Genomic DNA, 71,772 nt, shown 5'->3' on the forward strand with positions numbered 1-71,772 from the left:
CGCTGAACCAAAGTATGACATGCTGGTAAGCAGTATGACTTGTATCGCCCACAACTCACTTGTGTTCTACTCGTGCATATAACATCAACGCATACAACCTAGGCTCGGATGCCACTATTGGGGAACGTAGTAATTTCAAAAAAATTCCTACGCACACGCAAGATCATGGTGATGCATAGCAACAAGAGGGGAGAGTGTTGTCCATGTACCCTCGTAGACTGTAAGCGGAAGCGTTATGACAACGCGGTTGATGTAGTCGTACGTCTTCACGATCCGACCGATCCAAGCACCGAACGTACGGCACCTCCGAGTTCAGCACATGTTCAGCTTGATGACGATCCCCGGACTCCGATCCAGCAGGGTGTCGGGGATGAGTTCCGTCAGCACGACGGCGTGGTGACGATGATGATGTTCTACCGACGCAGGGCTTCGCCTAAGCACCGCAACGATATGACCGAGGTGGAATATGGTGGAGGGGGGCACCGCACACGGCTAAGGAACGATCACGAAGATCAACTTGTGTGTCTAGAGGTGCCCCCTGCCCCCATATATAAAGGAGGGAGGGGGGAGGTGCGCCTGCCCCTAGGGGTGCGCCTGGAGGAGTCCTACTCTCACTGGGAGTAGGACTCCCCCCTCTTGCCTTGGTGGAGAAGGAAAGGGGGAGGGGAAAGAGGAAAGGGGGGCGCCGACCCCCCCCCCTTCCTTGTCCTATTCGGACCAGGGGGAGGGGGCGCGTGGCCTGCCCTGGCCGGCCCTCCTCTTCTCCCTCATGGCCCATGTAGGCCCATTAAACCCCCGGGAGGGTTCCGGTAACCCCCCGGTACTCCGGTAAAATCCCGATTTCACCCGGAACGATTCCGATATCCAAATATAGGCTTCCAATATATCAATCTTTATGTCTCGACCATTTCGAGACTCCTCGTCATGTCCGTGATCACATCCGGGACTCCGAACAACCTTCCGTACATCAAAACTTATAAACTCATAATAAAACTGTCATCGTAACGTTAAGCGTGCGGACCCTACGGGTTCGAGAACTATGTAGACATGACCTAGAACTATTCCCGGTCAATAACCAATAGCGGAACCTGGATGCTCATATTGGCTCCTACATATTCTATGAAGATCTTTATCGAACCGCATAACAACATACGTTGTTCCCTTTGTCATCGGTATGTTACTTGCCCGAGATTCGATCGTCGGTATCCAATACCTAGTTCAATCTCGTTACCGGCAAGTCTCTTTACTCGTTACGTAATGCATCATTTCGTAACTAACTCATTAGCTACATTGCTTGCAAGGCTTATAGTGATGTGCATTACCGAGAGGGCCCAGAGATACCTCTCCGACAATCAGAGTGACAAAACCTAATCTCGAAATACGCCAACTCAACATGTACCTTCGGAGACACCTGTAGAGCTCCTTTATAATCACCCAGTTATGTTGTGACGTTTGGTAGCACACAAAGTGTTCCTCCGGTAAACGGGAGTTGCATAATCTCATAGTTATAGGAACTTTGTATAAGTCATGAAGAAAGCAATAGCAACATACTAAACGATCAAGTGCTAAGCTAACGGAATGGGTCAAGTCAATCACATCATTCTCCTAATGATGTGATCCCATTAATCAAATGACAACACATGTCTATGGCTAGGAAACATAACCAACTTTGATTAATGAGCTAGTCAAGTAGAGGCATACTAGTGACATTATGTTTGTCTATGTATTCACACATGTATCATGTTTCCGGTTAATACAATTCTAGCATGAATAATAAACATTTATCATGATATGAGGAAATAAATAATAACTTTATTATTGCCTCTAGGGCATATTTCCTTCAATTGGGCCATTTCCCCCGTGCTGTTGGAGGCTTTGAGTACTTGTACGTTGCGATCGACAAGTTCACAAAGTGGCCGGAAGTAGAGCCAGTGAGAAAGGTAACAGCGCAGTCGGCCGTCAAGTTCTTCAAGGGACTCATTTGCCGTTTTGGTGTGCTAGTCATCGCCGACAACGGCACACAGTTCACGAGCCGCACCTTCTTGCAGTATATCCAGGACCTGGCAGCAAATTTTGCTTTGCTTCTGTTGCTCACCCAAGGAGCAATGGCCAAGCGGAAAGGGCAAATTCTGAAGTGTTGTGGGGCCTCAAAAGAAGAACTTTCGACAGGCTGCTAATAACCCACAAGTATAGGGGATTGCAACTGTTTTCGAGGGTAGAGTATTCAACCCAAATTTACTGATTCGACACAAGGGGAGCCAAAGAATATTCTCAAGTATTAGCAGCTGGGTTGTCAATTCAACCACACCTGGTGGACTTAATATCTGCAGCAAAGTATTTAGTAGCAAAGTAGTATAGAAGTAGCGGTAACGGTGGCAAAAGTAACAGTAGCAGTTTTGTAGTAATCATAACAGTGGTAACGGAGAAGTAACTAAACAAAGCTCAATATGTGAAAAGCTTGTAGGAAATGGATCGGTGATCGATAATTATGTCGGATGTGATTCCTCATGCAACAGTAATAACATAGGGTGACACAACACTAGCTCGAGTTCATCAATGTAATGTAGGCATGCATTCCGAATATAGTCATATGTGCTTATGGAAAAGAACCTGCATGGCATCTTTTGTCCTACCCTCCCATGGCAGCGGGGTCCTATCGGAAACTAAGGGATATTAAGGCCTCCTTTTAATAGAGTACCGGACCAAAGCATTAACACTTAGTGAATACATGAACTCCTCAAACTACGGTCATCACCGGGAGTGGTCCCGATTATTGTCACTTCGGGATTGCCGGATCATAACACATAGTAGGTGACTATTGACTTGCACAATAGGATCAAGAACTCACATATATACATGAAAACATAATAGGTTCAGATCTGAAATCATGGCACTCGGGCCCTAGTGACAAGCATTAAGCATGGCAAAGTCATAGCAACATCAATCTTAGAACATAATGGATACTAGGGATCAAACCCTAACAAAACTAACTCGATTACATGGTAAACCTCATCCAACCCATCACCGTCCAGCAAGCCTACGATGGGATTACTCAAGCACGGCGATGAGCATCATGAAATTGGTGATGGAGGATGGTTGATGATGACGATGGCGATGGATTCCCCTCTCTGGAGCCCCAAATGGACTCCAGATCAGCCTTCCTGAGGAAGAACAGGGCTTGGCGGCGGCTCCATATTGTAAAATGCAATGAATCCTTCTCTCTGATTTTTTTCTCCCCGAAAATATATGGAGTTGGGGTTGAGGTTCGGTGGAGTCCCAGGGGGGCACAAGGCAGGGGGCACGCCCTAGGGGGGCGCCCTGCACCCTCATGGACAGGGTGTGGGCCCCCTGATGCTGATTCTTTCGCCAATATTTTTTATTAATTCCAGAAAGTTGCTCCATGGATTTTCAGGTCATTCCGAGAACTTTTATTTCTGCACAAAAGTAACACCATGGCAGTTCTGCTGAAAACGGCGTTAGTCCGGATTAGTTCCATTCAAATCATGCAAGTTAGAGTCCAAAACAAGGGCAAAAGTGTTTGGAAAAGTAGATACGTTCGAGATGTATCAACTCCCCAAAGCTTAAACCTTTGCTTGTCCTCAAGCAATTCAGTTGACAAACTGAAAGTGATAAAGAAAAACTTTTACAAACTCTGTCTGATCTTGTTGTTGCAAATATGTAAAGCCAGCATTCAAGTTTTCAGCAAAGATTATGAACTAACCATATTCACAATAACATTTAGGTCTCATGTTTAATCATATCAATGGCATAATCAACTAGCGAGCAATAATAATAAATCTCGGATGACAACACTTTCTCAAAACAATCATAATATGATATAACAAGATGGTATCTCGCTAGCCCTTTCTGAGACCGCAAAACATAAATGCAGAGCACCCCTAAAGATCGAAGACTGACTAGACATTGTAATTCATGGTAAAAGAGATCCAGTCACAGTCATACTCAATGTAAATTAATAGCAATGCATGCAAATGACAGCGGTGCTCTCCAATTGGTGCTTTTTAATAAGAGGACAATGACTCAACATAAAAGTAAATAGATAGGCCCTTCGTAGAGGGAAGCAAGGATTTGCGGAGGTGCCAGAGCTCGAGTTTTGAAACAGAGGTAAATAATATTTTGAGCGGTATACTTTCATTGTCAACATAACAACCAAGAGATCTTGTGTAACGCCCCGGATTCGATGCGCCAGGTGTCTGCCAGTTATTCACCGTCGTTGCCATGTCATTTGCTTGTGTGCTGCATTTTGTCATGTCTTCATGTGCATTGCATTGCATACGAGTTCGTCTCATGCATCCGAGCATTTTCCCTGTTGTCCGTTTTGCAATCCGGCACTCCTATGTCATTCGGCGTCCCCTTTTTGCCTCTTCTCTTGAGCGGGTGTTAAACGTTCTTGGAATGGACCGAGGTTTGCCAAGCGGCCTTGGTATAGCACCGGTAGACCGCCTGTTAAGTTTCGTGCCATTTGGAGGTCGTTTGATACCCCAACGGTTAACCGGGTAACCGCAAAAGCCCCTTTCTCTTTCTAGCCTAACACCCCTTCAAAGTGGCCCAAAACCCATCCAAGCCCCCTCCATGCTCTCCGCCGTTCGATCACGATCGCGTGGCCGAAAACCGTGCTCCATTTGGACTCTCCTAGCTCCCTCTACCTATATACATATATATACTCCCCCGGATTTTTCGCACTCCAAACCCTAGCTCCCCTCCTCCTCGCGCCGCCGGACGAAACCCCTCTCCGCGCCCAGACATGTCCGCGCCTGCCGGACGTCCCGCGCCGCCGTCCCGTGCCAGTGGCCGCCTGCCACGTGGCGCTCGACCGCCCGCGCCGCCGCCGGCCCGCGCGGCCCGTCCCCGGACCCCGCGCGCCGCCCCGCCTCTCCGCCGCCGCCGGCCGCGGCCCCGCCGCCGCCCGCGCCGCCCCGCCGCCTCGAACCCTCGTCGCCGGGACCGCGCCCGCCTCCGCCACCGTCGGGCGCCTCCGCTCGCCGCCGAGCATAGCCGCCCCCGCGTCGGGTCACCGCCGCCCCGCGCCTTCCTCCTCGACCCCGCCGAGCCCCGCAGACCGCGCCTCCGTCGCCATGGCCGCCCCGAGCCAGACCGAGCTCCGCCGGCCGTAGTTCCGGCGCCCCGCCGCCACGCGACCTCGCCGGTCTGAGCCGGGAGCTCCTCGCCGCGCCACCTCCCCGTGCCTCCCCGTCGCCGTCACGCCTCGCCCGGGCCGGATCCGGCGAGATCCGCCCGGAGCGCCCCGTCCCCGCCTCGCCGGACCTCTCCTCGGCCAACTCCGGCGAGCTCTCCGGCGAACCTCGAAGCCCGTGCCAACTGGGACCAGATCCACCAGCTCCTCCATCCAAACACGCCTCCGCCTCGTCCCGGATCCCTCCGTCCCGCTCGTCCTCGTCCCGTTGACTTTTCGGAGTGGTAAAAATCGGCTAAGTCCCGAATATTTTGACATTATCATGCCATGTTCATCGCATTGTATCTCTGCATCCGTAGCTCCGTTTTGTGCGTGTAATATGTCAAATTGTTCGTCTCAACGAGTACTTCACTTAATTCCATTGCAACATATTCATTTGAGCTCATCTTGATGCCTGAATCATCGTTGCAAGAGTGCTTCATGATGTTGTCTGCTGCCTGTTATCAGAACTTGCTCTTTTGTCATTTTTGCCATGATTGATGTGTGCATACTATGAGGTCGATGTCCACATGTGTTTTGATCTATGCTATGTCTTTTTTATAGAGGTGCTTACCATGTATTTTTGTGATCAATGTGGTGACTAGCACAAGCATGCAAACTAGGCATCGTGATGGTACTGATTTTAGTCCCTGTTATGCTGTTATTTTGATGCCATGTGAACATGATGCTACAGAGAGATCCATGCATATTTTGAGATACTTCAGTAAGGGTGTTTTGAACATATGGTTATTGTCTATCCATTCATGCCCCTGTTTGCAATTATGGAGTAGTCTAGCATGTCATTTTCGTGCTCTACTTTTGCTACAAAATGTTTCCTGACAGATTGTTTACATGTTATTCAATTTTGCCAAGGTTGTTGTAGTTGATCCTTGCATGCTATGAACTTGTTCTTGCCTTGGTTTGTTTCACAAACATGCCTTCTTACTGTTGGTTGCCTTGCCATGCCATGTATTGCTCTGTGGTGAGTGGTACAAGCTCATCTACATGCCTACTTATCGTTGTTCCTGCCATGTATGAATCTGTAATATAACTTGCCATGTTTACGTGGGTGACATCATATTTTCTGCCCCTTTTTGGCTCATGGTCAGTAAGGGACTTTTGTTCTATGCATTTAGTAGTATCATTCCATGCCTTTGTTTGCCATGATAAGTTCATGTAACATGTTGTTTGAAAGCTCTAAACATTGTAACCTGATGTTATTTTCTGCAAAATCAGAACTGTTATTATTTGCAATCTTGCCATATGTGTTTGAGCATGTTCTAGTAGTTTCTGGAGATAGCTTAGTGTTCATGTTTTGTTATGCTTTACCTGTACATCATGCCCATGCATTTTTTTCTTGTTGAGGTCCTGTAGCATGTTGTTTTGGTGCTTGCAATATGCCTAGTTGCTGTTTTGGACAGCTAGTCCTTTAAACTTGTATAGTGTGTGTGTGTTGAACCGTTGCTCCGTTTTGAGTGTGCTCTATATAAAACTTGCTTATTTTTGCATGCAGTTTCATATTATCATGTTGCATCCATGTTTTGAGGTGTTTGCTTGATGTTTGGGTGCATTTTACATCAATGCCATGTTTTACTTGTTTTGCTCATATCTCCTAGGTCGTAGCTCCGAATTAAATGAACTTTATATGTAACTTGACTAGAATCTCGTGTAGATCATCTTGGTGCATCTTAACTTGCTGTTTAACAACTTGAACATACGGTTTATTCAGATCTGGACCAATTTCGAAATATGCATATGAGGACTTACCGGAATTGTTATATGTTGTTCCCGGCCTCATTTAAACTTGCCTTGATGTGTTGCTCTTGCTTGCATCATCTCTTGCCATGAGTAGCTTCATGTAGTCTTGTCTTGCATCATACTTGTTTGTGCATCATGCCTTGTTCATGTGTGGTGTGTTTACTATGTTGTGTGCTTCTTCTCGATAGTTCCCGTTTCGTTGCGATCGTGAGGATTTGTTCGTCTACGCTTGGTTCGTCTTTGTGCCTTCATCTTCTTCATGGACCCGTTCTTCTTCCTTGCGGGATTTCAGGCAAGATGACCGCTATCCTGGATCTCACTACTATCATTGCTATGCTAGTTGCTTCGTTCTATCGCTTTGCTGCGCTACCTATCTTTTGCTCATCAAGCCTCCCATATTGCCATGAACCTCTAACCTTGACACCTTTCCTATGCAAACCGGTGTTTGGCTATGTTACCGCTTTGCTCAGCCCCTCTTATAGCGTTGTTAGTTGTAGGTGAAGTTTGAAGATTGCTCCATGGTGGACATAATTTTGTTGGGATATCACAATATCTCTTATATTATTAATGCGTCTATATACTTGGTAAAGGGTGGAAGACTCGGCCTTATGCCTGGTGTTTTGTTCCACTCTTGCCGCCCTAGTTTCCGTCATACCGGTGTTATGTTCCCGGATTTTGCATTCCTTACGCGGTCGGGTGATTTATGGGACCCCCTTGACAGTTCGCTTTGAATAAAACTCCTCCAGCAAGGCCCAACCTTGGTTTTACCATTTGCCTCACCACCACCTATATTTCCCTTGGGAGTAATTAACCCAAGGGTCATCTTTATTTTAGCCCCCCCGGGCGAGTGCTTGTCTAAGTGTTGGTCCGAACCGAGTAGACTGCGGGGCCCCCTCGGGGAAACTCGAGGTTTGGTTTTACTCGTAGGATGTCTCATCCGGTGTTGCCCTGAGAACGAGGTATGTGCAGCTCCTATCGGGATTGTCGGCGCATCGGGCGGCTTTGCTGGTCTTGTTTTACCATTGTTGAAATGTCTTGTAAACCGGGATTCGAGTCTGATCGGGTCTTCCTGGGAGAAGGAATATCCTTCGTTGATCGCGAGAGCTTATCATGGGCTAAGTTGGGACACCCCTGCAGGGTTTAAACTTTCGAAAGCCGTGCCCGCGGTTATGGGCAGATGGGAATTTGTTAATATCCGGTTGTAGATAACTTGACACCAGATCCGAATTAAACGCATGAACCGAGTGTGTAGCCGTGATGGTCTCTTTTCGGCGGAGTCCGGGAAGTGAACACGGTTTCTGGGTTATGATTGACGTAAGTAGGAGTTCAGGATCACCTCTTGATCATTGCTAGCTTCAGGACCGTTCCATTGTTTCTCTTCTCGCTCTCATTTGCGTATGTTAGCCACCATATATGCTTAGTCGCTGCTGCAACCTCACCACTTTACCCCTTCCTTTCCCATTAAGCTTTGCTAGTCTTGATACCCATGGTAATGGGATTGCTGAGTCCTCGTGGCTCACATATTACTACAACAACAGTTGCAGGTACAGGTTATGCGATGATCATGACGCGAGAGTGATGTTTGCTTGTTTGGATTGCTTCTTCTACTTCTTCTTCGATCAGGGGATAGGTTCCAGGTCGGCAGCCTGGGCTAGCAGGGTGGATGTCGTTTGAGTTTCTGTTTGTGATTCATCCATAGTCGGATGATGCTCTTATGTATTGTGATGATGTATTCGTGTGGCATTGTATGCCTTATGTATGTATCCCCATCTATTATGTAATGTTGATGTAATGATATCCACCTTGCAAAAGCGTTTCAATATGCGGGTCTATCCTTGGTGGGACCTTCCAGTTCCTTTTGGATAGGGTCGCATATTGGGTGTGACATCTTGATATCTTCCATGCTACACACATTATAGGCGGTTCCCACACAGAATGGTAAAGTTTATACTCCCCCACCACCAACAAACATCCATCCATGGCTTGTCCGAAACATCGGGTGTCGTCCAACTAACAACAATCCTGGGGGAGTTTTGTTTGTAATTATTTTGATTTGATTTAAGCATGGGACTGGGCATCCCGGTTACCGACCATTTTCTCATGAGTGATGAGAGGAGTCCACTCATCTTGAGAATAACCCACCTAGCATGGAAGATATAGACATCCCTAGTTGATACATGAGTTATTCGAGCATACAAAACAGAATTTCATTTGAAGGTTTAGAGTTTGGCACATACAAATTTACTTGGAACGACAGGTAGATACCGCATATAGGAAGGTATGGTGGACTCATATGGCATAACTTTGCGGTTAATGGAAGTGGATGCACAAGCAGTATTCCCGCTTAGTACAAGTGAAGGCTAGAAAGAGACTGGGAAGCGACCAACTAGAGGGCGACAACAGTCATGAACATGCATTAAGATTAATCAACAATGAGTGCAAGCATGAGTAGGATATAAATCACCATGAACATAAGTATCGCAGACCCTGTGCGCAACCTGATAGTTTTTAGCGTGCACATAAATATATATGCATGCCATGCTTGCCCAGGATTCTATGCTACCTTAGATTCTACCAGGTACCAGGGAATGGTCAAGGCTCCGTGCCCCTATCCTCTCCTCCTTCCAGTTGCAGTAACAATGCTCCGGCAAGGAAATGAGAAGACTGCCTGGCACAACGCCTCCACCGACAACCCAACCAGATAAAGTTCTTCTCCTGCCCATTCATGTTTGTAGCTTGTGACTTGTGCATAAGAAGACTTCGCCACTCTGAATGGACTTAGGCGCTCCCATCCCTGACTCGAACCTGCTTCGGTCGGGGTGGTCACAGTAACCTTTGGCAGAAAGAGATTGGCGCGGGGGAGGGGGGGCTAGACCCTGTGACCCGACATATGTGATTCTCCGGCAGACACAGAGGGTGCCGACAAGGTGGCTTGCCGGGGAGACTCATTTTTTTTTATTAAAGGGGCATTTTGCCTCTGCACGAACGTTTACGTGCATGAGTTCTCGGCAAAGCTTATCTTCTTCATTGATATGCTGAGTCAAGTACAAATATTACAGAACATAAGCATGGGCTCGGAACATTACATTTTTCTAGAAAGTTAAGATTTGGCAAATGCCTACAAATTGAGAAAAAGATAAGTGCCCCGTCATCCCCGTTCTTGCCCCTTTCCTCTCCAGGCACGGCAGGCGAAGAAAGGTGACGGGCATGGGGAACGCGGCGATGGAGAGCTTGACGAGGAAGCCCGTCCACCACCGACGCTAGAGCCAGCAGGACGCAACCCCCGGCAAGGCGTGTTGCCGAAGGAAGGGGGAGGTGGAGCAGATGATGGTGCTGCCACTGATGGTCAGCTGGAGTCAGAGTCGTCGTCCTCCCGCCCGCTGCTGTCATCGTCGCTGGCGCTGTCCTCCTCACCGCTATCGCTAGAGGAGGAGCTTTCATCGTCAGTGGAACTCTCCACGCAACACCCTAAGCGAATTCCTGAGCTCCCGAAGACCTTGATAGAGAGCAGGCCGCTCTCCATTAACTTGAAATGGAGAACGTGCCCCTCCGACAAGCTGTGGGCACGTGCAAAAGTCTTCCACCCCTGGCGAAGGTACATGATGTGAGGGCGGGGAAAGTCAACGTCAGCCCACATGATGCCATTCCCACAACTCCTCATGTGAAGCCTCAAGGCCTGCGGTGGATCTTGCTCCATCACCCGGGCGAACGGGGTTGGAAGTCGGAGACGACTGCACACAGGCTTATATAGCCTGATGAAGAACTCGTAGGGCTGGTCTCCGACATGGCCGCCCATCTGAGAAGGGGCCGCCGACGGAAGCGTAGCTGGAGCACCGCCCCATCCACCTCCTCCCCGAGCACCGCGACGACCTCGGCCTCGTCCCCTTCCTCTTCCCCTTGCGGCGGGCTCCGCCGCCGGAGGCTCCAAAGTAGGAGGAACGCACTGTCAAGCAGAAGACCTTGTCGCCGCCATCGAAGCGCCAGTACGCCCTTTCACCATGGCGAATGAGAGGAAGATGATAAGCAAAAAGAGGGGAAGGGGTGAGTGTGGAGAAGCACTCCCCCTCCCCCTTCTATAGAAGAGGCAAGGCCAGGGCCTGGCCACCCAGCCCAAGGGGCAGCCGCCCCGCACGGCCAATGCGGCCTCCGGAAGCACGGGGAATCGGAACCGACCCGCTCCCCCAATCAACAAACGCCTAGTTTTCCGCCTCGGCGTTAATGCCCACGTCCTCCGCATTCACTGCCTGCCCTTCCCAAGGCATGAAGGATACATGGCGAAGCGGAAGGGGGCATGATGACAGGTGGGACGACTGTTTTCTACCCCGTGATTGTGGGGTGCGGCGGCATGCAAGCTACGACCCGAGTCCACTTAGTAAATGAGTAACGCCCATGCGCATTCCTTCTTTTTTAATAAGGGAAGCATGGGTCACCTCTTTACTATCGGCTGCAAGATGACGAAAGCATGCTGAGGCCATCCCACGCACGACCCCCACATCACGCGCTCGACGTGGGCCATGGGGAAGCACAACTGACAGAAAGATCGTGGCGATCCATCTCTACCATGACCGCCTGCACACTGCTTTGGGCCTGGCCCAACTACGCCTTGCGCTTATGTGTGGCCCAGGCCCGGGGGCTCCTGTCGGTGTACAAAAGTATGGGTACTTCTGTACCCCTTACTAGTGCACGGGCAGTCCATAGCCACACCTGCAGCAGAGCCTGGCGAGGCAGAGGAAGGCAAAACCCGAAGACTACCAAGTCAGATACCCGAAGCGCAAGGGGTAGAGGGCAAGCTGGACCACCCTCGGCAAGGGCCCTACCGGGCATTCTACACAGCATCAGCAAGCCCATCACCCTTGGGGCTGAGAGCTCTGACACCATCAACAATGTTAAGACCAAGATCTGGAGAGCACATGCTTGATAGCATGCAGATCCACATAAAGATTGACAGCCCGCAAATCCACGTGGGACTAGAAGATGAAGACCCTTGTCGGGGACGACTCCAAGGCCCCCGGCAAACCTTGCCGGGGACGATCGTTGGGCCGCGGCCAGGCCCGCGCTCGGCAAGGTTTCGCCACCTCACCACCACTCCAGTGCAATGATCGACGTGCCAACTAAGCAGATGCCTGCGTGGCGGCATGCAGATCTTCGTGGAAGCCTACCATTGTGCCAACACAGCAGCTGGTTGGCCAGCGTGGCACTACATGCCTCATCGACCCAGACGCGTGTCAAAGCGAGGAGGAGCGGCGAAGGATGGGATGGCTTCTGTTGCCATCCCCATTAAAGCAAGAGGACACGTAGGCGACACATTAAATGTGTTTGTCCTATGTTGCCGAGCGATAAGTTTGTGCACTGTAGTTTGCCACCTCCTGTGTGCCACTGTGGCGACCCCTTTTCGTATAAAAGGAGGCCCAAGGCACACGAAGAGAGGATTCGGACTTTTGGACAAAGCACGCACCATAGCTAGTTCAAGAGCTCAAGAACACACTTATAACCAGACAAGCAGGACTAGGGTATTACGCATCTTTGCGACCCGAACCTGGATAAAAATCCCCCGTGTGCTAACGGATCGACCTGCTCTTCGTGCAGCTAATCCCCCCACTGAACGTAGAAGGGATCCTTGTGACCCATAGGTGTACGTTTCCCCGATAGGTATTCGGCTCTAAGTGCTACATTCTTGATAAGCATCATCGTTCAAGTTTACTCCTAAATCTCATGAAGGTTTCCTACTCGGTCATGGCTCAAACTCTCACACATACCGTGTCTAAAACAGTTTCACCCGAAAGGTTGAAGAGATGGTAGATGTGAAGTTTGATGAATCTAACGGCTTGCAAGTAGAGCAATTGCCAATTGATGTAGGTGACAAAGATCCTTTGGAAGCAATACAAGACTTGTCTATTGGCAAGATTTGCCCAACGGAGGTGAAGGAGAGTACCTCGTCTGTACAAGTGGAAGCCTCAACTTCACGCCAAGGTGATCCACAAGTTGACTTGGAGGCATCCACAAGTGGAACGCATCAAGATGATAGAAACGAGGATGTACAACAAGATAAACCTTGTCGACCTCCCTCCCCACCTCCATGAGAGAACAATAACGCCAACAACAACGAAGAAAGACAAGAAGAAGAACAAGACAATGAAGAGGATGTTCCACCCCGACCCAAACAAAGGCTCTCACGAGTTCGAGCAAGAGTCTCAAGAGATCATCCCGTCGAACAAATCTATGATGATATTCAAACCGGGAGAATTACTCGTTCTAAAACTTGTTTGGCTAACTTTTGTGAACATTACTCATTCATTTCTAGTATTGAGCCTATGAAGGTTGAAGATGCTCTTGATGATCTAGATTGGGTGAACGCCATGCATGAAGAGCTACACAATTTCAAGAGGAACCAAGTGTGGACATTGGTTGAAAAGCCCGATGAGAAGCACAATGTCATTGGAACCAAATGGGTGTTTCAGAACAAGTAAGATGAAGATGGACAAGTTGTACGCAACAAGGCTCGTCTCGTCGCTCAAGGCTACACTCAAGTCGAAGGTATGGACTATGGTGAGACATATGCCCCCGTTGCTAGACTTGAATCCATTCGCATCTTACTTGCTTATGCTAATCATCATGATACCACTTTATATCAAATGGACACTAAAAGTGCTTTTCTTAATGGTGAAATTGAGGAGGAGGTTTATGTTAAACAACCTCCTGGCTTTGTTAATCCCACGAAACCCGATCATGTATACAAACTTCACAAAGCTCTTTATGGTCTTAAACTGTTGGCAATATGCCCTAGAGGCAATAATAAAAGTGTTATTATTATATTTCTTTGTTCATGATAATAGTCTTTTATTCATGCTATAAATGTATTATCCGGAAATCGTAATACACGTGTGAATACATAGACCACAATATGTCCCTAGTGAGCCTCTAGTTGACTAGCTCGTTGTGATCAACAGATAGTCATGGTTTCCTGGCTATGGACATTGGATGTCGTTGATAACGGGATCACATCATTAGGAGAATGATGTGATGGACAAGACCCAATCCTAAGCCTAGCACAAAGATCGTGTAGTTCGTATGCTAAAGCTTTTCTAATGTCAAGTATCTTTTCCTTAGACCATGAGATTGTGCAACTCCCGGATACCGTAGGAATGCTTTGGGTGTACCAAACGTCACAACGTAACTGGGTGGCTATAAAGGTGCATTACAGGTATCTCCGAAAGTGTCTGTTGGGTTGGCACGAATCGAGACTGGGATTTGTCACTCCGTGTAAACGGAGAGGTATCTCTGGGCCCACTCGGTAGGACATCATCATAATGTGCACAATGTGACCAAGGGGTTGATCACGGGATGATGTGTTACGGAACGAGTAAAGAGACTTGCCGGTAACGAGATTGAACAAGGTATCGGTATACCGACGATCGAATCTCGGGCAAGTACAATACCGCTAGACAAAGGGAATTGTATACGGGATTGATTAAGTCCTTGACATCGTGGTTCATCCGATGAGATCATCGTGGAACATGTGGGAGCCAACATGGGTATCCAGATCCCGCTGTTGGTTATTGACCGGAGAACGTCTCGGTCATGTCTGCATGTCTCCCGAACCCGTAGGGTCTACACACTTAAGGTTCGATGACGCTAGGGTTATAAAGGAAGTTTGTATGTGGTTACCGAATGTTGTTCGGAGTCCCGTATGAGATCCCGGACGTCACGAGGAGTTCCGGAATGGTCCGGAGGTAAAGATTTATATATGGGAAGTCCTGTTTTGGTCACCGGAAGAGTTTCGGGGTTTATCGGAAACGTACCGGGACCACCGGGAGGGTCCCGGGGGTCCACCAAGTGGGGCCACCAACCCCGGAGGCTTGCATGGGCCAAGAGTGGTGAGGGACCAGCCCCTTAGTGGGCTGGTGCGCCTCCCACAAGGGCCCATGGCGCCTAAGAGGTGGAAAGGGGGCAAACCCTAAAGGGATATGGGCCTTAGGGCCCATATTGGTGCGCCTCCCTCTCCTCTCCCCTCTTGGCCGCCACCCCCTTTGCCATCTAGGGCTGCCGCCCCCCTAGGTGTGGGAACCCTAGAAGGGGGCGCACCCTCCTCCCTCTGCCCTATAAATAGTGAGGCATAGGGCTGCCCATAACACGCGATTCGATCTCTCGTTGGTGCAGCCCTGCGTCTCTTTCTCCTCATATCCCGTGGTGCTTGGCGAAGCCCTGCAGGATAGCCACGCTCCTCCATCACCACCACGCCGTTGTGCTGCTGCTGGTTGGAGTCTTCCTCAACCTCTCCCTCTCTCCTTGCTGGATCAAGGCGTGGGAGACGTCACCGGGCTGTAGGTGTGTTGAACGCGGAGGTGCCGTCCGTTCGGCACTAGGATCTCCGGTGATTTGGATCACGACGAGTACGACTCCTTCAACCCCGTTCTCTTGAATGCTTCCGCTTAGCGATCTACAAGGGTATGTAGATGCACTCTCCTTCCCCTCGTTGCTGGTTTCTCCATAGATAGATCTTGGTGACACGTAGGAAAATTTTGAATTTCTGCTACGTTCCCCAACAGTGGCATCATGAGCTAGGTCTATTGCGTAGATTCTTTGCACGAGTAGAACACAAAGTAGTTGTGGGCGTTGATTTTGTTCAATATGCTTACCGTTACTAGTCCAATCTTGTTTCGACGGTATTGTGGGATGAAGCGGCCCGGACCGACCTTACACGTACTCTTACATGAGATAGGTTCCACCGATTGACATGCACTTGGTGCATAAGGTGGCTAGCGGGTGCCAGTCTCTCCCACTTTAGTCGGAACGGATTCGATGAAAAGGGTCCTTATGAAGGGTAAATAGCAATTGGCATATCACGTTGTGGTTTTGCGTAGGTAAGAAACGTTCTTGCTAGAAACCCATAGCAGCCACGTAAAACATGCAAACAACAATTAGAGGACGTCTAACTTGTTTTTGCAGGGTATGCTATGTGATGTGATATGGCCAAGAAGAATGTGATGAATGATATGTGATGTATGAGATTGATCATGTTCTTGTAATAAGATTCACGACTTGCATGTCGATGAGTATGACAACCGGCAGGAGCCATAGGAGTTGTCTTAATTTATTGTATGACCTGCGTGTCATTGAAAAACGCCATGTAATTACTTTACTTTATTGCTAACCGGTAGCCATAGTAGTAGAAGTAATAAGTTGGCGAGACAACTTCATGGAGACACGATGATGGAGATCATGATGATGGAGATCATGGTGTCATGCCGGTGACGATGATGATCATGGAGCCCCGAAGATGGAGATAATGGAGCTATATGATATTGGCCATATCATGTCACTACTATATAATTGCATGTGATGTTTATCATGTTCATGCATCTTGTTTACTTAGAACGACGGTAGTAAATAAGATGATCCCTTACAACAATTTCAAGAAGTGTTCTCCCCTGACTGTGCACCGTTGCTACAGTTCGTCGTTTCGAAGCACCACGTGATGATCGGGTGTGATAGATCCTTACGTTCACATACAACGGGTGTAAGACAGATTTACACATGCAATACACTTAGGGTTAACTTGACGAGCCTAGCATGTACAGACATGGCCTCGGAACACGGAGACCGAAAGGTCGAGCATGAGTCGTATAGTAGATACGATCAACATGAAGATGTTCACTGATGATGACTAGTCCGTCTCACGTGATGATCGGACACGGCCTAGTTGACTCGGATCATGTAATCACTTAGATGACTAGAGGGATGTCTATCTGAGTGGGAGTTCATAAGATGAACTTAATTATCTAAACATAGTCAAAAGGATTTTGCAAATTATGTCGTAGCTCGCGCTTTAGTTCTACTATTTTATATATGTTCCTAGAGAAAATATAGTTGAAAGTTGAAAGTAGCAATTGTGCGATCAGTAGAAAGCTTATGTCCTTACTGCACCGCTCAGTGTGCTGAACCCCAAACGTCGTTTGTCGATGTTGCGAACATCGGACATACACGTTTTGATAACTACGTGATAGTTCAGTTAAATGGTTTAAGTAGAGGCACCAAAGACGTTTTTGAAACATCGCGGAACATATGAGATGTTTCGAGGGCTGAAATTGGGATTTCAGGCTCGTGCCCATGTCAAGAGGTATGAGACCTCCGACGATTTTCTTAGCCTGCAAACTAAAGGAGAAAACCTCAATCGTTGAGCTTGTGCTCAGATGGTCTGAGTACAACAATCACTTTAATCGAGTGGGAGTTGATCTTCCAGATGAGATAGTGATGTTTCTCCAAAGTCATTGCCACCAAGCTGCAAGAGCTTCATGATGAACTATAACATATCAGGGATAGATATGATGATCCTTGAGGTATTCGCGATGTTATGACACCGCGAAAGTAGGAATCAAGAAGGAGCATCAATTGTTGATGGTTGGTGAAACCACTAGTTTCAAGAAGGGCAAGGGCAAGAAGGGATACGTCATGAAACGGCAAATCAGCTGCTGCTCTAGTGAAGAAACCCAAGGTTGAACCCAAACCCGAGACTAAGTGCTTCTGTAATAAGGGGAATAACCACTGGAGCAGAATTACCCTAGATACTTGGTAGATGAGAAGGCTGGCAAGGTCGATAGAAGTATATCGGATATACATTATGTTAATGTGTACTTTACTAGTACTCCTAGTAGCACCAGGGTATTAGATACCGGTTCGGTTGCTAAGTGTTAGTAACTCGAAATAAAAGAGCTACGGAATAAACGGAGACTAGCTAAAGGTGAGCTGACGATATATGTTTGATGTGATCAAACATCGCACGCTCCCTCTACCATCAAGATTAGTATTAAACCTGAATGGTTTATTGAATCTCGATCGTAGTGATAGACATTTTCATGCCAAAAGATATAAGATAGTAATAATAGTACCATTCACTTGTGGCACTGCCATGTAAGTCATATTGGTATAAAACGCATGAAGAAGCTCCATGTTGATGGATCTTTGGACTCACTCATTTTTGAAAAGTTTGAGACATGCGAACCATGTCTATTGGTGTATACGCATGAAGAAACTCCATGCAGATGGATCGTTTGGACTCACTTGATTTTGAATCACTTGAGATATGCAAATCATACCACATAGGCAAGATGACTGAAAAGCCTCGGTTTCAGTAAAATGGAACAAGATAGCAACTTGTTGGAAGTAACACATTTTGATGTGTGCAGTCCAATGAGTGCTGAGGCATGCAGTGAATATCGTTATGTTCTTACTTCACAGATGATTCGAGTAGATATTGAGTATATTTACTTGATGAAACACAAGTCTGAATTATTGAATGGTTCAAGTAATTTCAGAGTGAAGTTGAAGATCATCGTGACAAGAGGATGAAATGTCTATGATATGATCATAGAGATGAGTATCTGAGTTACGAGCTTTGGCACGCAATTAAGACATTGTGGAAATTGTTTCACAATTAATAGCGCCTGGAACACCATAGTGTGATTGTGTGTCCGAACATCATAGTTGCATCCTATTTGATATGGTGCGTACCATGATGTCTCTTATCGAATTACCACTATCGTTCATGGGTTAGGCATTAGAGAGAACCGCACTCACTTTAAAAGGGTACCACGTAATTCTGTTGAGACGACACCGTTTGGAGAAACCTAAGTTGTCGTTTCTTAAAAGTTTGGGGTTGCGATGCTTATGTGAAAAAGTTTCAGGTTGATAAGCTCAAACCCAACGCGGATAAAATGCATCTTCATAGGACACCCAAAACAGTTGGGTATACCTCCTAATTCAGATCCGAAAGCAATATGAATTGTTTCTTGAATCGGGTCCATTCTCGAGGAAAGGTTTCTCTCGAAAGAGTTGAGTGGGAGGATGGTGGAGACTTGATATGGTTATTGAACCATCACTTCAACCAGTGTGTATCAGGGCACAGGAAGTTGTTCATGTGGCACCTACACCAATTGAAGTAGAAGCTTATGATAGTGATCATGAAGTTTCGGATCAAGTCACTGTCGTACCTCGTAGGGTGACAAGGATACGTACTACTTCAGAGTGGTACAGTAATCCTGTCTTGAAGGTCATGTTGCTAGACAACAATGAACCTACGAGCTATGGAGAAGCGATGGTGGGCCCAAATTCCGACAAATGTTTAGAAGACATGAAATCCGAGATAGGATCCATGTATCAGAACAAAGCATGGACTTTGGTGGACTTGCCCGATGATCGGCAAGCCATTGAGATAAATGGATCTTTAAGAAGAAGACGAACGTGGATGGTAATGTCACCATCTATGAAGCTCAACTTGTGGCGAAGAGTTTTTTCACAAGTTCAAGGAGTTGACTACGATGAGATTTTCTCATCCGTAGCGATGCTTAAGTCCGTCGGAAACATGTTAGCATTAGCTGCATTTATGAAATCTAGCAGATGGATGACAAAACGAGTTTCCTTACCAGTCTTCATATGGAAAGGTTGTATGTGATACAATCAGAAAGTTTTTGTCGATCCTAAGGATGCTAAAAGGTATGCTAGCTCCAGCAATCCTTCTAAGGACTGGAGTAAGCATCTCGGAGTTGGAATGTGCGCTTTGATGAGATGATCAAAGATTTTGGTGTATACAAAGTTTATGAGAAACATGTATTTCCAAAGAAGTAAGTGGGAGCACTATAGAATTTCTGATGAGTATATGTTGTTGACATGTTGATGATCAGAAATGATTTTCTAGAAAGCATATAGGGTTATTTGGAAAGTGTTTTTCAATAGAAAACCTGGATTAAGCTACTTGAACATTGAGCATCAAGATCTATAAGGATAGATGAAAACCGCTTAATGGTACTTTCAAATGAGCACATACCTTGACATGATCTTGAAGGTGTTCAAGATGGATCAGTCAAAGAAGAAGTTCTTGCCTGAGTTGTAAGGTACGAAGTTAAGACTTAAAGCTCGACCTCGGCAGAAAAGAGAGAAAGGACGAAGGTCGTCCCCTATGCTTTAGATGTAGGCTCTACAGTATGCTATGCTGTGTACCGCACCTGAAGTGTGCCTTGCCATGAGTCAGTCAAGGGGTACAAGAGTGATCCAAGAATAGATCACAGTACAGCGGTCAAAGTTATCCTTAGTAACTAGTGGACTAAGGAATTTTCTCGGTTATGGAGGTGATAAAGAGTTCGACGTAAAGAGTTACGATGATGCAAGCTTAACACCTATCCGGATAGCTCTAAGTAGAGATACCGGATACGTATAATGGGGCAACAATTTAGAATAGCTCCAAGTGGAACAATTATTTGGAATGGCTCCAAATAGAACGTGGTAGCTACATCTAGGAGATGACATAGAGATTTGTAAAGCACACACGAATATGAAAGGTTCAGACCCGTTGACTAAAAACCTCTCTCACAAGCAACATGATCAAACCCAAGACTCTTTGGATGTTGGTCACATGGTGATGTGACCTGTCAGTGTTAATCACATGGTGATGTGAACTAGATTATTGACTCTAGTGCAAGTGGGAGACTGTTGGAAATATGCCCTAGAGGCAATAATAAAAGTGTTATTATTATATTTCTTTGTTCATGATAATAGTCTTTTATTCATGCTATAACTGTATTATCCGGAAATCGTAATACACGTATGAATACATAGACCACAATATGTCCCTAGTGAGCCTCTAGTTGACTAGCTCGTTGTGATCAACAGATAGTCATGGTTTCCTGGCTATGGACATTGGATGTCGTTGATAACGGGATCACATCATTAGGAGAATGATGTGATGGACAAGACCCAATCCTAAGCCTAGCACAAAGATCGTGTAGTTCGTATGCTAAAGCTTTTCTAATGTCAAGTATCTTTTCCTTAGACCATGAGATTGTGCAACTCCCGGATACCGTAGGAATGCTTTGGGTGTACCAAACGTCACAACGTAATTGGGTGGCTATAAAGGTGCATTACAGGTATCTCCGAAAGTGTCTGTTGGGTTGGCACGAATCGAGACTGGGATTTGCCACTCCGTGTAAACAGAGAGGTATCTTTGGGCCCACTCGGTAGGACATCATCATAATGTGCACAATGTGACCAAGGGGTTGATCACGGGATGATGTGTTACGGAACGAGTAAAGAGACTTGCCGGTAACGAGATTGAACAAGGTATCGGTATACCGACGATCGAATCTCGGGCAAGTACAATACCGCTAGACAAAGGGAATTGTATACGGGATTGATTAAGTCCTTGACATCGTGGTTCATCCGATGAGATCATCGTGGAACATGTGGGAGCCAACATGGGTATCCAGATCCCGCTGTTGGTTATTTACCGGAGAACGTCTAGGTCATGTCTGCATGTCTCCCGAACCCGTAGGGTCTACACACTTAAGGTTCGATGACGCTAGGGTTATAAAGGAAGTTTGTATGTGGTTACCGAATGTTGTTCGGAGTCCCGGATGAGATCCCGGACGTCACGAGGAGTTCCGGAATGGTCCGGAGGTAAAGATTTATATATGGGAAGTCCTGTTTTGGTCATCGGAAGAGTTTCGGGGTTTATCGGTAACGTACCGGGACCACCGGGAGGGTCCCGGGGGTCCACCAAGTGGGGCCACCAACCCCGGAGGCTTGCATGGGCCAAGAGTGGTGAGGGACCAGCCCCTTAGTGGGCTGGTGCGCCTCCCACAAGGGCCCATGGCGCCTAAGAGGTGGAAAGGGGGCAAACCCTAAAGGGATATGGGCCTTAGGGCCCATATTGGTGCGCCTCCCTCTCCTCTCCCCTCTTGGCCGCCACCCCCTTTGCCATCTAGGGCTGCCGCCCCCCTAGGGGTGGGAACCCTAGAAGGGGGCGCACCCTCCTCCCTCTCCCCTATAAATAGTGAGGCATAGGGCTGCCCATAACACGCGATTCGATCTCTCCTTGGTGCAGCCCTGCGTCTCTTTCTCCTCATATCCCGTGGTGCTTGGCGAAGCCCTGCAGGATAGCCACGCTCCTCCATCACCACCACGCCGTTGTGCTGCTGCTGGTTGGAGTCTTCCTCAACCTCTCCCTCTCTCCTTGCTGGATCAAGGCGTGGGAGACGTCACCGGGCTGTACGTGTGTTGAACGCGGAGGTGCCGTCCGTTCGGCACTAGGATCTCCGGTGATTTGGATCACGACGAGTACGACTCCTTCAACCCCGTTCTCTTGAACGCTTCCGCTTAGCGATCTACAAGGGTATGTAGATGCACTCTCCTTCCCCTCGTTTCTGGTTTCTCCATAGATAGATCTTGGTGACACGTAGGAAAATTTTGAATTTCTGCTACGTTCCCCAACATAAACAAGCTCCTAGAGCGTGGTATAAATGCTTGACTAAGTTCCTTATTGAAAAAGGCTTTGAAATTGGAAAAATTGATTCTACACTTTTTACTAATAGGGTTAATGGTGAATTATTTGTGTGCCAAATTTATGTGGATGATATCATATTTGGTTCAACTAACCCTCATTTTAGTGAAAAGTTTGGAAGGCTAATGTCGGAGAAGTTTGAGATGTCTATGATGAGTGAACTCAAGTTCTTTCTTGGTTTGCAAATCAAGCAAACAAAGGAGGGTACCTTTGTTTCTCAAACAAAGTATACCAAGGACTTATTCAATAAGTTCAACATGCAAGAATGCAAATGTATGAGTACACCCATGCCTACTAGTGGACATTTTGACTTGACAAAAGATGGCGAACTGGTTGACCAAAAGGTTTACCGCTCTATGATTGGTTCATTGTTATATCTATGTGCCTCTCGTCCCGATATGATGCTAAGTGTGTGCATGTGTGCACGATATCAAGCGGCCCCCAAAGAAGGTCATCTTAAGGCTGTGAAAAGGATAGTGAGATACTTAATTCACACACCAAACTTTGGCATTTGGTATCCTAAGAGGTCTTCTTTTAATCTTGTTGGCTACTCTGATTCGTACTATGCCGGTGACAAGGTTTATAGGAAGTCCACTTCGGGTACTTGTCAATTTCTTGGTAGATCTCTTGTGTCTTGGTCCTCCAAGAAACAAAACTCGGTATCCTTATCCACCGCCGAAGCGGAATATATTGCCGACGGTTCATGTTGTGCTCAATTACTTTGGATGACCCAAACTCTTAAAGATTATGGGATATATGTGAAACATGTTCCATTGCTTTGTGACAATGAAAGTGCTATTAAGACTGCTCATAATCCCGTGCAACATTCTCGAACTAAGCATATTGAAGTCCGTCATCATTTTATTGGAGACCATGTTGCTAAGGGAGATATCAATCTTAAACATGTTCGTACCGATAAGCAATTGGCGGATATATTCACCAAACCGCTTGATGAGAAAGTATTTTGCCATTTGAGAGGTGAATTGAACATCATTGATGCCTCAAACTTGAAGTAGAAACTCCATTTGGATGCACGATGGGTGTTTATTCATCTGTCATTGCACGAGAGAGGCTGGTAATTGGGATGCCCAGTCCTATAATCAAAATGAAACAAATATTTGTTTTTGAACATCAAAATGAAAAAAATATATAGTGAAACAAACTCCCCCCAAAAGTTATTGGTATGGAGGGCACCCGTGAATTCAGTTAGCCATGGCTTGTGTTTGTTGGCTGAGGGGGAGTAAACTTTACCTTTCCGCTTGGGAACCACTGATAATTATTTAGCATGGAAGATATTGAAAACTCTCGGTCGTGACGTTGACAGGAAAGGAATGCCTCTCAAAATTGAATTTATCTTTGATTTAAGCTTCGAGCTCTGGCACCTCTACAAATCCCTGCTTCCCTCTACGAATGGCCTATCTATTTACTTTTATGTTATTTGCTTTTATTGTTGAGTCACCACCTTCTCAAATAAAGCACCAGTCCTGAGAGCACTATTCTCATTCTTATGCATTGTGTATAGTTATCATGACTGGATCTCTTCTACCATGAATTACAATGTTTAGTCGCTGCTTGAACTTTGGAGGTGCTATGCATTTATGTTTTGCGAGCTTAGAAAGGGCTAGCGAGATACCATGTTACCATATTATTTTATGATTCTTTGACAAGGTGGTGGCATTTGAGACATGTTATTATTGCTTGCTAGTTGATTATGCCATTGATATGAGTGAATATAATTTCTATGAGTTATCATTTGTATGGTTAGTTATGATCTTTACTGAAAACTTGGGTACTATTTAAGCTTATATACAGATACAAGAACAAAAGAGTTTGTAAAAGTTTTTTTATCACTTTCAGTTTGTCAACTGGATTGCTTGAGGACAAGCAATGAGTTAAGCTTGGAGGAGTTGATACGTCTCCGTCGTATCTACTTTTCCAATCACTTTTTGTCTTGTTTTGTACTCTAATTTGCATGATTTGAATGAAACTAACGCGGACTGACATTGTTTTCAAGAGTTGTTTTTTGTGCAGAAATAAAAGTTCTCAAAATTGGATGAAACTTTTTGGATATTTTTATGGAATATATAAAAAAATACTGGAGCCAAGACCGACCAGAGGGCCCCCCTATTGCCCACAAGGCAACAGGGCACGAGCACCCCGAGGCGCGCCAGGTTGCCTTGTGGGGCCCACGGAGCTCCGCTGACCCTAATCTCAAGCCTACAAATTCCTCTTCCCCGAGAAAAAAAATAAGAGAAGTAGTTTCATCGCATTTTATAAAACGGAGTAGCCGCCACTTCGTGTTCTTCATCGGGAGGCCAGATCTGGAGTATGTTCAGGGCTCCGGAGAGGGGGATTCATCGCCATCATCATCACCAACCCTTTTTCATCACCAATTTCATGATGCTCACCACCGGAAGTGAGTAATTCATTCGTAGGATTGCTGGATTGTGATGGGGTTGGATGAGATTTGTCAGGTAATCGAGTCAAATTGTTATGGCTTGATCCCTAGTATCCACTATGTTCTGAGATTGATGTTGCTATGACTTTGCTATGCTTAATGCTTGTCACTAGGGCCCGAGTGCTATGATTTCATATCTGTTACGTGTTATAATCCGCATACCCCAAGGTGGCAATAAGTGGGATTCTTTCCGGTGATTACCGTAGTTTGAGGAGTTCATGTATTCACTATGTGTTAATACTTTGTTTCGATTCTCTATTAAAATGAGGCGTTAATATCCCTTAGTTTTCTTATGGCCCCCGCTGCCACGGGAGGGTAGGCCAAAAGATGTTACACAAGTTCTTATTATAAGCACGTATGACTATATACAAAAACATGCCTACATTACATCGATGAACTTGAGCTATTGTGCACCGCTCTAGGTTTGTGACTGTTATATGATGAATGTCACCCAACACAAATATCCTTCACTGATCCAATGCTTACGCTTTTCATATATTGATCTTTGCTAAGTTAATTTCGTTGTTGCTGCCATTACAATCACTACAAAACTGCTACTGTTAGTGTTACCGTTACTATTGCTACTGCCACTACTAACATCAAATTACCATACTACTGTGCTACTGATCACCTTGCTGCAGATATTTAATTCTTCATGTGTGGTTGAATTGACAACTCAACTGCTAATACATGCGAATATTCTTTGGCTCCCCTTGTGTCGAATCAATAAATTTGGATTGAATACTCTCCTCGAAAACATTGAGATCCCCTATACTTATGGGTTATCAGCCACCACCGCCACCTCCCACCATGACGCCCGAGTAGTAGGAGCGACTGGTGCAGGCCGTGATGGAGGACACCGAGAGGGAGTTCAAGCGAAGCCAATAGGAGCAATGGGAGGGGCTGAAGGAGATGATGGCACTCTCGGTCGCCGAAGATGTCTACGTCCCGGAGCTGGACGTGAAGCAGGAGGTGATGGAGGACCGATCGCCCAACCCGGTGTGCAACCCGTCACTAACAGTCGTGGTCGGGACGACCACGATGCCATGCAGCCCGCCGCCACCACCGCCACCAGTGCCGTAGGCCGCGTGTGGGTGTTGTGGTCACCACCACCACCGCAACTTGCACAAGACGCGCCTGCCCCATTTTGGGGGCCGCCGCCTCCCTACATCGACCTGATCGGGGACGACGAGGACGAGGACGGTGATGCCTGAAGATGGCCACGACATTGGCGGCCACGACATCAGCGGCGGCAGGCGGCAGATGTACCTTTTTTCATGTTTTTTAATTCAACTTACGTACTATTTAATTAAGTTATTGTAGTATATTTATGTTTTAAACTATTTTGCAATGCCTTTTTTTTGTTTTAAGTCTAAAGTGCACATAAAGTTTGGGACGCGGCCACACGTTGGGTGCACCGATCGTCGGACGGCCAAAAATGGACATGGGAGTCTGTTTTGCCGACCCAAATAGACAAAATTCGAATAAAACATACGTCCGTTTGAGGTCTACAATTGGAGTCGGCCTAAACAAACGGGTGGATATCAGGTGATATCACCTATTAGGTGCTTCCATGCTACAAATTTTGAAGTCACATTTTGATGTTTCAAAAATTCTACTATAAAAGAATTATGAATGTTCACAAGACATATGTCTGTAACCACTAAAAATTCAGATCAAAATTCGAAATATTTATTGAGAAACAAAAAAGAAAAAACTATATTTGAATATTGTCATTTCTGACACTGTTCATGTCTTCTTTTGACACTGTTCATTCTAGATTTATCATTTTTTTTCTCAATAGGTAATTTGGATCTTATTTTTTCGGGCTAGTAGACATATGTTTTGTGAGCATCCATAAATTCATTCTAGATTTGTTATTTTTTCTCAATAGGTATTCCGAATTTGAATCTGATTTTTTTAGGCCTTGTAGACATATGTGTTGTGAACATCCACAAATTTTTTCAGAATTTTTTGAAACACCTGATATTTTCCCCTAACCAAACACACGCTAGCGGACATCCCCACCATCCAGTCCCCTTCCCGCCTCTGACAGACTGACACCGCTGCCCCACCATCCAGCTCTTCCACGCGGCCCCACCACCTTGGCCACTCCAACTCGCCCAGATGAACAAACCAAACACCTGCACCAAATCTCGCGACATGTAAAAATGGGCCAAGCCGGAAGCAGCCAGCCGCCGACGAGGGAGTAGCGCGACGCGAGCACGCCCCCGAATCCTGACCATAGCCACGAAGGAGGAAAAGGAGGACGAATCCGGTCGTCTCCTCCTCCCTCCAAAACCCTAGCCGCGGCGGAAGCGAGATCTCAGGGACGATGTCGGACTCGGCGTCGATGGCGGCCGCCACAGAGGCGCGTTTCAGCAACCGCGACCTCATCGGCCGTGGCTCCTTCGGCGACGTCTACAGAGGGTTCGTTCGTTGACCTGCCCTCCCCCCTCCATCGTGGCGAATAAAGTTTATTTAATCCTCTTCTTCCTCCCTTGTTCGCGGATTTTAGCTGATGTTCCTCGGTGGCGGCTAGTATAGCCTTTCGTTTCGCTTTTGATCGAGCAGCATTGGGGATTAGAGTGTCAACAGGGTACGTCTCATGGCGAATTGGGACATTAGGCGGCATGATTGAGGCACTCAAGTAGCCAATCTAGTGCTGCTCGTGGCGTTTTTCACTGATTTATTCCTGTTAGTAAGGTGGCATTGGTGGCTTGATCAGGACCTACGTCGATAGGGTTATATTTTAATGCAGGGTAAGGGATTTATGGAAACAAGCAGTGCTAATTCGGTCAATTTAGTGCCTATCAGGCTATTAGAGATAGGCCACAAATTTGTGCTGATTTGGTTTTAGATAGCAGGGCTTCACTCTGTGTGAGAATTTGTCCCTATTATGAGTATCATTGCCAGTTCCTGCAAAATTTTATAAAGCTGGATTTGTCCTCTATTCGACTACTGTAGTGCAAGCAATGAAATAAACCAAATTTTATGCGATGCTATTGTTATTTTCACTATGCTCCTGATCATTAAGCTAATTAATTTATGATTGCTCAACCAAGTACGAACCGACGGTTCACAAGTGTTGTTTTCAAACACATTATGTTTATTTTCAGTAGATGTCAAATTTACATGTATTGTCCTGAAATGATTAGTACATAGATGCCAGCATGTTATCTCAACAGAGGATGAAATAACTTGAATGATAAGTTGTTATTCGCTTTTCAAAAGAATTTGCTATGCTGTCTAGTGCCAGTATGTTTAATTGTTATTTTGTTGTGTACCTGTGTCATGCCTTCCACAAATTATACACAGAGGTCAGCATGGTATTTACATAGAGGATGAGATATATATGCACTAATTTCTGGATCCACTTTGTAAGCTATTGGATATTTTCTGGGCCATATGTAGCCCATGACTTGTATTTCTTATCCTTTTCTTCTGTTTTGTTGGGATGATACATTTAATGCTTATCGAATATTTACCTGTGTTCATTCATAGGTTTGACAAGGAACTCAGCAAGGAGGTTGCAATAAAAGTCATTGATCTGGAAGAAGCGTGAGTCTCTAGCCTAAATTTCACTTTGACTCTCTGTATCTAAAGCAGCATATTATATTTAATAGGTTTACACTATAAAATGTAAGTGCACCTGTTGTTAATTGCATTATTTGCTGCTATTTAAACCATGGTTCCATTTACTTTGGGATGTGAAAAAGAGGTAGTGTACTAATACTAATATATTTCACAACCTTTATTCTACACAATGCATTTAAATGGGAAACATAAAAATTTGCATCCTTGTTGCAGTGAGTTCAGCCTGGTTGCATTACATTTCCTCTGATTAGTGTTCTAAACCTAGCGTATAACTATATCATGTCATCACATCATTTTTTTTGTAAAACAACTTTTTTTTTATCATGAAAACATGTTTGTTTATGTACTCTAGGAAAATGTAAACCGAAGATAACCTTATTTCATATTGGTAACTGAATTCGAGGATTTTATCTAACTTCTAATGTACTTTTAACCTATTCTATGCAGCGAGGATGATATCGAAGATATCCAAAAGGTTTTACTTGCACCTTATGCGCTATGCTGAGTCTTAGGTTATCATGGCGTATCAACTTACTGTGCAATTAAGACAGAAAAAGCTTTTCTAAAAGGATTTGTTTCATGTTGCAGGAGATATCTGTTTTGTCACAATGCCGGTGCCCATATATAACTGACTATTATGGCTCTTATCTTCATCAAACCAAACTGTGGATAGTAATGGAGTACATGGCTGGTGGTTCTGTTGCAGACCTAGTATGTTCTGTATATTCTATATCTTGATGGACACAACACAATACTTGACACCATGTAGATAGTAGATACAAGTGTATTTGATGAATATCCCAGTTCATACTCAGCGCAAACTACTTGGTTCAAATTGTGATGTTCCTGCGACTTCTATTTCCACATGTAGCTTCAAGCTGGCCCTCCTCTGGATGAAATATCTATTGCATGCATTCTAAGGGACTTGTTACATGCAGTTGAATATCTGCATTCTGAAGGAAAGATTCACCGTGACATTAAAGGTCTTTATTACTCCTCTTGATTCCTTTCTTTCTTATTATCTGCATTTGCCTTGCAAACAATTCAATACTTTTCTGAGAAAATACCAATCGGATAACCCCTAGAACTCCCAAGCAGCATCAATCTTCTGAGGATGCAAAATGGAAGTGATCCTACCATTAAGCTGTGTTTGCTTCAGATGCTTCGTGGGTAATTTGTCTGTCCAGATTGATCCCCTTGCCGCTTAGTGTGTTAGGTCTCTCTTTCTAGTTGCTATTCTTTCCTGCCTTGGCTGCTGCGGCTGTTATGACTACTGTAGTCAGCCTTAGCACCACTCTGTTAAACACAACAAAGAACCCCATGGAATCGAATATCTGATCACCCTGCAGCATTCTCTTGCGATCCTTACTCGGTTACCCTTGAAGCACATTGAACCTGGCCTGCATCACCGTGTTCTCCTGTTTCTAATGGGCAAACAACCAATCATATTTTTTACTGTATCAAAGGTTACACGCAGGGACACGGCCTTTCAAATAGATGCCTTTCTGCAATGGAGAAACGTTTCTACAACTGTATCGTCTCTCTCATGTAATCTTGCACATAAATGCTAGTGTTACACATGCATGAAAAGGAAAGGAAAGGCAGGCATGGAATTAAGGATTATAGATAGCCATGTATATTCCAACTAAAAAAAAGATAGCCATGTATATGTATGTATGGCACAAAAGATTCCTTTGCGATAAGTTTGTATGCAAGCCTTCTCGTTCCCTTGTTTTGCTAATGTGAGAGCAAATGACGGTTTTGGTTGGTTGTTCGTAAGGATTCAATACTTTGGTGATGCATGTTAGCTAAAGGATGACGCAAATTAATATGGATTCGGCATTAGCAGTCAGTTTTAGATTAAATAAGGACAAGCTATTGTGCAAGCATTAAGGACTTATTAATGCGGGGATGTTTTCTTCAGTGCATTGCATATATTTTTATATACCTGGTTATTTACTTCCAAGTATAATACAAATTGTAACAGACAACACCCTGTCATGTTTTGCAGCGGCAAATATCCTCCTGACTGAAAGCGGAGATGTGAAGGTATCACTTCTGTAGAGCATGCAGATGATTCTGTTTTTTGTAAGGTTATTACTGCATAACATACAATATATATTCCTAAATCTAATAAGTGTATTTATATTCCATAGGTTGCAGACTTCGGTGTCTCTGCACAGCTGACTAAAACAATGTCTAGGAGGAAGGTACCGTCTAAACCTCTAACCATATGCATCAGGAACCTACCGACTCTTCTCAGCTGTAGCTTTAATTGACTGGGCTGTATATATAATGGTTATACTAATAAGGGAAGCTTTGAAAAAGAATTAGATTTAGTGTTGCTTGGTATTTACTGTAGTTGCACTCACCTAAATAATTGTTATTTTACATGTGTAAACTAGCAGTTTCTATTGCTGACAATTTTTGCTGTGTTTTTATATCCTATGCTCTGAATTATTCAGAAGCTTTAATCCATTCCAGCTTGAGTGAATGCTGCATATCAATTGCCACCTCTTCTCTTTTTTTGATGTTATATCTTTTAGCGCAAAATATAGCTTCTCCCCATTGTACTGAATGGACTTCTGTTGACATCATAGTAGCTTGTCTTTCACTGAGTGCCTGTGGGCCGTTTTTAGTTGCGGAAGGCAATTTATGCAGGGTTCTAAAATTGGATACAAATAGGCTAGCTGGCTGTTCATGAGGAATTAACAATGGCTAATTTCAGTGGAACTTGGTAAAGAAATGTTATGTATGTGTCATTTTCCCTTTAAAAAAAAGTTTGAATTTTGTATGACTTGGTTGAATAGTATTCATATTCATAAACTAGTTTGTTATGGAGCAAATTGCCTAAGTAGATGGTTCCCAAACCCCAAAACAAACTTCATTGGGGAAAGAAACCTTGCTTTTTGCTGAGGGTATGCTGTACTCCATTATATTGCTTGTTGTGTTGCTCTTCATTTTCATTTGCAGTTGTAATTGCTTGTTACTCCCTCTGTTCCTAAATATAAGATGTTTTAGATATTCTCTATTTCCTTAGATTCGTATGCATCTAGACACGTTTTAGTGTGTATATTCACTAATTTTAATCCGTATGTAGTCCATATTACAACAACAACAAAGCCTTTAGTCCCAAACAAGTTGGGGTAGGCTAGAGGTGAAACCCATAAGATCTCGCGACCAACTCATGGCTCTGGCACATGGATAGCAAGCTTCCACGCACCCCTGTCCATAGCTAGTTCTTTGGTGATACACCAATCCTTCAGGTCTCTCTTAACAGACTCCTCCCATGTCAAAATCGGTCTACCCCGACCTCTCTTGACATTCTCCGCACGCTTTAGCCGTCCGCTATGCACTGGAGCTTCTGGAGGCCTGCGCTGAATATGCCCAAACCATCTCAGACGATGTTGGACAAGCTTCTCTTCAATTGGTGCTACCCCAACTCTATCTCGTATATCATCATTCCGGACTCTATCCTTCCTCGTGTGGCCACACATCCATCTCAACATATGCATCTCCGCCACACCTAACTGTTGAACATGTCGCCTTTTAGTCGGCCAACACTCAGCGCCATACAACATCGCGGGCCGAACAACCGTCCTGTAGAACATGCCTTTTAGCTTTTGTGGCACTGTGTTGTCACAGAGGATGCCAGAAGCTTGGCGCCACTTCATCCATCCGGCTTGATTCGATGGTTCACATCTTCATCAATACCCTCATCCTCCTGCAGCATTGACCCCAAATATCGAAAGGTGTCCTTCTGAGGTACCACCTGCCCACCAAGGCTAACCTCCTCCTCACACCTAGTAGTATTGAAACCGCACATCATGTACTCGGTTTTAGTTCTACCAAGCCTAAACCCTTTCGATTCCAAGGTTTGTCTCCATAACTCTTAACTTCCTATTTACCCCCGTCCGACTATCGTCAACTAGCACCACATCATCTGCAAAGAGCATACACCATGGGATATCTCCTTGTATATCCCTTGTGACCTCATCCATCACCGAGGCAAAAAGATAAGGGCTCAAAGCTGACCCCTGATGTAGTCCTATCTTAATCGGGAAGTCATCAGTGTCGACGTCACTTGTTCGAACACTTGTCACAACATTATCGTACATGTCCGTGATGAGGGTAATGTACTTTGCTGGGACTTTGTGTTTCTCCAAGGCCCACCACATGACATTCCTCGGTATCTTATCATAGGCCTTCTCCAAGTCAATGAACACCATATGCAAGTCCTTTTGTTCCCTGTATCTCTCCATAAGTTGTCGTACCAAGAAAATGGCTTCCATGGTCGACCTCCCAGGCATGAAACCAAACTGATTTTTGGTCACGCTTGTCATTCTTCTTAAGCGGTGCTCAATGACTCTCTCCCATAGCTTCATTGTATGGCTCATCAGCTTAATTCCACGGTAATTAGATACAACTCCGAACATCCCCTTTGTTCTTGAAGATTGGTACTAGTATACTCCGTCTCCATTCTTCTGGCATCTTGTTTGCCCGAAAAATGAGGTTGAGCTTGGTTAGCCATACTATCGCTATGTCCCCGAGGCCTTTCCACACCTCAATGGGGATGCAATATCTAAAACATCTTATAATTAGAAACGGTGGGAGTATTTTGGAACTAAAGTGGAAGAATGTTGGCACATACTCTTGTAACATCTGGTGAGGGCCAAAGCGGATGATTGGATTTCACTGCCGATCTGGGCAGTATGCAGAAAGCAGCCTTGGTTATTATTGTGCATCTTGTTGACATGGGTTTTGCTGATAAGAGAGGTAGAATGTAGGGAAGCAAGGGAAACACGAGTTGTCAAAAAAAGAAAAGAAACGGGAAGGTGTGGATTGTTCATGGAAAGGACATTAGTTATGCTTTCCATTTGTGCAACCTGTCATGCCCCGATCTCTGGATCGCGAGTGACCAGGTGTAGGCAGGAAGAAAGGGTAGTTGGGGTGAGACTTGGAGAGGAAGAAGGTGAGAAGAGAGAACATGGATGAGAATTCAGATCTCACTTCAATGCATAATTCTCACGTTACAACATAGAACGCTCAAGTATCTGCAAAATGCACACACACACACACACACGCCAGTTGGCCTAGGCCATGCACGCAACAACCCCGCCTAGGGGCCCAAGCCGCCCAACCACTAGTCACACTGCAGTGGTGTATAGTGCAGGTGTGACATTCTCCCCTCCTTTAAGATTGACCCCCTTCTTCAGTGTGCTGCTCGGACCAAATTGTTGCCGTAGGACAGCGCCGGTGAAGAACCTCAATAGTCCTCCTAGGTCATTGTGTTTGGTGGACTACCCCACTGGATCTTGAGCTGCACGACAGCGTAGCATCATGCACCTGTCGAGAATGGCAGTTGGGACCTCATCGACGACCGTCAAGTCGACAGCTGGGGGCAGCTCTCCAAACACTGACATGTAGTTTGGTGTGAAGGGCTTGAGCTGTGACACGTGAATCACCGGGTGGACGCAATTGTCCGATGGGAGCTCGAACTTGTAAGCAAGGTTGCCACTCTTGTCGATGATGGTGAAAGGGCCAAAGAATTCGTACATCAGCTTGGCGCATGGCCGGCTTGCCATTGATTTCTAAACTTGAGGCTAAGCTTTGCGAGAACTTGTTCACCCACCCGCAAGGCACGCTCGGTTCGGTTGCGATGAGCATACTTGAAGCGCTTTTGGGCTTGTTCTAGTTGGGCACAGAGCCGTGTTGTATGCGCTGCCCAGTCCCACTCCTCGACCTCTGGCACGGTTGGTGGTGACTCGGGCTAGAGGTGCATGCTCCCTAGGTTTGCTTCCACTCCATAGAGGGTCTTGAATGGTGAACAACGGAATGGAACAAATAGATGTACCAGAATTCCGCGGACAACAACCACCTGCACCATTGTCGAGATGTGTTGTGGACGGTGCACAGGAGGTACATCTCCATGCACTGGTTGACCCGCTCGCCATCGGTCTGGGGATGATAGGCCATCGAGTAGAGGAGCCTGGTGCCGGTGCCCGTGAGGAGTTCACGCAAGAGAGCACTCGTGAACACCTTGTCGCCGTCAGAGACAAATGATGCCAGGACACCGTGGAGCTTGATGATGTTGTCCCAGAATGCCGCGCGACTTAAGTGGCGGTGAAGGGGTGGCACAAAGGGATAAACTGCGCGAATTTGGTGAAACGTTCGACCACCACCATGATGGCATCATAGCCCTCTAACTTTGGCAATCCTTCGACGAAGTCCATCGTCAGATCTTGCCATGGTGCGGTAGGCACATGAAGAGGCGCCAGTTTCCCGTCCGGTTTCTTGAGCTTGTGCTTCAGTTGTTGACAGAATGTGCACTGTCGCACATAGTTGTGGACGGCGGCCTTCAAACCATTCCACTTGAGGAGTTTCTTGATACGGTGGTACGCGCCCGTTGCGCCGGAGTGGCCGCCCACCGCACTGTCGTGCATCAGACTGATCAGTTTGGTGTGCAGTGTGGTGTTGGCGCCGATCTAGAGCAGTGCCCCCTATGGCGAATGAGCCCGCGGTGGAGCTCGAACCCCTTGGCGTTTGGGCTCTGCAGCTCCAATTGCTAGAATAGGTCCTGCGCGTCTTTGTTGGTTTCATATGAATTGGCCACCTCAACCCATGCTGGTTGGCACATGGACAACACGTCGACGTTGAGCCGACTGCGGACGCTGGACAGGGCGTCCGCCACGTCGCTGTCGATACCACACTTATACTGGAAGCGAAATTGAAGTCCAACCAACTTGGACATCGCCTTTCGCTGAACTTCCGTCTCCAGATGCTGTTCCTCCAGCGTACACAGACTTTTGTGCTCGATGATGATCTTGAAGGGGCCATGCTGGAGGTAGGTCTGCCACTTGTCGATGGTCATCATGACGGCGAGAAACTCTTTTCTTGTAGGTTGGTAGCTTTTGGTTAAGAGTGCCGAGGGCCTTGCTGAAGTAGGTGAGGACGTGAGACGAGGACGACACCAATGTCTATGTCGCAGAGCGAGAACCGTCGCGGTCACCATCGCCTTCTTGAGCATGTTGAAGGTGAGCTGTGCTTGATCTGTCCATGCGAAGCCTTTCTTGGTTAGTTTTTGTGTCAGCGGCTTGGCGATGATCCCATAGCATGGCACAAACTTATGGTAGTATCCAGCAAGTCCAAGGAATCCACAGAGCTCCATGGCATTCGTTGGTGTTGGTTAGCGCGCCATGGCCTTGGTCTTGTCACTGTCCGTGGCGACGCCTTCCCGAGAAATGACATGGCCGAGGTAGTCAACGCGATCCCCCTTGAATGAGCACTTGGACATCTTGGCGTAAAGCTTGTGCGTGTGCAACAGGTCGAGCACCATGCGCAAGTGCAGTTCATGCTCCTGGAAGTGGCACTGTAAACCAAAATGTCATCAAGGAAGACGATTACGAACTTACAAATGTAGTCTGCGAAGATGGAGTTCATCAGGCATTGGAAGGTTGTCGGAGCATTTGGCAATCCGAATGGCATGACCAAAACACGAAGTGTCGGTGGTGAGTCTTGAAAGCGATCTTCTCCTCATTAGCTTCATTCATGCAGATTTGATTATATCCCGCACGGAGATTGAGCTTGGAGAAGTAGGCAGCGTCGGCTAGCTCATCCAACAACCCATCGAAGGTCGGCAACAGAAATTTGTTTTTGATCGTGACGTCGTTGAGCCGATGGTAGTCGAAGCAAACCTCCATGTAGTATCCTTCTCGACCAGCCGCGCAGGGGTTGCGTAGGGGCTCATAATGTGGGTGATTATGCCCGAACGTAGCATCTCGCGAACATGCCATTTGATCTCGTCCTTTTGCAAGGGCCAGTATCGGTAAGGGTGGGTGTTTGCCGGTCGCCCCATCCATGAAAGTGACCGCATGGTCTTATCGCGGTTGTGGAGGCAGTCTACCTGTGGCTTGGCAAACACATCTTCGAATTCGTTGATGAGGACGTGGGTCGGCGCGGTGATGTCAATGTGTTGTGCCGTCGTGGTGGCTGTCGCATCCACCATAGCAAGCGGCCATACATCATTGCCTGCGAGCAGTTTGCGGAACTCCTCGGGTTCCGGTGCGGACAATGTGCTTGCGGTCGATGGACGGACACCTTGGAGGGTCACGGACTCGCTGAGACGAACTTGTCTTGCTGGTGATAGTTCATTGGAGTAAACCGGGCTAACCAGACTCGAGTGCGGACAATGTGCTTGTTGTCGATGGACGGACACCTTGGAGGTTCATTGGAGTAAACCGGGCTAACCAGACTCGAGTGCGGACAATGTGCTTGTTGTCGATGGACGGACACCTTGGAGGGCCACAGACTCGCCGTTTGTAGATGAACTTGTCTTGCCAGTGACAGTTCATTGGAGTAAACTGGGCTAACCAGACCATGCCAAGAATGCCGTCGTACGCGCCGGTCCAACTCGCGCATTGGCGTCGTGCATGTTTGCCCTTGCATCCACCATTTGAGCTCAGGAACAATGCGGGAGCAGGTCAGTTGCCGTTAATGGCATGCACCTCCATTGGGCCTTGGTGACGGCACCGACGTGCTCGACAAAGGCCGTGTTGACGAAGCTGTGCCTACTGCCCGAATCGAGCAGAAGCAACATGACTTGGTTGCCCACGAGCGTGTGCAGGCGAATCAGAACCGTCCAAAGCATGCGCTGACAGCACGCAACACTGGTGAGGTCGCTTCGACGACAGGATCGTCGAGAAGGGCGAGATCATGAATTGCCTCGTCGGAGAGGAGCTCTCCATGCTCGCCCACCTGGATGGTGAGCAGCTGTGCTTGGTGATTGCACCGGTGCTCCTCGGAGTAGCGGTCCCCTCACTTGAAACACAATCCGTTCGCGTGCCGAAACTCGCGTAGTTGCCGCTCACTTGCTATAGTCATCACTCGGTAGGCGAGGTGCCGGCACGGGATGAAGGGTAACTGCTGGTGGTGTTGGAGGACTGTTGAAGTGTATATGTGGATTGCCTAGCCCTTTCCATCAGTTCGGACTTTTGGTTGCGTTAGTGCATGAAGCTTAACATGGTATCAGAGTTCAAGGTCTTGAGTTCAAGTCATGGCTTTCGCAATTTATCCAAAAATTGCTGCTGCCCCCCTTTGTGCATGTTAGGCCTTTTGAGCCACACCGTTGACTTTCCACGTCACACGTGAGAGGGGGTTTGAAGTGTATATGTGGGTTGCCTAGCCCTTTCGATCAGTTCGGACTTTTGGTTGCGTTGGCTAGTGCATGAAGCTTAACAGGCCTGCAGGTAGAGGCCGAGCGCGCGGTCGTTGTGCCCCAGCTCCTCATGTATGTGCGCAATGATTAACACCCGCATGATGCTTGACGGTGTTGGAAGGCGCATCGCAGTGCGGTGATGAAGAATTTGGGACTGAGCGACGGGTCTAGCGCGAGCAAGTGGTACATGTGGGCGTCGAATGCTGCCCTATACTCGATGACACTGCCGATCTGACACAGCTGGAGAAGTTTGTGCTTCTTGAGTTCGAACTCGTCCGATCCAAACTCCTCGATGATCGCAGCACAAAACGCCTCCCATGTCATGCCTTTGTGTGTTTGGCGAAATGCATGAAGCTAGTGGGCTGCTTGCACTTTGATGTATAGCGTTGCCGTTGTGACCCAGTTCTGTGATATGGTGCGCTGCCGTTGAATTGAGGGAACTCATGCTTGTGAGGCTTGGTGTAGCAGTAGTCATGTCCGACGCGGTCAGGGGCGGCGCTTCTGGGATCTGCCAGTGCGCCGCTGTCTGAGTCGATATGACGGCCTGATTCGGCACTCTTGGTGTTTGCGGAATCAGAGGGGGCCGCTTGCCTCCAAGCTGGGCGAACGGGTCAGCCCTCGGTGCTGGTTCTGAGCTTCTGGGGTGCACGGCGAACGCAGTGGTGGCAGCATGAGCACCGTAACCGAGCCATGTGGGGATGCCGACGCCTCCATCGTCTTGCGCGTCTCATCCACATCTGCTTGGGTAAGATCAATTTGCTTGGTGAAGCGCGGAGCTCGTGCGACACCCCTGATACCTGATCGTTGAAGGCGACTTGCGCTGCTTGTCGCTGTTAATTTTCTGCACGTCGAAGCGAGTGATCAGGCCTTTGATGAGCGCCTTGAATTAGTTGGTGCTCTCCTCCATGGCCGACAGGACGTGACGGGTCTGTGCGGAGGGCTTGGTGTTTGCCGTCGTGGCACTCATACCAGATCCAACCCCGCTTGGGACTTTGGGTGGATCTCGCCGGAGCAAAATATACACCCTTAGCGGTGGATGTCACGGATCCAGAGAGAGGAACAAGCAACTGACGCCGAAGATTTTTTTTTTTTGGGAAAACGCAGGTGGCTCTAGATACCAATTTGTCATGCCCTGATCTCTGGATCATGAGCGACCAGGAGTAGGCAGGAAGAAAGGGTAGTTGGGGTGAGAGACTTGGAGAGGAAGAAGGTGAGAAGAGAGAACAGGGATGAGAATTCAGATCTCACTTCAATGCATAATTCTCACGTTACAACACAGAACGCTTAAGTATCTGCAAAATGCACACGCACACATGCCAGCTGGCCTAGGCCACGCACACAACCACCCTGCCTAAGGGCCCAACCACTAGTCACACTGCAGTTGTGTGCGGTGCAGGTGTGACACAACCAAACGTATGTTTGCACCAGCCTAGCATGCACTAAATGGAGTTTCTCTTATCAGTTGTTGTGGGCCCGTGGTAGTGTTTTAGCTTAACAGTGAACATGTTGTTTCCCTTTGTTGGAATTGTGTACAAGAAACATAATTTGTTTTTTTATTTCAGATAGATCAGCTAAGAATATGCCATAGTATGTTGCTAATGCCTAATGGCTTTGATTTGCCCAGACATTCGTTGGAACTCCCTTTTGGATGGCACCTGAGGTTATTCAAAATTCTGATGGGTACAATGAAAAGGTGCTTACCAATTTGTCGAACCTTTTGCTTCATAATGAACTTTGTTACATAAGCTTTTGTCTCAATGCAGGCGGATATCTGGTCTTTAGGTATAACTGCTATAGAAATGGCAAAAGGTGAACCCCCCTTGGCAGATATTCACCCCATGAGAGTTCTTTTCATGATACCTCGTGAAAATCCTCCTCAGGTCACTGGAGTACTTTTAACAACTATTATCAAGTACTTCATTTCAGTTTATCAAAGCATCTGTTTTACATTTTTTGCAAGAAAGTAAGTATTATATTTTTTAACATGCAGCTTGATGAGCATTTCTCTAAACCAATGAAAGAGTTTGTGTCACTATGTTTAAGGAAGAATCCAGCAGAGGTAAAATTCTTATTATGTACCAGGAAGCACTTCCTCTGCACTTGTTCAGTATAGAAGTTTCAGATTCATAAAAGGTTACCGTGTGTTCTCACTTGCGTTGTTCTTTTGAACATATGCAGTGTCACTCTTCTTTTTATAATTTCTCGTTGTCTGTCGTGACACTAGTTCTGTACTGGCCAAATTTGGGAGTCCCACTGGCTAGAAGGCTACAACTAACATTACAAGATGCCATGAAGGGTTCCAGTCCTGCTAGATGTAAACTTTATTGTTAAATACAACAACAACAACAACAAAGCCTTTAGTCCCAAACAAGTTGGGGTAGGCTAGAGGTGAAACCCATAAGATCTCGCGACCGGCTCATGGTTCGGGCACATGGATAGCAAGCTTCCACGCACCCCTATCCAGAGCTAGTTCTTTGGTGATACTCCAATCCTTGAGATCTCTCTTTACGGACTCCTCCCATGTCAAAATCGGTCTACCCTGACCTCTCTTGACATTATCCGCACGCTTTAGCCGTCCGCTATGCACTGGAGCTTCTGGAGGCCTGTGCTTAATATGCCCAAACCACCTCAGACGATGTTGAACAAGCTTCTCTTCAATTTGTGCTACCCCAACTCGATCTCGTATATCATCATTCCGGACTCGATCCTTCCTCGTGTGGCCACACATCCATCTCAACATACGCATCTCGGCCACACCTAACTGTTGAACATGTCGCCTTTTAGTCGGCCAACACTCAGTGCCATACAACATTGCGGGTCGAACCGCCGTCCTGTAGAACTTGCCTTTTAGCTTTTGTGGCACTCTCTTGTCATAGAGAATGCCAGAAGCTTGGCGCCACTTCATCCATCCGCTTTGATTCGATGGTTCACATCTTCATCAATGCCCCCATCCTTCTGCAGCATTGACCCCAAATATCGAAAGGTGTCCTTCCGAGGCATCACATGCCCATCAAGGCTAACCTCCTCCTCGCGCCTAGTAGTACTGAAACCGCACATCATGTACTCGGTTTTAGTTCTACTAAGCCTAAACCGTTTCGATTCCAAGGTTTGTCTCCATAACTCTAACTTCCTATTTAACCCCGTCCGACTATCGTCAACTAGCACCACATCATCCGCAAAGAGCATACACCATGGGATATCTCCTTGTATATCCCTTGTGACCTCGTCCATCACCAAGGCAAAAAGATAAGGGCTCAATGCTGACCCCTGGTGCAGTCCTATCTTAATCGGGAAGTCATCAGTGTTGACATCACTTGTTCGAACACTTGTCACAACATTATCGTACATGTCCTTGATGAGGGTAATATACCTTGCTGGGGCTTTGTGTTTCTCCAAGGCCCACCACATGACATTTCGCGGTATCTTATCATAGGCCTTCTCCAAGTCAATGAACACCATATGCAAGTCCTTCTTTTGCTCCCTGTATCTCTCCATAAGTTGTCTTGAAGATTGGAACTAATATACTCCGTCTCCATTCTTCTGGCATCTTCTTTGCCCGAAAAATGAGATTGAAAAGCTTGGTTAGCCATACTATCGCTATGGCCCCGAGGACTTTCCACACCTCAATGGGGATACAATCAGGGCCCATCGCCTTGCCTCCTTTCATCCTTCTTAAAGCCTCCTTAACCTCAGACTCCTGGATCCACCGCACAAAACGCATGCTAGTCTCATCAAAGGAGTCATCCAGTTCAATGGTAGAACTCTCATTCTCCCCATCGAACAACTTGTCAAAGTACTCCTGCCATCTATGCTTAATCTCCTCATCCTTCACTAGGAGTTGGTATGCTCCATCCTTGATGCATTTGACTTGGCCAACATCCCTCATCTTCCTCTCGCGGATCTTGGCCATCTTGTAGATGTCCCTTTCGCCTTCCTTCGTGCCTAGCCGTTGGTAGAGGCCCTCATACGCCCGACCCCTTGCTTCACTGACAGCTCGCTTTGCGGCCTTCTTCGCCATCTTGTACTTCTCTATGTTGTCTGCACTCCTGTCGAGGTATAGGCGTCTAAAACAATCTTTCTTCTCCTTAATCGTCTTCTGGACATCATCATTCCACCACCAGGTATCCTTAGCTTCGCTTCTCCTCCCCTTGGACACTCCAAACTCCTCCGAGGCCACCTTAAGGATGCAAGTCGCCATCTTCATCCACACATTGTCCGCATCCCCTCCTTCCTCCCAAGGGCCCTCCTTAATGACCCTCTCCTTGAACGCCTGAGCTACCTCCCCCTTGAGCTTCCACCACTTCATTCTAGCGACTCTGGCACACTTATCCCGCTGGACACGGATCCAAAAGCGAAAGTCAGCAACCACCAGCTTATGGTGAGGGACAACACTCTCTCCAGGTATCACCTTACAATCTAGGCACACACGCCTATCTTCTCTTCTCGAGAGGATGGAATCAATCTGGCTAGAGTGTTGGCCACTACTAAAAGTCACCAGATGTGATTCTCTCTTTTTAAAGAGGGTGTTAGCTAGGATCATGTCGTAGGCTAGAGCAAAGCTCAAGACATCTTCTCCTTGGTTCCTGATGCCATAGCCAAAGCCCCCATGCGCCCCTTCAAAACCTGTGTTAGATGTACCCACGTGGCCATTGAGATCTCCTATGAAGAGCTTCTCGCCAATCGGTACACTCCTAACCATGTTCTCCAGGCCTTCCGAAAACTCCCTCTTGGTGTTCTCATTGTGGCCTACTTGTGGGGCATACACGCTGATAACATTGAGAACTAAGTTCCCAACTACGAGCTTGACCAGGATAATCTGGTCCCCACGTCTCTTGACATCTACCACTCCATCCTCGAGGCTCTTGTTGATCAAGATGCCTACGCCATTTCTGTTTGGAGCCGTCCCCGTGTACCACAGCTTGAAGCCGGTATCCTCCACTTCCTTCGCCTTCTGACTCTTCCATTTGGTTTCTTGGACGCAAAGGATATCAACCCTTCTTCTCACCGCTGCATCAACTAGCTCCCGAAGCTTCCCTGTCAGAGACCCTACGTTCCAGCTACCTAAGCGAATCCTCCTAGGCTCGGCTAGCTTCCTTACCCATTTGACACCACACCCGGGTTCCGATGTGGCGCGTCGCTGAGAGGGTTACGCCCCAACGAAAATCTAATTAGAGAAGAGGGAGTAAAATAAATTTAAGGTTGCTTTATGGAAAAGCAGGGGTAACACCTTCAGGGATATTTTATTGCTATGTTGTAGTAAATCTAGTACATAATTCTACCTAGAAGTATTTGACAATTTAGTAGTTGCTATGCTGAACTTCAGAATTTTCCTTTTTTGTGTAAGTCCCTGGGTCATCTTATTTGAGACTAAGGTAGTGTCATGTCTAAGGCTGGAAAGAGTGCATTTTATAGTCTGTGTCGTTTTTGCTCAGTGCTGTTCATGTGTATTACTTTCTCACAGAGGCCTAGTGCTAAGGAACTTCTTAAGCACCGTTTCATAAAAAATGCCAGAAAAACTCCAAAGCTTCTGGAGAGAATAAGGTATGTGATGTTGTTTTTCTTCTCTACACTTTTTTTAGTGAAACAATGTTTGACTAATAATTGAAGTGTATCGTATCTCATTGTCTTTGTGTGCCTCTTTTGGTGTTATTGGCAGAGAGAGGCCAAAATTTACAGTAAAAGGTAGCATCGATGCCACGCAAAATGGTCAAACACATATTGAAGAAGATGATTATGGAGGTACAATTAAGGTTGATAGAAATACAAGACATGCAGCCTCTCCCTCCAGGTATGTTTGTCAAAATAGTTAATAAGCTTTGTTTTGTCTTCATGGGCTTGATTATTTTTGGTCGACTATAGTCAAGGAACAGTTAGGAAAGCTGCTGGCTGGGATTTTCCTGATAGATCGGAGGGCACGGGAACTGTTCGAGGTGGTTTGAGACCACCACAAATAACCTCCACCAAGGATGGTAGATTTGATATGCCTCAGAATCCAAGTACAGTAAAACGTACAGCTGAACGAGAAAACCAATGGAGAACATCTGGGACTGGATCTGAAGAATCATTCTCAACAAACATGTCTAAGAAAGAAGCTCAAACTGATCATGGGAGGCTGGAAAGTTCTACAGAATACGTGAGATTTCCATCTACACGTGCAATCTGTAAACTCCTGATTAATGGTTAATTCTGATTTTAACCATGGCTTCTTGTCAGAATGACCAATCTGTAAGTGGGTCTGGAACTGTGGTGTTACGCTCTCCAAGAGCATCTCAGGTTTACCCAGCAGGTCCTAATCACAGTTCTAAGGTACATTGATATCAGTTTTGGGTTTTTAATATTTGCGATCCTACCTTACCCTGCAAGCAAGATACTAAGATAAGCAGCAGCATCTGATTCATCATATTCATTAGCCTCCCAGCAGATTCTCCTCGTACGAAGATATGTCTATCAGTGGGACAGTTGTTAGGAATCAAACTGAAGAAGCAGAAACGCCACGATCTTCAAGGTCAAGGCTGGGGACTCAAGAAAAAACATCAAATGCTTCACTTGAGGATAGTGCTACCAACCTTGCGGAGGTAGTGGACGTGAATGTTTTGTTGCCAAATGCTCGCTTGCTTGGTAGATGCATATTTATAATGCACTTGAGCAATATATGCAGGCAAAGGCTGCTCTACAAGCTGGGTTCAGAAAGGGAAATGCTCGAGAAAGACCAGCCACCAACAAACATGAAAAGGAATCACATGAACCTAGATTTTCTGGGGTAAACAGTCATGAGGTTCGAAGGTATTTCAAGCTTAGTTTAAGTGTTGTTTGACTTACACGTGTGCTGTTTATATCATTCCTTAGCGAAAGTATGTTCTTTGTCCTAGTGAGAATGTTGACTCGCAAAAAGGTCGCAAATCACGGCAGCCATCCGATGGGCAATCAGCCCCCCGAGCTTCTGCAGCTTCACCTGCACTCTCATCCTTGATAATTCCTTCTCTGAAAGAGGTAAACTATATTCGACGTGTTAACCTCGTGCCCTGTTATCGGAGTACATTGATTTTGCATTAGTTTGATTTTGCATTAGTGCCTCTAAACTCTCGTAAAGACCAGAGTGGGTTCAATTAAATGTTGATGGTCTTTATAGGAACCAAATTGAATGCTAGATGATCAAATCCCAATAATGGTTTAGCTGTGCCATCACTGTGATATTCCAATATCGGTCTTTGCATCCCTCCAGAAGTGTCTTCCAACTTTAGAACTTCTCTTGTAGGCTTCTGGTGACAAGTATGAAGGACCTGTTGTTCATGCAGTCCTCAGTTCTCTGATGGATCTAGAGCAAGAAATACCTGGATCCTGTGAGGTATTGGTTGGCAGAATTCTGCATCGGCTAGGGAGGTACGACCTTGACTCTCACCGTGTGTGCTTGCTCACTTTCGTACTGTGTCCTCACTCCTCAGCTTATTGTGCCTCATGTGCAGCTCGAAGGATTCATCGTTGCAAAGTCTAAATGAGACGGCAATATCGATTTTTACAAAGAAACCTGAGCCCCCCTCGGAAGCTGGAAGCAACAAGAAACAAGCTAGTACGCCACCATTGGCTGCTCCTACCGTAAGCCCTCTGGCGAGGTTCCTTCTTACCAGGTTAGTCTAGAGACATTACACTCTTTTGCCCATCTTGATATTATGCACCCAAAACAAAGGGAGGTGTAATAGCTGTTATCATTGGTGCAGGTGGCAGAACCAAGTTTCCCAAGACCTGAACTCCGTTTGATCGAAGATTCTTCCATGTTTTGATTCGGTGTATAATTAATTTTGAGTGTACATAACACTTTAGAAGAAACCCCATTCTGGTAGATGTTCTCAGCGGCTTGTGCTGCCCCCATCTGTTTGTTCTATTTGTTTTGTTTTACTAGAACAACATATCTGCTGCCCATTTTCTAATGTAACTGCTACCGCCATACATGCATGACATCTGAGATGCACAAATAACATATCCAAATTTTGCTGGTTATACTTGGGAATATTTGTGAATGACTTATTTCGGGACTGGTGACAAAATCTAACCATGCATTTGTCCCTGGATTTGTCCCTGTACATCTGTTGCTGTCAACGGTTACGGTTTACCGAGTGCAGTGGCAAAACCACGCGGGTTGCAGCCTGAGTGCTCATTTGGTTGTTGGGAAGTGAAAATCCAGGGCATGGGGCCTCTTTGATTCACAGGATTTGTAAAATGTAGGAATAGGAAAAACATAGGAATGAAGTGGCATGACATCTTCAATGCTATAGGATTAGTATAGTCTGTTTGATAGTGATAGTGCGCATGCGCAGGAAATATGTTGGATGCTTCACATGAGGTTGGAGTGGATGAAAATTTTCCTATGAAAACTAGTACAAATGAATCTGACGCAGGAAAAAAAACTAAGAATTGGAATGCTCCAAAATTCTTTTAGGAACTCTTTGAATCAATGAGGCCTAAACCTCTAGGGAAAGATTTTCCTACGCATATGGAATCCCTCCCACTACCCCAGGTGCCCAAATGGCAAAAAGGGGAGGGAAGGAAATCCCTCACAAGAGCACGTTCATGGATCAAGCAAAAATGCCGGGGTGGAAGAGGGAGGTGACATGAGCTGACGAAGAGGACATTCGGGAAAAGACGAGGGCGAGAACACGGATCACTGGGGTGGGGGGGGGGGGGGGGGGTGCGCTGGAGCGTCGCCAGTGGAGAAGTTTGGGGCGAAGTGTTGGACCTTGGTCATCGTCGCCTCATATTCACATTCTCATCTTGCCTCAAGCCGTGGTATTTCTCCTGATCCCTCGAGGCGTGGATCTCTCCCTTTGGAAAAGACGCGGATCGGAGTGAGAGACCATTTTTTTTAGGCAAGAGTGAGAGACCAAATGGTGTGGTAGTTTTTCACCGTCCGATTTGTCCCTATGGCCTCCCCGTCCCGTTTTTTGACAGGTATCTCAAGGGAATAACGGGCTACCAAACAAGACCTGAAGGATGGCAGGGATTCATCACCGATTCCAGGGTAAATTTGTAGGACGCAGCTCCTCTGACGTACGGCGCACTCGCTGACGTGTGGACCCGGACCCACGCGTCAGTGGCCCAACGTCAGGTGGCCGTACGTCAGGGGATCCGGCTCCAAATTTGTAAGCACAGAGAGCACCAAATATTGTGTGAAATAATCCTCCCTTACCAAGTGCTTAGAAATCAACTTGTTGAATTTCCAAATAAGATCCAAAACAGTAGGGTGAGTTGTAAGGCGAGAAGAAGGCATCCTGTTATTCTAAGCAAGTTTTACATTGCATCATGACCGTTGTGCTACAACCAACATGGGCAGTCTGTGCCCGATCGATACCTGTAGCAGTACCACTAATCTGTTGGTTGCTAGTCCGGCGGACCATTAATCTGAGTGGGCACCGCTGGCAGCCGCGCCGCAAAAATAGCCGTTGCGCACACAGCGCCGAGATAGATCTCTCCCACAGCACCCAACCACCCAGGCCCAGTCCTCCTCTCCTCCCCTCCCCTCCGTTAAGACTTGCCCCTTTGGCAATCGGCAAACACTTCAAATCCCCCGACCGTTGGACTCGCAACGTTCTTCTCCAACCCACAGCCCACCAGGCTCCTCCCCCTCGATCCAGCCGATCCCCTTCCCTTCTTCTCCCCGCCTCCAATCAAAACCACACATCACACACCACCACATCCCGAGAGAGAGAACCCTAGCTCGCGCGCTCCTAACCCTAGAATTCTGCCCGTCCATGGCGGCGGAGACCAAACCCTCCTCCGGGACGGAGGCGGCGGCGGCGACGGCCGTGCAGTTCCAGGTGGACGAGGCGTACGAGTACCGCGCGCCCAAGTACTTCGACTTCGTCGTCGACGAGACGGAGGCCGACATCCGCGCCGCCGAGCGCTGGTTCGAGGCCGGCGCCAGCCACGCGCCCTCGCGTACGCACCCCGCCCCCTCCTCGCGGCTTCTCTCACGGAAATTTACCCTGACTTGCTCTTCTTTCTCTCCTTCTTGCGCGCAGCCTTCGCCCCGAGGATCAAGGAGTCGAGAGCGGAGGTCAAGATCGACGCACTCTGCGACTTCGCGGACGCGGAGGACCCGGCTCCATCTCCAAAGGTAACGAAAATGGAAAGAGATTGCCTCGATTTTGCTCTGATTTGGGTTGGGTTGTTTTTGTTCCCCCTTCTCATTACCCAATCTATGTTGGTGTTTGCGGCGGTAGAACCAAGCAACGGAGGACGCAGCAGTCAACGTCACAAATCCGGCAGGGGATATCGACGGGTAAGCGCTGGGGTGATTCTCTTTCTTCTAGAATTTACATATCATTGTTGTCTTCTGTTTCTGCCAGTTAATTGTTGGGGTGATTCTGTTTCTGCCAGTTAATTGTGTTCTGTGACACCCCCAAAATTGCCTATTTGGACCTCGTATCTCTCCTTCTGTGTTTGGCATACTTTTGTCCTCATACCATGTTTGCCTGTCTTTCTTCATTTGGTCAGCACGTCTGCTTGTCCTGACACCATGTCAGAGTCGCCGCCATCAGAAGAGAAGGAGGAGTCACCCAAGTCTTTCGAGTTCCCCCTGTCCAAAGATTTGGCTGCAAAATGTGAGTCACTAACTAGTATTTCTTGGAGGAATGCCGTCTGGGAATAGATTCCTCACTTCTGATATCGACATTGCCGTGGTTTTAGCAGCAGATGTTGGGTCTAGCACGCCTAAGATTCAGAGGCCGCCTCCACCTGCGGAAGTTACCACTGCTGCGACCACTGCCAAGTCGACAGTGAAGGCTGAAGCGTGCACTCCCAAGGTGCAGGGGAGCTCATCCACTCGCTCAAAGACCGTGCAACCGTCTAATCTGAAGCAGTCCTCGCTGGCATTAAAGAAGAAGAGTGTGATCAAGTAGGAGAAATATATGCATGCTGACTCGTAGATATTGATTCCGTTGTCGAAAGTTTGAGATGGTTTGCTTAACGATGTTCTGGGTTGTTGGTTCTTAGGGGGACTCGTGATGCGGTGGCCGGAAAGGCAGCAGCTGCTGCAAATGATATTAGGCAAGAAAATCAGGCTGTGAAGAGGCAAAAACTAGATGATGGAAGTACAAGACAGGTATAGCAGGAACTTATATTACTGGCAGAACTTGTCCATGTACTGTGAACTTATAAATCACTGCGATGACCAGATATTGAACGTCAAGTCCCGGGTGCTGCCTCACAAAGGAAGATGTAGTTTAGCAGGAAGCACCGAGGTGGGACAGTCTTCCATGAGGCACCGCGGTGACGACACCCACTCTCTGAAGGTGGCGATATCTTCTTCTGACTCTAAATAAAGTTCATTTTGTTGCGTAGTGGGGAGAGATGTGAAACTGCAGGTGTAATGTGATTTTATTATTTTGTGAACTTGTACTTACTGTAATTGTTGCCCGTTTTTCAGGAAGTGACAGTGACTCCATACATTTCAGCAGCTGAAATGGTCAAGAAGTTTGAGTCAGGGACTAGAGATTTGGGCAGCCACTACAGCAGATCAATGTCTAATGTAAGTTTAAGTATTCCTTTCCACATATCGTGTGGGTGTATGTTGCTTAATTTTTGTTATTCTTGGCGCATGATAGCAGTTCGAAGTTTGATAAAAAAAATCATATCTTTATCATCAATCTGTGAATATTTGATGATGAAAACGGTATTAGTAGTTGACTAGGACCTTTACATCCATATTGCAGTTTCTATGCTCATTGTGAATTGTTGTTGTTTAATTCATATTGCAGATCAATGTCTAATGTAAGTTTAAGTAGTCCTTTCCACATATCGTGTGGGTGTCCGTTGCTTAATTTTTGTTATTCTTGGGGCTGATAGCAGTTTTGATAAAAAAGAATCATTACCTTTATCATCAATCTGTGAATATTTGATTATGAAAACGGTATTAGTAGTTAAGCTTTACATCCATATTACAGTTTGTATGCTCACTGTGAATTGCCGTTGTTTAATTTATTTTTCTTGGTGCCATGATATGGGTATCTCCACTAGCAATCCAGCGTTTGATGAATTGCCGCATTTATTACATCTTAATACTTGTCCATGAAAAATATATTATAATTTGGATTAACCATGCAGGAGGATGCAGCAACCGCCTCACAGAGAAGGCCCAAACTTATGCTAACAAGGCCAAAGGAACCTGAGTTTCAGACTACCCACAGGGTCCGAGCAGTCAGAATGAAAAGCTCTTCAGAACTAGAGGAGGAAATGCTGGCCAAGATTCCAAAGTTCAGAGCACGGCCATTTAACAAAAAGGTGGGAAAATTTCCTGTGTTTCTGTTTAACTAAATGAATTGCACGCCTCAGGGGATGAAGCCTAACTAATTTCTTGCTTCTGCTCTTAGATAGCTGAAGCTCCGTCTTTCCCTCCTCTTCCAAGGACAGCTCCACAGCTCCCCGAATTCAATGTACGTATTTGACTGTCATAACAGATTCACCGAGTGATCGTCCAATAATTAAGTCACGCCTTTGCATTGACTATAGGAGTTTCACCTTAAAACGATGGAAAGAGCGTCTCGACATGCTGACACATGTTCAGAAGCTTCTTCCGTAGGAACTATGCGGGTAAGCATACTAGCACCTGGTTTTGCCACGTTATGTTGTTGATTGTGGCAATTACTGAAAGTTAAATACATCTTGTAGAGTCAGGGTAGTAAGCCACTTAAACTTGCTGAAGCGAAACCCCCACAACTTGAGACAGCACTGCGCGCAAGGCCATCAAGGTACATTTATTGAGAAAACAATAATCACTTTTACTGTGCTGCAACCTTGTATATTCGACTCTAACATCAGCTTTAACAGGGTGAAAAGTAGTGAGGAATTGGAACTAGAAGAATTGGAGAAAGCCCCCAAGTTCAAGGCCAAGCCACTGAACAAAAAGGTCTTGTACATTTCAAACTTATATACATTCAACTATATAATGCTTCGGAAAATTAGTCTGAACATCATTCCATGCAGATTCTTGAGAGCAAGGGTGATATTGGTGTTTTTGCCCACCCGAAGGCCCAGGCAACAGAGCCCAAGGAGTTCCATTTTCGTACTGACGACCGCTTGGGACCTCCTGCAGTTGCGGATCTTCTCGACAAGGTGTGTGCTGAAGTAAACCAAAGTGTGTTGTCAGCAACCTTTTCACCTTTTTAAATCTGTTGTCTTTTTTTTGCAGCTTTCTCTGTACTCTGAATCTTCTTCCTGCCATGACAAGAAAGATATGCCGATACTGACGATACCCAACCCTTTCAATCTACATACAGATGTATGTGAAATGTGTTTATACTTTCTTGCCCATCTTTGCTGCAAGCGAATAACACTGTACCCATGTTTACAGGAAAGAGGGCATGACAAGGAGAGGCAACTAGAGGCACAACTGTTGCAGAAGAAGCTAGAGGAAGAGAAGGCCCGGAAATTCAAGGCTAATCCCTATCCTTACACCACAGACTATCCAGTGGTACGTGCAAAGTGATAGATATATGCTGAACATATCCTGGTCCCAGGCCATCTCTTAACATTTTCCACTCAGGTGCCACCAAAGCCTGAACCGAAACCATGCACGAGGCCAGAAGGTTTTCAGCTGGAGAGCTTGGTGAGACATGAAGTGGAGCAGCAAAGGCTAATGGAAGAGAGAGAGAGGATGGCGAGGGAAGAGGCTCAGAGGAGAATTGTCAGGGCACAACCGATACTGAAAGAGTAAGTAGCATATGCAATCTCTTGTCCTCTTGTGGCTCAGAGGAGAATTTATGATACACATCACACGATCTCACTCTTGTCTTACGACTTTTTAATTTGGTTGCAGGGATCCTATTCCTCTTCCACAGAAGGAGCGAAAGCCTCTTACTGAAGTGCAACAGTTTGAACTGCATGTTGATGAGAGGGCGGTTCAAAGATCAGAATTTGATAACAGAGTCAGTAATTTTGCCTGCTTTTTGCTCCTTGTATACTACTATACCTCTGAAATGAAAGCTTTGTAGGAAGGAGGGTTTATGGAGCATTTCATTGTGATGCAGGTGAAGGAGAAGGAGATCACTTACAAGAGGTTGCGAGAGGAAAACGAATTTGCACAGAAGGTACATACATCCCTGCCTGTTGGTCAGTCTTTTTTCTTGTGTTGTACCATAGCGACTAACCAACCTCTGTATATGTAATGTGTATGTGAAGATCGAGGAAGAGAAGGCGCTGAAGCAGCTGAGGAGGACCTTGGTGCCACAAGCACGGCCCCTCCCAAAGTTCGACAGGCCGTTCCGTCCACAAAGGTCGACGAAGCAGGTGACCAGGCCCAAGTCGCCACAGCTTCAGGTGAATGAAAGAGGGGCGAGAAGGCACCCGTTCATGAGATAGATGATCTCAGTCTCCATCTGCTGTACCTGTTCTTCTCTTCTCTTTTCCCCTGACGCCAAGATCATCCCTATCTGGTTACCAGAGTATTGTTGTCATTCTTTCTCATCGTTATATAGGCCCCAGAGTTCCGTGGTACTATTGTAGGTATATAGTCAGTCAACACAGCTGACTCTGTGGATCTGAGATGGGGCTATTACGGATTGCTGATTGATTGATGTTACTGTGTCTATATTAATTCCAGTTTATCTGTTGTTTGTGCCACTATATTGATGAACAACTTGTAGTGCCGCTTAATTGTCTGTCCCGTTGCTGCAAAACTCGTGCTGCTTTTGTTCTATTTGAAGGACTTGAGTTTTGTTGCACATTTATGGCGGCCAAAACGTATTGGTCCAAATAAAAAACACATGCGCAACATCTGCAAGAATAAGATGAAAATAATATGTTTGGATGAAATGAAGACTAAAAATAAAATAAACAACTCGCTTCTTTGTACATGAAGTTGTTCATCAAATACCAGCTCCACCGCGGCTTCTCTTTTCATCCATACCAGCTCCACCTCGCTTCTTTTGCCCTTGAATGGAAGCGGCTTCGCGAGTTTCTTCGTCGGCTCGTCTGTGGGGTGGTTTGAGCGTGACTCCTGTTTTTGTCCACACTCCCTGTTTTTCAGATTTGCCTCTTAGGGTACTGCGACCTCCTTCGCGTGCTTCGGTTGAGGTGAATTCTAGGTGAGCCATTTCTTTGGTCATTTTCGTGTGCTCTGCTTAACAAAGTGGGTGTGCCCGATCCTTGCTTCTTTGGCAGGTTTGGTTGCTTCGTGCGCCTGGAGGATTCGATGATGTTGTCGTTCGGTTGAGTGCACTGTCCGCCGTCGTCTTTCGTCTTTGCTGCACTGAGGTTTGCTTGTTTAATTTGCTTGTGTAACATAGTTTGTTCTCTTCGTGTTGATATCCATGCATTTTGTTTTTGTGTGTGTCTTCTTGCTGCGATAGAATTTATCTGTTCGAAATTAAGATCAATGCGGGTATATTGTGTTCGGGAATTGTGGGTGGATGGTGAGAGGATTGGTGAGTGGCTTGTCCTTGGGGTCACGTCACGGGGCTCCACTCGAGCTCCCGGGCAGACCGCCGCGAGAAACCAAGTGCACCATAGGGCCCACGCCATGGGTTCTAAGTCCATCCATTCTGAATAGTTTGGTCGGCGGTATTGAACAACAGGGCACGGACAAGGAGGGTCGACTATGGAAAAGGATTAAGTGGTTGGTTGGAAGGCCCGGGCAACCGCTCTTCAGCAGATGATGCATCACATGAGAGGTCGGGTAGGCTACCCGACAATTCCGAGCAGCCTCACACTCGGTGACAGGCCCGAGCAAGGCACACGCCCATCAATGTGTGGATCGCCGGTGCCAAACCAGGACGCTATTGTACATGTGATGTGTAATAGTCAGATTTATTGATGCGGACCGACCTCTCACTGACTTGGAATTTTATGATAGACGTGTATTGGCTGCTATTATTTGTTCTTTCTAATTTCACATAATGTATTGCTTAGCTTTTAAGCTCTGTAATTGCCTTGTTGACATGGTCGCAATGGGAGATCCTCTCGCCGGCTCATGGGCGAATGTGGGCTTGGCCATGGAGGAGCTTGCGGGTTTTGGTTCCGTGGGTTGTTTGCTCGACTTGCACGTGCATGCCATGTTCCTGGCCGTACAACCGGGTCTGCTCCAACTACATCATTAACCTATGCGATTGTATGCAAAACGAACATCGTACCGTGACATATCATGCATGACTATCAATAAGCAACAAAGAAGGCAAGCAAAGCATATGAAATAGAGTCTAACAAACGATGCTTAAAAGAAACATGTTTTATCCATTGCGCCTTGGCACAAGACCCTTTTGGTTAAACCAATAGCAAGAGTGGACAACGTACTCTTCGTTTGGGCTTGCTTTTTAATGTTGTGTGGCTTTTCGAAGCTGTTGGAGTCGGCCGACCGCGGTCTACTGGTGCTTCTCAGTTCTAGTCCAAGCTTATTTTTCGTGTCAACTTACTCCTCAAGTAAGAAGTACCCACACTTCCACATTTTAGAAGGAATGAGTGTTGTAGTACCCACATTTCCACATCTTAGAAGGAATGGGTGCACAACACTCAAAGAGCTTGAAAATTTTGTGTCAGCTTACTGCTCTTTGTGGAATTTTACCATACCAACACTTCCACATCTCGGAAGGAATTGGTGCACAACACTCGAAGAGCTTGAAAAATTCAACAAAGTGAAAATTTCTTCCAGAGTGAATACATTAACGAAGAACTCGACTATTAGGGTGCCACGACAAATTGTGCGATGCCCTGGGTCACATAGTTTTTATACGGCGGGTCACGCCACCAACATTTCTATTCGGTTCTCAATTCTATATGATATTTTCTCTCATATTTCTCTTTGCCGTTTGGATTATTTCCCCTCCCCTATACATTTCACTCATAGCTATTATTCAGGTATTTGTTATTCAGGTATTAGTTATTCTTTCCTAGCTTTCTTTTTCCAAATCTTTCTCCAGAGTTTGCTGGATGATCGAGTGAATTCATGCAATTTTCTAATTTTCAGAGCCTCTCCCATGTCTTTGATGCTAGCCAAGACCCCATCTCCATCATCCCAAAACCCACCCAAACCATAATTCCAGAATTTGGAATTTGAAATCCTGCCTTTGATATTACAAAGGAGCCCTCCTTTCTTTTGCTCTGTTAATCCTCCAAAAATTCCTAGAGATCCTCCTACACCTATAAACCCTGGATATGCAAAAATATTGCCAAGTCATATGCAATATTTTTCATCTGGGATTAATTCATTTTCCTGTCTATCTGAGGAATTAAATCCAGAGGCATAGCTAGACATCTCTAAATTTCATGAGAATTTTTGGAGATGATCTTGATGCCTATTCCAAGCTCTGGTAAAAATATTGGCCAAATTTGATTAAGGAAAATTTGATTTTTCGTTGACAAGGCCAATAGTCTATCTGCCACTTTCCAAAAGAACTACCATTTAGTAGTCAGGAAAATTCCCAATAATTTGTGGACCTTCTACTTGCTATATCTTCACCATTTCCATCAAACCCCCATGCTCACAGTTCAAAATTTGAGCACATGATCCAATACAAGTTTCTGCCTTGTCTAAAACTTTGTGAAGGAAGTGCTTGATTCTTTGATGCAATTGAGCTGAAATTTTGCAGGGTAGTTCATATTGATATATTACTACTGCAAACCAAAAATCAGCTCAACCTATTTATCCAGTCTTTCCCTATAATTTTCTCAAGTTTATGTTCAGATCCTAGCTTTGTGAAGGAAGTACCTTCATAGAGCATCCAAATGAGCTACAATTTTACCAGATCATTCTCAAGACTACATCATTGGTCTCCACCAAATTTCAGCCAATTTCACCTAGCCATTCTTCCCCAGCATCCTCATTTGCATTTCTGGCCAGTTGGGCACTTTGCAAACGAAGTGCCAGCTAGCCTCATCTTTCGGAGTTGAGATTTTGCCACAATGATAACCGTAGTAGATGACCACCCTCACCCAAATTTCAGGCCAAATGGAGATGTGCATTGCTCTCACCTTCAATCAAACACTTTGCTGCTGATTAAGATTTGTGCACTGTGTAGTCACATAGTGGGCCATGGATGTTGTTTCTTTGCACCAAGCAGTTAATGGGGCAGTGCCTAACCCGCCAGACATGCTCGGGCCGCCCAGAACACGTGGAAACACAACGGTCACGCGGTGATCATGTGTAGAGCGCGCGCGTTGCATGCAGTGAGAGTGCACTGTGCACTGGACCCGCGGGAGGCCCCTCCCCAGCGGCCCAGCTCGCAATGGCGTGCCACGACCTCGCCCCACGTCGCTTAGTCACCTTCCTTCCCCGTCCCCTAGCCTCTGTCCGGGCGTGCCGGTGTCGGATGCTTCGCCGGAGCGTCGCCACATTGCCAAGCTTCGTGCCACCTCCTCCCCCTTCTCGAGCCTTCCCCGCGGATACTTTAGCGTGTCCCGAGCCCTCTATCACCACCCACATGCCTCCCCGAGCCTCAGAGTTCCCCTTTTCCCCCTCCATTGCCGGAGATTGCCGCTGCTAATCCCCTTGGCCAGTCCATGATCGAAGCCCTTCCCCTCCCTTTCTTTGGCGCCTTGGCCCTCCCTCGACGCTCGCAGACCGCCGCCCCCCTTCGTTTACTCCGGGAAGCCCTGCCGGCGCCACCCATCCCTTGCCATGCTCCGGCCGTGGCGCCCGAACCGCGGCGCCGGTGCTGCAGGCCGCCCCGAGAAACCTCGCGGCCACGCGGCGTGGAGCGGCAGAGCTCCTGCGCGCATCGGCCGGCCCTCCCATGCCGCCGGTCGTCGCAACCCCCTCTGCCTTCGATGGGGAGCAAGAAGAAGACGAGGGAGGAGGAAAGAGAGGATGCGGTGGGCTCCGCGTGTCATTGTCACAGCGCTGACCTGGCGGGCCCGTTGACCAATTTAAGTGAAGGCGTATTTCGCCAGATACGCTTACCTCTTGAGGAAACGTACTCTGCCACGACCTCATGCGAGAATGCACTTTCTCTGTGCGGAGGCATATCTTCAGAAATGCGCTTTCAGCCCAGCCTGCCGGCGAAATAGTTACATTGTTAACGTTCGCACGTTAAGGACACAAATGAACATATTTAGTCTGTTTTTCTGCTTAACGAGCGAACGACCGTATTTTCAGAACGTAACTCCGATTGAGGTAATTCCAAAGCCCACGTTCTCAGTTCGTCGAGCCTGTTTCGATGGTGCCATTTTCATAATGTTGTCACACGTTGAAAATGCCATCTTTTCCCTTCTTTTATTCTAGCCCCCTCCCCTTCGAGAACACCAATTCCGATGAAAACAAAAGTCTTCATGCTTCATAATCCTCGCATCAATATCAATATCTTCAAGGTCACACCAATTTCCTCATTTTCAAAGTCTTCGAGAAAACCAAAGGCTTCAAATGAAGATATTCATTTTTAAGGGTCGACTTTCTTCGAATATATCAAACTCCTCAAAGACTTATAAGACCCGTGTACACTCGCAAACACATTAGTCCCTTAACCTATAAGTCTTCAATACACCAAAATCACTAAGGGGCACTAGATGCACTTACAATCTCCCCCTTTTGGTGATTGATGACAGATAGGTTAAATTTTCAACGGGGATAAACATATGAAGTGTAAATACTGATAGGAATTTGATTGCAAGATATAGAAGAACTTCGTTCTTCCCCTGAAGATGTGCATATTTGAGGAATTTACCTTGGATTGCAAATGCACATTATGAAACAAAAGCATGGAGATACCCCCTATATCTTGTAATCCATACACGCATTTAATATATAATATGAAGATTTGAAATGCATGATGGAAAATGGTGTCTAGCAAAATTCAGCACGCGTGCATTAAGGTACTTGAGGAAATAAGCATGCAGAAAGCAGTTCAAAAGTATAAGACCACCATCGGACTTAAGTTTACAACTCACCAAACAAACACTTCAGAAGAACGAGGGTTGTAACTTAACGAAAAACAGTCCATATATAAGAGACCCGCTTGAAGACTAACTCAAATCCCCCCGCTTTATCACCAAATGACCAAAAGAGGCGAAACTCTAGGACTAACGCCCCTGAAGAATAAACACCTTTTGATGATTTTGTGAAAATCATAAGAATCAAAGTAGGGTAGTTAAATTAGATTTTAATTACCCTTGACGAAGAACACGACGAATTGGAAGTGGATATGGAGAAGTTCATCAGTGCAGATCTCCCACGCCCTAACTCAGGGGAGGGAGACATCTATGATGGTGGCGGAGTGAAGATATCCGCGGCCGGCGCGAGTATGATGGCGACGAGGTCGAGACAGTGAAGCTCTCCCTCACCGGAGACAATGGAGTGTAGCGGCGACGCTAGGTCTAAGAGCTCAAGTGAGGGGAGTTGAGATCGAGCGGAGTAAATGAAGTCTGAGGAGGATGAAGGGTATTTATAGCCGCATTGAAAAGCTGCTCGCCCGAAGATTTTGGACGAACATGCCCCTGACCCTTGCTATCCTATCAGCATGTGTCACCCACGTTCTGAGAGGTGGAGATCGTGGGGGACCGTGGGTGAGTAGTTAATCCATCGTGGGAAGCGGAACGGTTTGAGCGGCAACAACCAAAAATTTGATAAAAAAAAATTAATGTTTCGTTCGCAAGTTCTTCAGCCGTCAAGGACACAGTGAAGACTTTGAACGGGTTTCAAATAGAACGCACATGAAGAATTTGTGAACAGACTGGGTTGAGTTTAGCATAGAGGGGGAACGGGTCCGATCACATTCACTTAGATGAAAATCAACTTGAAAAATTAGCAATAAGTGAATGCTGTTGAGGACATGGAATATATATATAGTCAATGAAGAATGCCAGTCAAAAAGTTGAAGAATTTGCAAACCCGAGGAGTTTAAAAATTTGAAGAATTTGCAAAATGAAGAAAAATTCAAGTTTGAAGATTTTCAACTTTGGTTGGTGGCGTGACCTACCGTATAAGAATGATGATTTTAGACACCGCGCACAATTGTCGTAGGGTTCTAAGAGTCTAATTCTTCATTAATTTCTTCACACTTAGAGGGTTAGTCTTCATTGATTGGAGAAAAACCTTACTTCGTGTGTTGCACATCTAAGTCATCAATTTTGCATAAGTTTTAGGATGTGTGTCCTTTCAAAGAACATTCAAAGATTCTCAGATATTTAGCTCACACCGCAACTTGCTAAATCTCTTATCATCCAAGGGCTTTGTGAAGATATCTGCCAAATGTTCTTCAGTCTTCACGTGGTCGATGGAGATGACACCCTTTAACACATGATCTCGAAGAAAATGATGACGAATCTAGATGTGCTTAGTCTTCGAGTGCTGAACTGGGTTGTGAGCAATCTTGATGGCACTCTCGTTGTCACAGTAGAGAGGCACGTTCTTCATATTGATGCCATAGTCCTTGAGGGTTTGCTTCATCCACAACAATTGAGCACAGCAAGAACCAGCAGCAATATACTCAGCTTCAGCAGTAGACAGTGAAACACAGTTCTGCTTCTTCGAGGACCAACATACTAAGGATCGTCCAGGAAATGGCGTGTTCCTGATGTTGACTTGCGATCCACTCGATCACTGATACATCTCCAACGTATCTATAATTTTTGATTGTTCCATGCTATCATATTATCAACTTGGGATGTTTTATATGCATTTATATGCTATTTTATATTATTTTTGGGACAACCTAGTAACCTAGAGCCCAGTGCCAGTTTCTGTTTTTTCCTTGTTTTTGAGTTTTACAGAAAAGGAATATCAAACGGAGTCCAAACGAGCTGGAACTTTACTATGATTTTTTATGGACTAGAAGAAGCCTACGGAGCATCGGAGCTGGGACAGAAGAGTACCGAGGCAACCACAAGGGTGGAGGGCGCGCCCTGCCTTGTGGGTCCCTCCGGAACCCCCCTGACATGAAACCAACGCCAAAAGTTCCTATAAATGACGACCCCCCAGAAAGAAACCTAGATGGGGAGTTCCGCCGCTGCAAGCCTCTAAGTTCATGAAAAAGCAATCTAAGACCATTCCGGCACCCTGTCGGAGGGGGGAATCATCACCCGAGGCCATCTTCATCATCCCGACGGTCTCCAAGATGATGAGCGAGTAGTTCACCCTCGGGGCTGAGGGTATGTACCAGTAGCTATGTGTTTGATCTCTCCGTCTCTCGTGTTCTTGATTTGGCATGATCTTGATGTACCGCGAGCTTTGTTATTATAGTTGGATCTTATGGTGTTCTTCCCTCTTTACCTTGTGATGAATTGAATCTTTTCCTTTGAGGTTTTGTTATGTCGGATTGAATCTTTGGATGTGAGAGCACTTGATGTATGTCTTGCGATGGGATATCCGTGGTGACAATGGGATGTTCCATTGATCCACTTGATGTACGTTTTGGTTATCAACTTGCAGATTCCCGTGGTGACATTGGGGTAATCTATGCATAGGGGTTGGTACGCATTTTCATATTCCTGTCTCCGATAGAAATCTTGGGATACTCTTGAAGTTCTTTGTGTTGGATTGATATGAATCTAAGATTGTGTGATGCATATCGTATAACTGACCCACAGATACCTGTGGTGACATTGGAGTATCTAGGTGACATTAGGATTGATTGATGTGTATCATATGGTGTTATTTTACTACGACCTCTAGGGCTGTTTGTGACACTTATAGGAATAGCTCAATGGATTGATCGGAAAGAATAAATTTGAGGTGGTTTCGTACCCTACAAGCAATTTCATCTTATGTTCTCCACGATAGGAACTTTGGAGTGATTCTTTGTTGCATCTTGAGGGATTGTTATATGATCCAATTATGTTATCATTGTTGAGAGACTTTGCACTAGTGAAATTATGAACCTTAGGCCTTGATTCCAAGCATTGCAATACCGTTTTTGCTCACTTTTATCACTTGTTACCTCACTGTTTTTATTTATTCAGATTACAGAAACCTATTTCTACCATCCACATTACACTTGTATCACCATCTCTTTGCCAAACTAGTGCACCTATACAATTTACCATTGTATTGGGTGTGTTGGGGACACAAGAGACTCTTTGTTATTTGGTTGCAGGGTTGTTTGAGAGGGACCATCTTCATCCTACGCCTCCCACAGATTGATAAACCTTAGGTCATCTACTTGAGGGAAATTTGCTACTGTCCTACAAAACTCTGCGCTTGGAGGCCCAACACGAGTCTACAAGAAAAAGGTTGCATAGTAGACATCAAGCTCTTTTCTGGCACCGTTGCCGGGGAGGTGAGTGCTTGAAGGTATATCTTTAGATCTTGCAATTGGATCTTTTAGTTTCTTGTTTTATCACTATTTTAGTCTATAAAAGAAAACTACAAAAAATGGAATTGAGGTTGCCTCATTTGCTTCATCTTTTTAACGACTTTCGTGAAAATGATGGAAAGGAAAATTGTGCCAAAGTGTTAGAGGATTAAGTTAATAAAATGTCCGGCATAAAATCTTTGAATGATGAGCATGATTACAATGTTATTAGTATGAATTCTTTGAATATCCATGATGCTAATGATATGCAAAGCTACAAGCTTGGGGATGCTATGTTTGATGAAGATGATATTTTTAGTCCCCCAAGTTTTGATGAGCAAATTTATTATGATGATAGCATGCCTTCTATTTATGATGATTATATTGATGAATGTGGATTTGGAAGAGTGTAAACTCTAGGTAATGATCCCACTATTTTGGAGGGCATTGAATCTTTTCACAATATTGATAAAAGTGGATTTGTAGAGGTCATGACTTTATTTAGTGATGAATCCACTATCTTGGAAGAGGTTCCAATTGATTATGAGAACAAAGTTGCTATCTATGATGATTATTGTGATGACATGTATGCTATAAAGAATAATGATAACCATGAAACTTGTCATCATGATTTTAATGCTAAAATTGATTATGTGAATAAAGTATTACGTGGAACTTATTTTGTTGAGTTTGCTCCCACTACTATGAAGAAGAATTTTGCTTATGTGGAGAGTAGTAAATTTTCTATGCTTGTGGATCACGAAAAGAATGCTTTATGTGACAGTTATATTGTTGAATTCATTCATGATGCGACTAAAAATTATTTTGAGAGAGGAACATATGCTTTTACATATCTCAATAATATCAAGTTTCCTCTCTGTGTGTTGAAAGTTTTGAAGTCATGCTTATTTTGCCTTCCTATGCTAGTTGATTCTTGCTCTCATAAATTGTTTGCTCACAAAATTCCTATGCATAGGAAGTGGGTTAGACTTAAATGTGCTAGTCATATGGCATCCCGTCTTTCGTCTTCGTCTATCGGTAAATTTACTTGAGGCTATATTTTTATTCACCACATGATATGTGTTTTGCTTGGAGCGTCATTTTCTTTTGTTTATATTCTCTTGATGTTATTCAGAGACACGTTTTCTACCTTTTAATCCAATAAAAAGGTCAAGTATAGCCTTTACCATGCTTATTTTACAAGTCTATACATTGCTGTTTTGAAAACATAAAGTTTTCTGTCATTGTCTGAATTCTTCTGGAAAGTAAGAACATGCTTGAAATTTTTACACAATGAGTAACAATAAATTTTCTACAATGTGATAAGTTTTCAGAATTTTTGGAGTTAGGGAAGTATTATTCCTCTTGAATTCTTTACAGACTATTCTGTTTAGACAGATTGCTGTTATGTTTGCATTGTTTGCATATGTTTTCTTGTTTAATGATTCTATTTGAGGATATGAGTATTAAATATTCAGAGGCATTTAGTATGCAATGTCAAATTATAATTTTAGTGATTTTCTACAGTATAGAATGATAAGGTTTTGCATCGATTAATATTAACTTATCTCACGAGTTCTTGTTGAGTTTTGTGTGGATGAAGTTTTTAAGATTTAGGGAAACCGTGATATAAAAGGAATTAAGGAGACACAAAGCTCAAGTTTGGGGATTCCCAGGGCATCCCAAAATAATATTTCAAGAAGTCTCAAGCATCTAAGCTTGGGGATGCCACGGTAGGCATCCCACCTTTCTTCTTCAACAATGATCGGTCTATTTTGGTTGAACCTAAGTTTTTGCTTATTCACATGATATGTGCTATCCTTGGAATGTCATTTTCTTTTGTTTTGCTTGCTATTTGAATAATATTCCAAGATCTGATTTTTTTAATGAGTGAGAGAGAGAGTCTCCTCATAGTTACATAATCATTCAACTACTCATTGATCTTCACTTATATCCTTTGGAGTAGTTTATCATTTGCTCTAGTGCTTCACTTATATCTTTTTAGAGCACGGTGGTGGTTTTATTTAATAGAAATTGATGAACTCTCATGCTTCACTTATATTATTTTGAGAGTCTCTAAACAGCATGGTAATTTGCTTAGGTTGTGAATTTAGGACTAATATGATGGGCATCCAAGAAGGATATAATAAAAACTGTCATATAGAGCATTGGATACATGAGAAGTTTGATTCCTTGCATTTGTTTTGAGATATGAAGATGGTGATATTAGAGTCATGCTAGTAGTAAATTGTGGAGTCAAAGAACTAATTGCGTTAAGGTTTGTGGTTCCCGTATCATGCACGTTTGGTCTTCTAGTTATGTGAAGAAGTTGGAGCGCAATTTATCCTTGATTGTTTATCTTTGCATGAAAGTCGGGGGCGCGCGATGGTTAAATCCTACCGACCTCCCCCCTAGGAGCATGCGTAGTAGTACTTTGCTTCGAGGGCTAATAATTTTTTTGCAATAAGTATGTGAGTTCTTTACGACTAATGTTGAGTCCATGGATTATATGCACTCTCATCCTTCCACCTTTGCTAGCCACACTACTAGCGCGCAACTTTTGCCGGTGCATTAAACCCACTTTATACCCTTCCTCAAAACAGCCACCATACCTACCTATTATGGCATTTTCATAGCCATTCCGAGATATATTGCCATGCAACTTCCACCGTTCCGTTTATTATGACACATAGCATCATTGTCATATTGCTTCGCATGATCATGTAGTTGGGATAGTATTTGTGGCTTGACCACCGTTCATATCATTTTATACATGTCACTCTTGATCATTGCACATCCTGGTACACTACCAGAGGCATTCATATAGAGTCGTATCTTTGTTCTAGTATTGAGTTGTAATTCTTGAGTTGTAAGTAAATAAAAGTGTGATCATCATTATTAGAACATTGTCCCATGTGAGGTTATAAATAAAGAGGCCAAAAAGAGCCTAAATAAAAGAGGCCAAAGTGCCCCAAAAAAGAGAAAAAAAGTCTCCAAAAAAAAGAGAAAAGGAGAATAAAAAAATGAGAGAAAAAGAGAGAAGGGACAATGCTACTATCGTTTTCCACACTTGTGCTTCAAACTAGCACCATGTTCTTCATGATAGAGAGTCTCCTATTGTCGAATTTAGGGATTCAGCAACCCTTGAGAGGTTCGAACTCTGGGGTGTGTGCGGAGATCTCAACCTGCCCATCCTGCCTACTCGTGATCCTCCTAAGCCTAGCGCGTCGAGCCCAAAGAGACACAAAGACACATATATTTATACTGGTTCGGGCCACCGTTGTGGTGTAATACCCTAATCCAGTGTGGTGTGGTGGATTGCCTCGTGGGGCTATGAATGAACTAGTACAGTGGATGAACAAGCCTCGGGAGGTGAGGTGTTCTTGAGCTGACGTGGTGCTCCACTTGTTCTGATCTCCCCTCTCCTCTATGGTGGTGGTTAAGTCCTATATATAGTGGCCTTGGTCCTCTTCCCAAATATGAGCGGGAAGGGATTCCACAACGGCGAGATTTGAAAGGGGACAAGTAGTATAGTCTACCCTGACAAAAGTAGTCTTCGCCTATGAAAAGCCTCTGGTCGTGACGCTGCGGTGGGCTCGGTGATGACCTCCGTCCTGGCGGTCTTGGTCTTGTTGCACCAGAATGGAAACCTTTGGCTGATTCCTCAGGACTCCGCGCTTGTGGCTTGCCTCCCTTGCACCAAAGAGGGAACCTGCGCTCTACACCCGCCTGGCGCCCGCCTGGCCTTGGTCGTCATGGCTCACGTCAGCTGAGCCTCATGAGGTAGCTGCATAAAACGCTCCGCCCCTTAGGATCCCTCCCGAGGAGGCCACTTTGTTCGGGGGTCTTGGCGTTGACCGCCTCGCGAGGCTTGACCCCTTGCGAGGATCTTGCAGTGTTGGTGCTGAAGCTGGGCCATACCAGGCCGTTGATGGAGTCACGCGGTGGGCCGTAGGCTCGGGGTTGTCCGTGGCGCTCGTGGGGGTGGAGTAGGTCTCTGGGGAGAGAGAGGAGGAGCGGGGAAAGGCTCTGGTGCTCTCGCGTGCGAGGCCATGCATTGGCCGATCGGGCGGCTCTGGGCACGTACCGCAGGAGGTGAGAGAGAGGGAGAGACAATGGGGCCTGCACGGTGGCGTGTTGCGGACGTCGAGGCACCTCGACTGGCGCGAGGGGGAGGCTCGAGGTGGTCGGGGGACGCGGCGTCAATGGTCGGGAGCACGCTGACGTGCTCCAGAGCGCGCAAATGGCCAGCATCCGCGGCTTTTCCGCGCGCACTCGCACGTCCACTTGCGTCTAGTGGCTGCAGGAAGAATAAACAAGGGGGGAGGAGGCCTTGGATGCTCTGGGACCTGGCAGGAGTGAGAGAGAGGTGAGAAAAGGGGAGAAATGCAGCTGTCCAGAGAGGGAAAAAGAGCTTTTCACCCCCATAATCATGGCTCCTCGGGCAGGGAAAGATGCAGGGGTTAGAGGAGGACCAAATGATGCTGTGGGAGAAAGCTTAGCTCATGGAGATTAGTGGAAATGGCCAAAACATGCATTTTAAATTTCTGCCAGAAGGTGTTTGATGTAGGTTTGGGCAAGCAAATGGACTTCCCTTGTCATGAGCCTTGACAGGGTCAAATGGCCTGATAAAATAAGAGGTTCCACCAAGATTGAGTTCATTTGAGCAAAGTTGACAATGCAACTTTTGTAAACCCTAGAAATCAATAGAAATGGACTTTCCAAGATTTAGTCATGCAAATCTATTCTCCTTGATGCACCACTTGATGTAGTGTCATCATTCTAGGTTCTGAACATGTCCACAAAAGTTGAGATCAAAAGGAGAAAGATGCCAATGTAGAGTTGTTCAAATTTGGTTCTGGACAGGAAGGGTTTTGGGGCACTTTGATCAATATAACATTTTCTCCAACTTGTGCCATTTGGTCTAGATGAATTATTAGACCATTTGAGCATGTTCACAAGATTTGAGAGCATTTGGATATGTTTGGCAATGTAAAGTTGCTCAAACTTGAAAATGGACAGAAATGGTTTTGAGGGGATTTAATGGGGTTATACTGTTCTCCATGACATGAGACTTGTCAAGATCATCCAACATGTCATATGTGACATGCTAGAATTTTTTCCGAATTTTTGGAGAATATTTCCGTTGTAAATATTTCAAAAGCTTGAAATATCCAGAAAGGGTTTTTGAGGGATTTGACCAATATTTTGAACATGACCATGTGTTGAAACTCTTATATATGGACAATATATGTCCACTGAGTTTCCCTAGGTTTTTGTCAAATATTTTTGAAACAATAAAATGATTTTTCCCTATTAAAGACCATTTCTGGCCTTAAGAAAAAGCTTTTAAATAAAATAGGAAAATAACTTTTAAAATTATATTTTTGTGTTTTATGGGAGTCCTACATCTAATAGGATTCAAATATACGTTTCGAATGATTTTTCACACCCCAAGTCAAGTACTTGTAGTGCAAACCTCAACTCAGGGTTTTTTGAAAAACTAATTTTTGAAAATACTATTTGGCCAAATTATTTTTGTAAGAAATTATTTTTATGTCCTATACACATGGCATGATCATTGGTTCAAGAGTTTGGATCAAGGAGATGAAGTATAGGAGTTGGGGGATTTATTTGATTTTTAGAGCACTTGCAAACAGCAGACAAAAACCAATCAAGGCAAGGTCCAAAACACTCAAAAGTTTTTGTCAAACCACATTTTATCATGATTGTTAGCTTAAGTGTTGTGCCATGAAAATCAGGGTGTGACATCATGTTTTATTACGGGATAGATTTCCATGATCTAGCCCCGGACTCCTTCCTCCACATGTCAGCGTTCATCACCACGTGCGAGGCCTTCCTCCGTATTTACCCGCACTTCAGCTTATGGCTTAAGACCTTTAACATGAAACCAAAGGTAATCGACGGGAAACAAGCGGAGTGCGGAGGCGCTTCAATAAGCAAGCTTATCAACTCCTCTTGGCCGAAGGGCTCCTTCGCAGAATCTTCTGACTTATGGCAACGGGAGTGGTTTTACATCACCGAGCCCCGCGGTAAAAAGCGGGCAACCACACCTGCGTTTCGGTCTGGCCCTCTGCCGCAGCTCGCATCGTGGATTAACAAGGGGCTGGACTAGGGATCTACTGATGAAGTGTGGATGCTGCAAAGCCGCATTTGAAGCCTCATTTAGAAGGACACCGGTCTCATCGATGTAATCCAAGTAATGTTAGTCCGCCGGATCCTACCCTGCCAGCGATGCCCTCTCCGCATGTGGGAGTTTAATCCGGAAGGTCCATGGACTCTTCAGCACCTCCCTGGCACGATGCTCAGAGAGATGTGGAAATTATTCTTCGGCGCACGAAAACAGTGGCTGGATACAACAAAAGACCTTGGTCTTGACTGCAATCATCCGGATACTCTGGTAAGTACTTGACTCCTGAACACAGTTCAGTCAGATTACTCACAACAATGTTTTGATAAAACTCCACTCGTCCAGGTTTGGCTAAAGAAGGCAGAGAGAATCAGGTGTCCGGCTCCTCTTCCCAAAGACTATGCTGATCCGATGTTAGCAAGGATGCTGGCTCTGGCACCATATCAAGTGCCGGCGGGGGAAGATAAGGAGGATAGCAAAAAGGCCCAAGGCGACCCTCATTCTGGAGGTATACCAGGCAATTTGTCCAGGGAGACCGGAACTTCCACTTCCAAAAGTGGAAGGGAAGGGCAAGCTGACATCCCTTCTCCTCATGGGAAGAAGCGGACCGCCTCCGAAGACTTGAAGAGATAAGCCTCTAAGCGGGGGAAGATATCCCAGTCAGGGGATGACGCTGACACGCAGTCACCCCGTAAAGATAAGCCCCTAGCCGGATAGTAAGTGAACTAGGGTGTTTTAAACATATCCCGTTCTTTCCAAGCTGTTAGGGTAACATTTTAAACACATGTTTGCAGTCCGGCACGCAGCCCTCCTCAACAGTCCTCCTCTTGGGGGATCTTCTTCCGGAGAAGATGGAGAGCGAAACGCCTCCACAGATCTCCCTACCTGAAGAGGCAGACAACGCCGAGGTGTCGTCCCAGAGGATCCTTTCTGACCAACAAGTGGTGCAAGGGGGAGTGAAGACCAGGGCCGAAGGCAATATTTCGGCCGCCCAGGGTCCGTGTGTGCGGCCCCCACAGGGAACAATAAAAGTCCTGGACTATCCAATGTCCGAGGGACGACGCAACCTGTTCCGGATATGGGGGCGCCGGATACATTGATGGACATGTTGCAACATGCGTCCGTCCCAGAGGAATATCGTACCTTGATGGGTACGATGGCTGAAAGAGTTCGGTCCGCGAAAAGCGGGTTGGACGAAGCCTTTACGAGCCTACTAAGAGGCTTCGAGGTACGTAGTGTAACTTTAATTATATTATAAATGCAAATTGCACCTGTGTATAGATAGTAGCCCCTGAGACTCTGGTTGACATCCAAAGGGAGGCGATCAGAGGATCAAAATTATATACCCCGGAAATGATCTGACTAATTTGAAACACATGCTGTTACATCCGTGGCAACTGCCCAAGCTACAGAGGTAGCACATCTGAAGCAGAAAATTGATGTAGCGGATGATGACATCATGCTTATTAACATGCGGCTCGATGAGGCGCAAGGTATATCAATAGGGCACTCAGTACATGCTAGCATTGTGAAATGAGCGTGATACTGAAATTGTATATGCATAACTGCAAATAGTGCCGCCGCGGTTGAGACCCTTCGGGCGGAACTTGCCCAGGCCAAGGAGCAAGCCAGGACGAGTAATGCGGCTGCCAATAAGGTAGCCACCGAATTAAAGGCCGAGCAGGTTGCTCGGCGTCAGTGCGAGGAGAGGATATCTTCTATGACACTTGAACTGAATGATGCCACGAGCCGATGCTAAGTTCTTGAGGAAGATAACAAAGCCAAAGCGGCCATTCTTGACAAGGCCTTACAAGAGGCGAAGGAAGCTCGGTCTGAGTCTAAAGCAGCTCGGGAGGAGATCCGACAAGCTGGGGAGATCGCGGCTGGTAAGCCCTTTTTATTGCAAACTAAGTTTGGTGATCCGAAGTATGCGCCGCGTAATCAACTGTGGAGTTCTCCAGACGCCTTTATGGACCTGCCAAAGAGTGCTGCTGATGCGAATCAATTTTTCCATGCGTAGGAAGGACATGCGACGGAAAAGCTGTTTTGGTCACATTTTGACACGCCAAAGCATCCACTGTTGAACGAACAGATGGCCCAGTGGGCCGAGCTCCACAAGATGTCCGGTACTGCCATGAAGGATGTCATAGCCCGGTTGTGGCCAACTGAGCCCATTCCAAATAGTTATTTCAGTTTGGTGCGGCAACTTGTTAATGCGGCACCGCGTATAGACGCTGTGAAGCGGTCAATGTGCATAGAAGGTGCACAGATGGCCCTTGCCCGTGTCAAGATTTACTGGGCGAAGATGACGGCCACCGATATTGCAGCCCAGAGTCCACCTGAGCGCAAAGACCTTAACATGCCAGCACATTACTTTGAAGATGTCCTAGAGGGTGCCCGCTTGACAGAGGGTCAGTGCTCGAAAAATATTATGTTCGAGTAAAGTGTATCAAAATTGTAATAACAATATGATGATATTTTTAAGGCTATGTTTTTATACTTTTTACCCGAAAAGTTTTGGTGCCTCCTGTACAGCCGCCTTTTTTTATATATACAATCTGAAAGTTTGCAATCATTGACTTCAGCCCCCTCGTGTATAACGCGGGGGTGTTCGGAAAAGCACTTGATCACACTTGACCCAATGTCTTGGTCTGTTAAGGAGGTGTTAGTGCGGAGAACGAGGCAATCGGACTATAGAGCTTTAACACTTTCACTTAGCCATAGGAGTTTGACGGTGGGGCTACTATATAGCCCCTAGTATGTCCGCGGTTATCTGAATACGGTGCGTGTACATACATGACCATAAGGACGGTCCTTCGTTTAACATGGAGGGAATCGCGAAGATTCCGATGAGTCATCGAGTGGTTGACCAGCTCTCACCGCATCATGACAGTCAGTTTTCGGCTTTCTCTACTAATGTGCTCATTTGGACGAGCCAGGACACAATCGCAGTAGTTCTCCCTTTACTACCCTAGCCGATATAGCGGAACGTAAGGTAGTAAGCACAGGAGCCGGGCAACCCAACTATTAACCAAAGAGATGATTCGGAGCTGATGCATATAAGGCCAAACTCGCGACGCCGAACACTCCCTACAGGTGTCCAGACTTTGGAATATACACCGGGATGAATACAGCCCCTGGTGATAGACCCAGGCATCAAGGCACGTATGGCGATCTGACATGGGGAAAGAGCGCAGGTGGTGAGAGCATGAATCTCAGAACACAATACGAACCAAGCTGCTTCTGTAACATCCACTTTAGTACGGCGAGCCGTATGTTTACAGATAATGCCGATATCTTTCTTGGACATTTTACACGCCAGAAAAGTATAAAACAAAAAGAGACAAAAAAGGTTTACATAGGGTCTTAATCTTAAAAATAAACCTTAATACAGGGCCCTGCTGCACGTCTGCGCCTTTGTCTCCGTTGTGAAGTGTCCTTGAAGGGTATAGTATGATGGCCATCTGTAGAAAGGAAAAAGAGAAAAAACCAGGTAAAAGAATCTGGTGTGGCCGTAAGTAAAGCTGGTTCCTTTTAATGAACCGTGAAGGATAACTTCTAGAGTTCGAATAGGGTCAAGCCGAACTATGGACCTTTTGCGTGCAGAGTGCCCTCGAAGCCGCCCAAGGAATTTTGAGTGTATCTCCTTATGGGGCGGTCGATGGGGGCGTAGCTGCTAATCGAGCTTAGGTTTACCTGAGCCGCCACACTGAGTTGTGCGCCGGACACGTTTAGCCGTGTCTATGGACTTAACGACCGATGAGCTGCTCGGCTTGAATAGTCCGTTTTGTGCTTGGACTGCTAGAGCCGCCGTGTATTCTTCTGTACGAAGAGAGCGCTCCATATTTCCACTGACCGTAATGACGCCACGCGGTCCATGCATTTTGAGTTTTAGATAAGCATAATGCGGGACTGCGTTAAAACGGGCGAAGGCCGTTCTTCCGAGTAGTGCATGATAGCCACTTCGGAACGGAGCAATGTCGGAGATTAGTTCTTTGCTTCGAAAGTTGTCGGGGAGCTGAATACAACATCCAAGGTTAGAGAGCCCGTGCAACGGGCTTCCACGCCCGGTATAACTCCTTTAAAGGTAGTGCTACTTGGCTTGATTCTTGACGGGTCTATCCCCATCTTGCGGACGGTGTCCTGATATATCAGATTGAGACTGCCGCCGCCGTCCATGAGGACTCGGGTGAGGTGGTATCCATTGATTATTGGGTCGAGCACTAGGGCAGCCGAACCCCCGTGAAGGATCGGATGATCCCTGCGATTAAAGGTGATCGGACATGCCGACCATGGGTTGAACTTGGGGGCGACGGGCTCAATGACATAGACATCCCGGAGTGTGCGTTTTCGCTCCCACTTTGGGATGTGAGTGGCATAGATCATGTTTACTTTTTTGATCTCCGGTGGAAATTTCTTCTGTCCCCCCATGTACGGCTGACGAGGTTCGTCCTCGTCTTCGCTCTAAGGTCCCTTCCCTTTGTGTTTGGCGTTGAGTTTGCCGGCCTGCTTGAAGACCCAACATTCTCTGTTGGTATGATTAGCTAGTTTATCGGGAGTGCCATGGATCTGACAGGGCCTGTCTAGGATTTTATCCAGGTTGGATGGACTGTCCTTGTTGCCTTTAAATGGCTTCTTCCGTTGGCCGGGTTTGGAGCCCCTGAATCCGGCGTTTACCGTTGTATTGTTTGGGCTTTCTTCATTGTTCCGACATTTGTTTTTGTTGCGTCGTGGTTTTCCATTGCCATCCCTGACCTCAGATGTGCCAGGATCACTGGTGCTGCTATGGGCTAACCAGCTATCTTCGCTCGCGCAAAAGCGGGTCATGAGTGTAGTTAAGGTGGCCATTGTCCTTGGCTTCTCCTGGC

At 46.0% G+C, this 71,772-nt stretch overlaps 2 protein-coding genes across 3 annotated transcripts; both read left to right on the forward strand.

Moving 5' to 3' along the window:
* Window positions 1–26,851: 26,851 nt before the first annotated feature.
* LOC123044723 (serine/threonine-protein kinase svkA) lies at window positions 26,852–45,544 on the forward strand. Its single transcript, XM_044467557.1, has 20 exons — window positions 26,852–27,168; window positions 28,243–28,299; window positions 28,783–28,810; window positions 28,924–29,046; window positions 29,207–29,318; window positions 30,347–30,384; window positions 30,492–30,545; window positions 39,174–39,242; window positions 39,313–39,429; window positions 39,540–39,608; window positions 43,011–43,090; window positions 43,206–43,337; window positions 43,409–43,682; window positions 43,763–43,855; window positions 43,960–44,124; window positions 44,208–44,332; window positions 44,419–44,539; window positions 44,805–44,929; window positions 45,013–45,174; window positions 45,265–45,544. Exons 1-20 carry the CDS (start codon window positions 27,074–27,076, stop codon window positions 45,302–45,304), a joined length of 2,079 nt encoding a protein of 692 aa, XP_044323492.1. The 5' UTR covers window positions 26,852–27,073; the 3' UTR covers window positions 45,305–45,544.
* A 1,501-nt stretch (window positions 45,545–47,045) lies between these two features.
* LOC123044724 (protein TPX2) lies at window positions 47,046–52,162 on the forward strand. Of its 2 annotated transcripts, none has more exons than XM_044467559.1 (20): window positions 47,046–47,479; window positions 47,563–47,657; window positions 47,764–47,822; window positions 48,038–48,144; window positions 48,233–48,437; window positions 48,536–48,644; window positions 48,718–48,834; window positions 48,969–49,070; window positions 49,646–49,822; window positions 49,912–49,974; window positions 50,051–50,131; window positions 50,210–50,289; window positions 50,369–50,447; window positions 50,525–50,653; window positions 50,730–50,819; window positions 50,892–51,011; window positions 51,084–51,250; window positions 51,357–51,465; window positions 51,568–51,627; window positions 51,719–52,162. In XM_044467559.1, the coding sequence occupies exons 1-20, from the start codon at window positions 47,293–47,295 to the stop codon at window positions 51,896–51,898; spliced, it is 2,316 nt and encodes a 771-aa protein (XP_044323494.1). In that variant the 5' UTR covers window positions 47,046–47,292; the 3' UTR covers window positions 51,899–52,162. The 2 variants fall into 2 exon arrangements, with proteins under 2 accessions (XP_044323494.1, XP_044323493.1); XM_044467558.1 differs by having other exon boundaries at window positions 47,047–47,479; window positions 48,230–48,437.
* Window positions 52,163–71,772: the final 19,610 nt, after the last annotated feature.

The sequence above is a fragment of the Triticum aestivum genome, chromosome 2B (assembly GCF_018294505.1).
Source record: "Triticum aestivum cultivar Chinese Spring chromosome 2B, IWGSC CS RefSeq v2.1, whole genome shotgun sequence".
NCBI lineage: Eukaryota > Viridiplantae > Streptophyta > Magnoliopsida > Poales > Poaceae > Triticum > Triticum aestivum.

Coding starts and splice junctions, on each gene's coding strand:
- LOC123044723 (XM_044467557.1), top strand. CDS start 27,074: ATGTCGGACTCGGCGTCGATGGCGGCCGCCACAGAGGCGCGTTTCAGC. Junction 27,169..28,242: donor TTCGGCGACGTCTACAGAGG/GTTCGTTCGTTG, acceptor GTTCATTCATAG/GTTTGACAAGGAACTCAGCA. Junction 28,300..28,782: donor GTCATTGATCTGGAAGAAGC/GTGAGTCTCTAG, acceptor TATTCTATGCAG/CGAGGATGATATCGAAGATA.
- LOC123044724 (XM_044467558.1), top strand. CDS start 47,293: ATGGCGGCGGAGACCAAACCCTCCTCCGGGACGGAGGCGGCGGCGGCG. Junction 50,132..50,209: donor CTTCCGTAGGAACTATGCGG/GTAAGCATACTA, acceptor TACATCTTGTAG/AGTCAGGGTAGTAAGCCACT. Junction 50,448..50,524: donor CCAAGCCACTGAACAAAAAG/GTCTTGTACATT, acceptor CATTCCATGCAG/ATTCTTGAGAGCAAGGGTGA.